The 72,089-nt window shown below is 33.9% G+C and overlaps 1 pseudogene across 1 annotated transcript; it reads left to right on the top strand.

Annotated features, from left to right (window-relative positions):
- The first annotated feature begins 43,786 nt into the window (after nucleotides 1-43,786).
- LOC306662983 (transmembrane emp24 domain-containing protein 2-like) lies at nucleotides 43,787-44,753 on the top strand (annotated as a pseudogene). The gene has a single exon. The product of its transcript is annotated as a transmembrane emp24 domain-containing protein 2-like (transcript).
- Nucleotides 44,754-72,089: the final 27,336 nt, after the last annotated feature.

Raw genomic sequence — 72,089 nt, 5'->3', positions numbered from 1 at the left:
TATGCAGGTAAAATGAGATAATGTTTGTAAAGCATTTGGCAGTGTTACATACATGAACAATCTCTGATATCTAAGAGTGATAAATTTTAATGACCTTTATTATTATTGTTCCTGATAAAAAAATTTTTAATCCAAATTAATTGTATTAGAAGGAAATGTCTCTTCTTGGTTGTCTTGAACAACTTTAGATAACCACCTTTTTAGATGGTATAATTTGAGTATAACATATGCCCTGTTGGGAATTCCAGCCAAAACCTCGTTCCTTTGGGTTAATGGTGGTTGCTTAAAAATATAAACTTTTGAAAAAAGATGAATTTAGCCAGTAGTTTTGTGCAGAAAGGATTATCTGATTAGTTCCTTCACTGGGAACAAGGGAAGGAAATACAGAATTTAGAGGGTGGGGTGAAGAAGAACTTGAAATGGCAAAATGTTTGGGCTGGGTTCCAGGTGCCAGTGTGGAGCTCGCTGCCAATTTCAGTGTGTCCTTCTTTGAGCATTCCATATTCCAAAGGAAGAAAAACATAAGGACCATGGAGCAGGTTTTCTATAAAGCTAAACTGACTTCATGTATTGTGAAGTTTTGTCCTTACTACTTTAAGGGAATTGAAATTTTTCATTTCTTTTTGCAACTAAAAATAAATTTTATTTACTTTTGAAATTTACGGTTTTAATTTAATTGGCATTCATTTACTTGTTAGTGTGTACTGAAATAATTAATGCCAAGATGTTGATACAATAACATGCTTTTCTAGATATTAAAAATATTTATTCACTCAGTTAGCTAAGTATTTATTCATTCACTTGTTTAGTAAATAGTGTTGTAGGTGTTAGGAACAGGACAGAAAAAAAAAAAGTCAGAAAACAAACTACCAGTACTGACAGCAATAAATGCTGAGTGATATAAATAAAGGCAAAGAAGTGAAAGGATAAGTCATATTTTAAAGGTGTCAATCATGCCTCACTAAGTATAATAAGATTAGACCTTGCACTTAGATCTGAATAGTACAAAGGAATCATCCACTGCCTCTTTGATGGTCTAAGTGGAAAGATTTGATGAGATGTTGAGATGGTATGAGGGACAGTGGCAAGCATTTGGGTGATATCAAGAAATTTTACTAAAAGTTAAATATAAAGCTAGTGGGAAAATAACTGCAGAGAATAAGGCTAAATAAGCCATCTAGAATAAGATCATGAAGAACCTTGTATTCTATGCTGAATGAGCTAAATCCTTTGAATTTTATCCTGGAAATAATGGGGAAGGATTTTGAGGGAGAAATGCCGGAATGGGAATTGCACTGTAATAAGATGAGACTGGCATTATGGAGAGCAAGTCTGTGTGTGGTTAGAGGGAGGTCTTAAAGGAGTTTGCTGAGTATGTCCAGTGGGAGCACACAAGATTAGTATTATACCTAACTCTTGCAAGAGAGGAGTGTTTGTTAACATCTTGGGGGGAAAAAAAAAGGCTTGGGTGATAGACTGAGATTCCAGGCAAAATGGGGATGTGAGAGAATATAGACCTGGAAATCATGTCTGGATCTTGTATCACTTTCTGACTCAAGTGGAAGGCCATAGAGGTAAAGGTCAAAGGTCCACCTGGAAATCTCATCTCTAAAAACAATGCCAGAAAAGCCCTAGAATAATTCTAAATAATTTAACAGCAAAAGACTTGCTGTACCACTCATGGGGAAGAAGTGCCGTTATGCAGGTGTGGATGAATTCTGAAAGGAAATGTATTTTATTTTCTCTGTAAGAGAGTGTAATGATTAATATAATCATAATACAATGTAGCATAATTTCAAAGTTTTTTTTTTTAGTTATACATGGACACAATACCTTTATTTTATTTATTTATTTATTTTTATGCAAAGCAGAGGATCGAACCTAATGCTAGGCAAGCACTCTACCACAGAGCTACAACCCCAGCCACAAAGGTTTTTTTTTTTTTTTATTAGTGGCATAGATCTGGAAGACACATAGTAAACTTATACTACAAAAACATAATATTTGATAGAAAAGACATTTACTTATTTTATATTGTCTAGAATTGAGCTCACTGAGGAAACATTCTAACAATTGGCCTGAATAAAATAGCCTGACTGTAGCCAGCACCAACCCTTCCTGAGAACTAGCTTCATTTGGATGTTATCAGTCATCAGGGTGCAACCATGTATAGCCCAGCTGCGCTCCAACTGTTTGCTCAGGCACAGGCTGTGCTGCTTAATACCAATGTGCAAGTTCTGTGAGAAGTCTTAGAAAGTTCAGGATAAACAGAAGATTCAACATTATTTTATCCTCTGAAGTGTGAATTTAAGCTGAGTATGAACAATAAGAAAATCCTCATAAACTACATTATATATTTTATATTACCCAAAGAAAGTTAAACCAAATAAATCTATCCTTATAGAACCAATTTCCCCTTTATAACTTGTTTATGTACTTCTAGCTCTTTTCTCCTTTGATTTCTCTGAGAGGTTTTCAGCCAAAGTATCTTCAATGGAAATTTAATATAGACTTTATTTTGCCTTCAGTTAAATTAAATTTGTTGCTTTATTTCTAAAAGTTGAAGTTCTTCTTACATAAGATGAACATGGAGAAGGAAAAGAAGTATGAGATTTCTCATTGCAAAAGTGCAGTTATTATACTTTAAAAAATAATTTGGTTTTACCATCTAGTAAGAGTTCTTTGAAAATCTTACTGCTAAAGGCACATAATACCAGAAAACCTCTGATTGGAATGTCTCCTACATGTGTGAATCATCCCTCAGTTATCTTATGGTGAATTTGTTCTTTACAAGGTATTTGATTTCAAGGTGTTTTATTTCAATATTATTCATTAGAAAAGCCTTCTGTATTTTCATTAGAAGCTACTTCATAGTGTACACATTAGTTTCTCCATAAACAGTTTACATTGCTATTTGCATATCTACCCAAGGGAAAAATTTCCATCTTCTTTCCATTATCAAACCCACCCCCAGAAGAAAACATTTTTGCCTTAAACACGTTTTCTGAAACATTGAAGTCCCTCAATAAAATTCTTACACTGTTTTATATTGTTATGGTTTGGATGTGGGTATCCCCCAAAAACTCACATGTGAGACAATGCAAGTAGGTTTAGAGGAGAAATGATAGGGTTGTGAGAGTCTTAACCTAATCAGTGATTTAATCCCCTGATAGGGATTAATTGAGTGGTAACTGAAGTGGGAGGGTGTGGCTGGAAGAGTTGGGAATTGGGGGCATAGCTTTGGGGCTTATTATCTTGTGAGTGGAACCTCTCTCTGCTTCCTGATCACCATGTGAGCTGGGTTCCTCTGCCACACTCTTCTGCCATGATGTCCTGCCACACCTGGAACCCCGAGGAATGGAGTCTGCTAAGGCTGAAACCTCTGAAACCGTGAGTGTTCAAATAAACTTTTCCTCTTGTACAATTGTTTTGGTTGGGTCTTTTAGTCACAGCAGTGAAAAAGCTGACTAAAACATATATTTATCTTCTTTTTTAGAGAACACCTGCCTTTCTTCTACCAGGAGTTTATACTGAGCCCATTAATTTAGGTCCATAATTTTTAGTTTCAAACACATATTCTTGTTTCTTCAACCAGTTATATTGTATATCGACTTTTCTCTTTAAAATTATATCCCCTTTCTTCTTTCAGTTTTCCCCAACCCTTCTGACTTATGACTTATGTCATATAAACTTATATTTTTGTTCTGTTGTGGAAATAACATATATATTCTTCTGAAACCATACTGAAACCCCTCCTTTGTGAATAGATTGATTATAAAATTGAAAATTAGTATATATATATGTTTACCCTTATACACATTTGTTTATTTTAGAGCCTGTGACCATTTTATTTTTCTTCTTGTACAGTTGTGCTTTTCTAGGATTTTCTTCTGTCTCTCTCACACATGGTAGAATATATGTGATATGAAATATACCTTCTTAATGAATTTTAAATGACATGATCTGGTATTGGTAATTATAAGCAGACACTCTGCTTATAATAATCTATTTCATGGATTAATAATTTCAATATATTACTGTGTGGTAATTGTAGACACATGGAGTATGGAGGGAAAAAGTAGATCCCTGAGAGCAGGCCCTGAGGGACTCTACTTTGTTCCTGGCTCCCCCCTGTACATGCATATTCCTCCCATCCCTCCTCTCCTTCCTTGCTGCCCTGGTTCAGCACCTTCCCCTGCCAAGTCCTTTCACCAATTTGCTCTGCGTTGCCTCAGGCCCCAAGCAATGAAGTCCACAGGTCCTGGACTTCTGGTATCTCAGAATCCATCCTCCTCAAATAAACTTTTCTTCCCTTAAGTTTTTCTTGTCAGGTGTTTTTGTCACAGTAATGTAGAGTGCACCAAGACTATAGATTTCTAGAAGTTTTTCATTTTGCTTGGCAAACACAGGTGTAAAGTTTCAATCATGCAAGATAATCTTTTTTTTTTTTTTTCTTTTTAGATTTAGATATGTTAACAGCTGTGTAATTGTTATTGACTGAGTTATGGCCTTTAGTAAATACATTTGCTGAAGCCCTAATTCTCAATATGATGATATTTGGAGATGAGGATTTGGGAGAGATGTTTTTATGAGGCAATGAAAGTAGAACCCTTATGAAAGGAATAGTGTCAATATTAGAAGATATGAGGGCTCCCATTCTTTTTCTTTCTCTGCCATGTGAGGAAATAACCATAGGAAGAATGCACTGTTCTATAAGCTATCAAGAGAACTCTTGTCAGAAATTGACAATGCTGGCACCCTGTTCCTGGATTTCTAGTCTCCCAAACAGAGAGAAAATAAATTTCTATTAACTAAGCTGTCAAGTTGGTGGCATTTCATTATAGAAGCTCAAGCAGACTAATGCAATAATCATGTTAGGCTGTGGTTTATATTTGCATTTCTCTGCTTTTTTAAAATCAGGCATCCATGTTCAATGTAAATTATGTTTCTATTTTGATTGGAATTACAGTGAATCTATAGTTAAATGTTAGGTGAATAAAATATAATTTTGTATTTTCTTACTCCCATGAAAATGAGAATTTAAAATTTTTTTGTTTTAGATTTAGATATTCTATTATTTTTCTAGTAATATTTTATAATATTTTACATGTAAATCTTATACTTCTTTTGTTAATCAAGGATAGTCTATAGCTTTGTGTTCTGTTTTAAATGGACTGATAAATGGTGTCAGAATTCATCTATATATTTATTTGGCTATCAACTCAGAATTTTTCCCTCAGGAGTTTTCCAGTCCTCTTTATTTATGAATTATTTTAAAGTGCTGCTCAATGATAACATGATTCTATTTTTATTGGAAAACTTTAAAAAACATTTTACATATCAAAGTCTATTGATATTTAAGCTGCCTCTATCAATCATAGTTTGTACAAGACAGATTTTATCTTTTTCAAAAATTTACAAACTATTCAATCTTTCCATGTGTCTGTTGAGTATTTATAATTCCCAAGGATATTACATTAGTATTATATAGCACATAGCACATACTTTTTTTAGGAGACTAGAGAGTGGAAACATTTTGTTTAGGTGTTCTTCAGTATACTTTGTAACTCAAAGGTCTAAAAAAATGTGAAATAACTATAACTTTTCTTAAATTTTGAATCAGACATTTTAGATTTTGTATGTTCAAACATAAGGTTTCCACTTACGAGGAATCCATGTTATTTCTGCCTGTCCCTACTGTCCTTATATCTCCTATTTTTATCAAATCCATTATATGTGCTGTTAGAACATCCTATAGAAACTTCATTCTATTGCAGTAAGCTTTTAATGACCTCTACAAGAAGGCTGAGAGTGATTGAAGTCCAAGCCAAAAGATGGAAAAAGACGTGTGATTAAAAAGCAGAAGGGGGGAGGTTATTGCTCTCTTGAAATAATAAGTATAGAAAACATTTGTCCATTTCCATTGGATAAAGAACAAGAGGACAGAGGCCTATTGGAGCAAGTTTGGTTCAGTTTGAGTCACTGAAGCAAAAGTATTCCATTTACTTACTTTAATGGAAATTAATTCCAATGATGCCTACTTTGGCCCCTACAACTTCAACAGTGATTTAAACTGGTGTCACTTTCCATTCCACGGTACTAGCTCTCCTTATATAGACATTGTTGATCATCTAGAAAATGCTTTTATATATTCATAAGCCTTAACTGCTTCTATGGTTTTTTTACCAACCAAATAATTATTTCTAATAATCTTGGCAATTAGAATATAGTTATCATTAATAACTTAGCTCATTTTCTAGGATTTTTTTTTTTTCTTTTTTTTCAGTACTGGGGGTCGAACTCAGGGCCTTGTGCTTGCCAGGCAAGCACACTACCAGCTGAGCTATCTCCCCAGCCCTCCTTTGCTAGGATATAATTTGTTAACCTGGTTTCAGGCAAAAACTAAATAAATTATATTAATGAAATCATCTTTCCCATTTTTTCAAATAAACACTATTAGGTGTGTATGTTTTTTTCAAATTCATGAAAGAAACAGTTAAAAACTTTCTTTTGGCTTTTCTCATTTCTAAGAATGAGATTTATTCTTTTAGGTAACTGCCTCTGTTGATTACTAACCATAGTTTTAATAGGTACATAGATGGCACTTAACAACTGACTTATAGAACATCATTTAGTAAGCAAGATGAGAGTTACTATGGCTAAAAATGCTAATTTTATAATCTTCAAAGAGGATCATGAACTGTCAATACAAGTAAAATTTGTCTGTAAAAATTGTTTCTATATATCTGTGACCCAAGTTGTGAGTTTTCATTATAAGATGGAACAAATTACTTGTGGTATTTGTGAATACCCACAGTCATTTCTCACAGACTAAAGGTACCCCAATAAGAGATTCATGGCTTATTTAGAATTTAATTTTATCTATTTTAAACTTTTGTGATTTCACAAATGTTATTTACTATGTAGTAAATATGAAAATTATCTAGATGCCTACGCTGATTTTGCTAATTTTCAATCATCAAATACATTAGCCACCACTTCACTTTTATTAATGTGACCCCTAAATAAATTTTCCCTCCTCTAAAATTGCTCTTGTCAGGTCTTTTGGTCAAAGTGGGAAGATGGTAGAAGATGATAAGAGGCAGGAGAGCCTGTGAGCAGAAGCTTTAGGCCCCAGTTATGATCCATATCCTATCAAAACTCAAAAAAACAAATGTCCGAACACAAACCTAATAATTTCAACAACCACCACAGATCATTCATTAAACCCCAAGCACAGATGTGAGTGCAGAATCCCTTGTAAATGTAGTGACCCCATGCCCATGAAACCAGTCCTATGGTAGCCCATATCCATCTGGTGGAAAAAGTTGTGTAGTTGCCCTAGTTGCTTCTGTTCACTTGCTTATTTCTAGATCATAGATGACAATTATGAACCAGAAATGGACATGGTGTGACTTCCATTAAAAAATGAATTTATAATAAAGCACCATACTAAATCTCTTTTTAAAATCAAATATCTGATGAAAGTAGAAAACAGGTGCAGTTGCACGGCTACTTCTCTTAGCACATGCCTGGAGAACTGTATCCTAGTTTCATGGATAGCAAAAGCACCTGGAACATAGCACAGCAAACGGTAGTCTCTCTCAGGCCTGAATGAGAGTTGGAGGTAAGGTCAAGAATATTATTTTCTCCCCTGCCACTGACTTTTCAAATAGTAAACATGTAATCTAGTAGCCATAGGCCCAAACTTCCAACTGGTTGGGGTAAAATAAATATAAGATGATTAGAATATTCACATGATTTAAACTTTTTTTAAAAATGAATTTGTCAATATTTCAGATTTCTTTTATCATTTGGATTTGTTTCTTTAAAATCAGAATGACTGTCAATATTAGTGTTATGGGTTTAGATGAATATGGTGTCTGTCCAAAGCTCATTTGTGAGACAATGCAAGAAAGTTCATAGGTAAAATGATTGGTTAATGAGAGCCTTAACCTAACCAATGTAATTAATTCCCTGACGGGATTAACTGGGTGAGAAACTGCAGACAAGTAGGGTGTGTCTGGAGAAGGTGGGTCACTGTGGGGGGACATAACTTTGAAGTTTGTATTTTGTTCCTGGTGAGCACAGCTTGCTCTTTCTGCTTTCTAATCATCACATTCTGTGCTGTTTTCTTCCACCACATGGTTCTGCATGATGTTCTGCCTTACTTCAGGCCCAGAGCAGTAGAATCAGTCATCCATGGACTGATACCTCTGAACCTGTGAGCCCCAAATCTTTTCCTACTCTGCATTGTTCTTGTCAGGTCTTTTGGTCACAGCAACAGTGATGCTAAGTTGGCTAAAGTATTTGGGCAAAGATGAATGGTGACAGTGCCGTGCCCTCTTCTAGAGCCCGCATGAACACTGACCACACCATCCTCTAGTCTTTTCAAGAGACTTGGAATAACATTGTCTTTAATCATTTTAATGTTAATGGTTTTTAAAAGAATTAGTTATTTATGTTTATATCTCTATCAAATGCGAGGAAAGTCATATAAAATAGACCAGCTGTGTTTTTTCATAGCCAGCCCAGTATAGTTAGTATTTGTAACTGTCTGGCATCAAAAGACAAAGCAAAACAAAAAAAGAAAATGGAGTTGAAATGTTGATTTAGCATTTTAGTCTCGTCTCACTTTACCCTTGGCTCCTTGGTTCCTCTATTTCTTACCTTCTTTTTTCCCTTCTTGCTCTTTTTCTATCATAGTTATTTTTCTTCAGAGAATCTTTCTTTCCTCCTTTTGTTACTTTACCCCATCTTCCTTTCCTTTTCTTTTTCCTATTTTCCTGTCATTGCCTCTTTCTTAAGGATTATGTACTTCCTTATTTTTATTTTAGTTTTTAGTGTACACTCTGAAAGAGAAAGCATAAGAGAGAAAATCATCTTTTCAATATAGTCTCTTCTAGGATCGAACCTACTGGAATCTGGGGGATTTACTGAGGGTAATAAAATCATCAAGGAGAAGAGACAAAACAGTTCAGTTAGTTCTCAATATATTTGCCACTTGTTTCAGACCAATTTCAAATACTATCCAAAACTCAGTCTCTGGGCTTTTATCTCTCATTTTTATCTCTCATTTTCCCCCCATCATCTTGTATCCAGAGATTGAGTAACTGGGTGCATTTGAGTGGATCCAGATTGTGTTCATTTCTGTGTGTATTAGCAGATTCCCACCATGTAGAGTCTTAGAAATAAAGGTCAAAATACTTACTCAATTTGGTTTTGTATCATCAGGCAATTTAAAGATTAGAGAATTGGCATAATGTGGTAGTTTTGTAAATACTGTGTTAGCAGCTGACTGAAAGAATTTTTTAGTAAATTAGACCTGATAGTTTGAAAGCAGAATGAGTGTAAATTAAAAAAAAAAAAAGATTTAATTTTTTTATTACTAACTTAAATACTAACATTAAATAATATTTTCAAACAATATCTCCTTCTGGTTATAGATATTTGGATCAAATTTACACTGATGACTTCAGACAAGTCTCTTTCTCCACAAAGTCATCTTGCAAAAAGAAATATATGAAACAGGGATAAAATCTAGCATCTCAAAGTTGTGAACATCAAATGAGATAATGACTATAAAACACTTAGCACAGTATCTCAACAGTAGTAGGTTCATGCTAAACATTAGTATAAAAGAAAAGAAAATGCAATTATCCCTTGAGGGCTCTTGTATTTGATTGAGGCCAGAAAAAATGACTTTCACTGTGTTTACTATTCAGTTTTCTTATATTCTGCCATTCTTTTTTTAAATGGTCCATTTATTAGAATCATTACCATCATTGTTAGACTATTATATGACCAAGAAAGCAATCAAGGATTTCTTAAAACAACAAACACATAAATAAATGCCAAAATCTCAATTTGATTTTGTTTCATTGCCCAAGAAAATTTCCTCTTTTTTGCTCTGCCTCAGATATGTTTTAAGTAAAAGAGAATTTGGATTCATTACTGTTCTCATAAGCATTTAGAGAGTCATGTAAATACACAGCTTTCAGAAATCTGTGCTTCCAGAGAAATTAAATGTCAATCCCTGAAACCACCAAAGATAAGTGTTGTGTTTTATTTATATTTTTCTCTCTAATATGTGCCTGACCAAAATAGGTATTTGGAAATTCTGTTTTTTAAATGAATAAAGTAAAATAAAGTTATCACACTTTTTGAAAACATAAGATACTATTCCAGTAGGAAAGGTGTTCAAAGTTCCTGTATATACATTATGCATGTCTCTGTTTGCGTATGCATAAATTTTTTTTCTAATTCTTTTTCCGGTGTCACACATTAAAAAATACATAATAACAAACAAGGAGCTGAAATATTACCTTTAAAATAACTCACAACAAAATAAATGCAAAAAAGTTGCCTAATTTTACATAGAAAACTGTATGCTCCCTCACTTTACATAAAATTATTGCAGGAAAAAAGGTGCACAGCCCTAGCTAGGTATTATCCCCCTGCATCATTTGCCTGGGAGTGTGGCCCTTTGACCAGCTCCTGTTAATGGCTAGATGGTGATGGTTCTTATCACTTTGAATGCAATGCATTTTCCACATTTCTTTAAAATGTACTATGTGATAAGTAGTATATTAAATAAGAGTAATAAGGTTTTAAGTGAAGAAATACATCATGGTGTATACAATGCACCCCAATGCTTCTAATTAATAACTATAAATTTTCTACAATATTTTACTGATTTTTCTTACCCATGATGAAGTAATTATCAGTGTAAAATATTGTATTAGGGAGTATGTAATATAAAAATTTTGTGAATATGGTTGCTTAGTAGAACCTATCAGTAACAACACTTTCTTACATGGTGGTTTTCTGTTCTGAGTTCAATGAATGTGTGCAGGTTAAACAATTATGGATGAGTGGCTCTGGCAACAATTTGGTTGAAGAATTCTGGACACAGAAGTAACAGTTTTCACTGGTACTATTAGGAAAATATACTCTGAAAACTCTTTGTGCACCTATGTATGTGAGAGTTCTAATAAAAAATTTCTAATATTTTTAATGAAAATTGTCAATCATGCTAAAAAGTAGAATTTCATACCCACATTAGCATTTACTTACCATTAATATCTTATGACATTTTTTACACTTGCTTTATCATTTATCCTTCTCTTTTATACAGTTCAATCATGTTTTTATTTTATATATTTCAAAAAATATTTGTAGACATCAGTATTCATATATATTAACATGTATATAATAATTGAAGGTCATTATTGATTTATAATTCATCTAAAATAAAATTATATATAATAAAATGCATAAGTCTTAGTGTACCACTTACACATTTTGACAACTGTAGAGACTATATACCCAGTCAGGTTGCAGAACTTCACTGCCACACAAGAAAAGCTTTCATACATTTTGATTTTCTTCCCTACCCTAGAGATAACACTACCTTAATTTGGCCTCTTAGAAATGTATGTCATTGAAATGGCGTACAGTTAACATGTTTCTGAGACTCATTCATGTTATTATGTGTATCAATAATTTCTCTTATTTTCTTTTTCGGAAGTTTTTCATCAAATAGACTTACCTCGTCTGATTTATCTATTCTGTTGATAAAAACCTAGAAAGTTTTCAGTTTTTATCTATTTTGCTTAAATCTGCTAGAACTTTTGAACAAATCTATGTAGATCTATGTTTTTATTTCTCTCCAATAAATTCCTAGGAGTGGAATTGCAGGATCATATAGGTTATATCTTTAGGTTTATAAGATACTACTAAATCTTGCAGCCGCCCCCTTTCTCTCTCTCTCTCTCTTTTTTTTTTTTTTAAATAGGTTCCAATTTGGAAATTAAACTTTTCTACCTAATCAATACTAATATTTCCTTTCTTGCAATATATAGCTATTTCTTCATTGTCTAGTAAAGGAGAGTTCACATTAATTATACACTGCATTACCTGGCAGGACACAGTGTAGCTCTGGAAGATGAGCAACTTCTTTTTTCTTTTCTTTTGCTTTTTTTGTGCAACAATTTCTTTTAAAGATTCATACACACTGTATATGAAAAGTTTTCTATAAAATCGAGCATATTATTTTTAGAGAGATTTAATCCTAAATCAATATAGAATACTAGGGATTTTATTAAATATAATATAGATAGATTGATCTCTGTAGACAATGAAAATACAACAATTTCTTAGGTTAATCTTCAGCAAATGTGTTGAACCAAAAGTACAATTTTGAACCAAACAATATAAACAGTAAGTGAAACTAAATTTGTTTTGAATATAGACCTCGTGTGCATGTATGTGTGTGTGTGTGTGTTTCCTATGGCTACCATAACAAATTACCACCAACTTGGTGACATAAAACAACAGGGCCTTGTTGCCTCTTACAACTGCAAAGAAGTCTGCAATCAAGGTGATGGCAGAACTGTGCTCATTCTGAAAATTACAAAAGAGAATCTTTCCTTTCCTTTCTCCTTGCTACTGGTGGTTTACATCAGTCCTGGGCATCATGAAACTTGCAGCGTCAGCACTTTGATCTCTGTCCAGATCATCATATGGCACTCTTCCATCCTATGTGGGTCTCTTCCCTTTGTATAAGACCACTCACCCTGGATTAATCCCATCCTAATGACCTCATCTTAGTTTGATTAAGTCTCTAAACAGCTTACAGTCTCTCTTTATCTGCTGTTTTGCTTTTGGAGGGTTTTACCCAAGGTCAACCAAGGTCCATAAATATTTCATGGAAAATTCCAGAAATAAGCAATTCATAAGTTCTAAGTTGTGCATTGTTGTGAGGAGCATGATGAAATCTTGAGCTTCCCCCACTCTATCCCTCTCCCTTTGTCTAGCATATCCATCCTTCATATGCTACCCACCTATTATCACTTTGTAACCTAAGTTATCCAGTTAAATGTCATAGCCTCTCAATGATTAAGTATCCCTCATTTAATAATGACCCCAAAATGTAAAATAAGTGATGCTTGCTATTTGAATATGTCAAAGAGATGCTTATAGACAGCCTCTTATAGGAGCTAATTTAAGGGAATAGGTGAAAGTTCCCAATAAAGAAAAATTATTATATGCTTATATTACTAAGGTCTATAATAAAAAAAAAGTAGGAAAAAACATTGTATATGTAGGGTTGGGTAATATCTGAGGTTACAAGCATCCACTGGGAACAGGTCTCACATGGATATGCAGAAACTGCTGCATTTGTAAGGAAGGTCACATTCATACTACCATGGGTTAGAATTTTGACATATTTATACCAGTCACAATTCAAGCTGTAGCACAGACAGGATGATACTTGATGTATTTTTCAGTATACATATATTTAGATGGTGAAAAGATTAAAATCTTAAATATTTCTTCTTAAATATATTAAAATGCTTGATGTAATAAAGATCTGTTAGAATGAGTATGTATTTTGTATTTTGCTAAAAGTGTGTTTTCATCATTGTAGTCTAATAGCTTTAGAAACAATAATATAGAAAGTAGAGTATGTAAATGCTTCCTTCAAGTTCTTCCATAAAAACACCAACACCAATAACAGCTTCTTTCACAAAATCAGCAAAACATTACTGATTGAATAAAATCAGATTAAAGAGTATATAGAACTCTACATCTGGAAATCCTATTTTCCATCAAAAAGTCATTTATAAAAATTTAAAAATAGCCTCTGTTTTTTAAAACTGGTAGACCACAACTTTCAAGATTTGACTATAAATTATAGTCCTGGAACAGCTACTTTATTTTCTCTCCTTTCAGACTAATGGAAATTTGGTATGAACAGTAGGAAAGCCAGTCAGAGTGGAGGCACGTGCCTGTAATACCAGCTACTCAGAGGGTGAAACAGGAGTATCACAAGTTCAAGGAGAGCCTGAGCAGCTTAACAAGACTCTGTCTCAAAATAAGATATAAAAAGGATTAGGTGGAGCTTAGTAGCAGGATCTGGGTTCAATCCCCAGTACCTCTGCCCCCACCACGACACACAATAGTATGAAAGCTGCTCATGATACTGAAATTCTATTCAAAAAAAGAACCTCCTCAACCCTGTATTTTTCTGAGATGTTTACCTATTATCTACTCAAACTTTACTTGCAATGCCAGCCTTCTACCTAGTGGACAGAAGAGGCATGATTGAGATAATTGAAAGAGAGAGAGAAAGAGACTTGTTTAAAGCAATATAACTTTATATAATATAAAGGTGGTAGTATAACTACTACCTGTTTAGAGACCTAATTCTTTGAAGACCATTCTAGCAAAGATTAAAAAAAAAAACTAATTATCTTATGACTCTTAAGTGATCTTATAATTTTAAAACAGGATTTTTTTTTCCTGTTCTTGTATACAGAAGATAGAATCTGAGAGCCTCTATTACTGTATGCAGAAATTAAACCCAGAGTTATCCAAGGTTATACAGGTAGATGAGGTCGGGAACCAGGAATTGATTTTCTTTAATGCCAGAATTTAGTAATTGTGCTTGTCCGTTTATTATCATATCTTCCTTTACAATTCTCCAGGGTTTCCCTTAACAGCTCAGTTCTAAACCTCAACTGAGTCTAGGTAGGGGACATTCTAATAAAATGTAACTCTCATGTAATTCTGTTTTAAGATTCTGTTTTCATCTAGTCCTGTAAGCACAATGTGGATAATAGTCTCCATTAAAGATTTAAAGGTTTTTTTATCTATGTCTATTGTGTTCTAATTTTTGAAGCTTAATTAGAAAATTCAAAGAAGCCACCATGGTTTGGGGGTTGAAGGAAGAGAACACAGATATAATCAATAAATGGTAACAACTTCCAATATTTACTTGAAAAGAATAGGTGGACCTAAATCAAATTCTAAATTCTACTGCTATTGTTTTTGTACAGCAACTTAACTGAAATCAGTTCCACTAAAGAAGGGGATTAAACTGTTACATAAGTTACAATGAGAATCCTGGAAAAACATGTCAGAAAAATGTGAGTAAAATTACTATCAAAAAATAAGGAAAAAAAAATTAAAACTCAACTCTGTAAAATTCAACAAAATCTTGCTTCTTTATAAAATGTGGGGGAACGATTCAGCCCTGAATTTCTTTCCTTAGGATAAAAATTTTCATTGCTTCTTGGATTCTTGGTCTCTGTCTTTTCCCCTCGTAACACAATTCCTTAAGTGTTTCAGCAGTTGAAAAATCACTATTTGGCTTGCTGTCTCAGATCCCCTAATCTTCTTAAGACAGAAAATAGATCAAGTTAGAAACATAAATAAACAGCAACTACAAACAAATAAAATAAATAGTAGCTCTTTGTCTGTAGTATAGATCCTTATATACAACAATGGCTATCAAATCCTCCTAAGGCTAATTTATAGTTTGACTATTTTGTACATAGTTAGCTATTAAATCACAATGTTAAAACTTAGATATATTTGAATTATTTTGAAAATTCCAAATAAATAATCATTTCTCTTACCAGAATTGAATCCATGTGTATTATACATTGTAGCAAAACACCAATTTGAAAAATAATAATTTTTGATGACTCAATATTAATGCTACATCAGGATTAAGACAAGTGAGATTGTATTTCAAGATAGAATTTTTCTACAGTGTCAAAGTAAATAAAATGAATTGGTATTTTAGTAATTTAGAGCACAAATACCTTTCTTTTTAGGAATTTATAGGAAGAAGGTGACTTTTCATCTATTGGTAAGTATTCTTAGGATGCTATGTTTTGCCAACTCTAAGGTACCATCAATAATAACCAATGCCATAAACCTTGATTGCATATTTTGTATGAAAAATTTTATCAGTGCACACAGCAATTTAGAATATATCTTGATTTGAGAAACATTCAAATGAGAAAAAATATTTTGAGAAGTAAAGAAATATGGCATGGCATATTTGTTTCATTGTTTATTAAAATGGAAATCTTTTACAGCAGGAGAGTACAGTCATCCTGAAGTATAATATATCATCCATCCATATATAGAGAGGCAGATGAAAGTGGAGGATAATACTTTGTCTTTCCAAAAAAGAAAAAAGGAATGGAAGAAACATCCATGCAAATACAGTGTCAGACATTTGGTAAGAGAACACATGAATGAAAAGCAGAACAATTTCTGGGCCAAGAAACATGTCACTAATTGCATTATTTTAGAGTGGTACTAATTTGTAGCTCATAATAATTCCAGTATTTTGCACTGGAATTTACTTTCTATACTACAAAAAGAAAAAAAAAAAGGTTTTCTAAGTAAATTTACAATGTAAACAAGGAAATCATTTATCCTACTTAAGAGTGAAAGGAAACTTCAAGGCTTGGAAACAAGGCTTCTAAAAAATAAATGAGCTTATGATAAATGATTCTTATCTTTAAAAGAACTCACAAGACTCCCTCAGATACAAATGCCTGCTTAACACTATCTATTGTGTTCAGCAATCCTTTGAGATGGTCTGTGTGTCAGACTTCTCAATTAGTTATCCCCTATCTGTGGATGAGTTAAGGAGGGACCTACACCTTGGGCTACGTCAAAGTGTGACATATTGAGAAATAGAATTAAGAATTAATGTCTCTAATGCTACTTCTTTCCCATGCCATACAAGATTTGGGGTCACTTCTCTCTGTCTCTGCAGCACATAACAAACAATTTAGAGCATGAGGCCCACAGTTTTTAATTGACTTGATCATTCTTAAATGTCCCACCTTAGGATGTAAACTCTAATCTAGTAGTCTACAGAGCTTTACTGTTTCTCTCTTAGTAGCTAGAGGCTACCTAGAATATTATGATGCTTCAAAGTGTTGAGGTGATTTAACTGAGTGTTTTTATGGATTATGCATGAAAAAATAGATGCTTTAGTCGAGTGTCTGGTATTTTTTTTTGGCATTGATATGTCAAAAGCACATTCAACTGTACATTATTGAAACTATACATATATTTTAAAGTAGTAATTTTTTTTTCTGGTTAATTAGTGGTTTTGTACACAGAAGAAGAAAACACTCTACTCTGTCCTGGCATGGAAAAGTGAATTTTTTTGTATCCTTTGTATATATATTCATGTGATTGAATTTTCCAACTTTTGCTTAGAGGGACCTCAAATATCCTTTGTTTCAGGATTTTACTGAGATCTCCATACTATGAATGGAGATAATAGAATCTCTCACTTGAGTTGATTTGCTGCTTGATTCAGTGCAGCTTTGTTTTAGATCCGGTCCATGAAATGCAAGTAAAAACTGAGTTTTCATAAAAATTCAGAGGAATAGGGGCAGGGGAGGGCTTTGGTTACATGGTAGATTATATTCTTTAGAATCTGAAATGCAAGCTAATGCTTTTCAGTGACAGAATGTTGACAAGTTGAATGTATGTGGAATTTGAAGTTGTTTAATAATGCTGTTATTTCTTGGATAAAGCAATCACTTCAAATCTGTCATTGTCATAAAAGAACCATTCCTCTCTTTTACTTTCCCACTCTTATTTCTGAATAAATACCCTATATATAGCTAGACATTTTTTGACCAGTTTGGGGTTAGCTGATTTAAATAAGCAATATTCAGTTTTATTATTTTACTTTAAGACATAATGGAGTTTTCTGATGTTTCCTTTTCTTTTCCTTTTTATTTATATATTTATTTTTAAATTTTAATTTCATGACCATGTCTTAATGGTCGAGGGCAGACAACCAGTTTCTGCTATAATTTACTTTTTAATAGAAGCAAAGCATGTTATTCTTCCATGACAGGTATTCTGGATGACTTGCATCTCAGTGTGAAGTTCCTTTCAATTTCTAACTAATAACAAAAGAAAAAGAATAGAAAAAAACTGAATGTACAGAGAGTAAAATGCCATTTCACACTGGGTGCTTTGTAAATGTGAGCCAACTCACACAAATCCTTTAGGCATCAGTAGAGATGGAGCTGAGCCAGAAGAGAAGAAAACATGTCCAAATAGAGAAAGTTTGCTCAGCAAATTGAAATTCAAGCCTTAAATTGAAAAGTTTGAGTTAAATCTACTGCAAAGGGCACATTTTATCCTTTACTCATTTTTTAAATGCAAAGTTTATTAAATATTGATTTTGTTACAAATTATTTGCATATTTACAGTCTCTCCTTTAACTTAATTTTCTGACAAACTAATTATGACTCAGGTAAATGGGAATAAAAACATAGTGCTAAATATTTGAACAATTTTACCTGAGTGTGCACAAAGAAGTAAAATGTATTACTCAATGTAATCACTGCTCAGCAGGGAAAATATAATTTGGCATTCACTGTTCCAAAGCAAATACCTTTTATATCATTGAATAATATATTTAACTTAAAAGAACAGTTTAGTTGTAAATTAGAGCACTTTTACATTAATATTACATAATTTCATTATTTGAGTTATGAATATTGTTTATGAATGTGAAGATAATTTGTAATCTAAAAATTAAATTTAATATGGAAAGAGGGTTAAGTATTACTGACAAAACCAAAAATGAAAGTGGATTAATAATATATTAAAACTTATTTGCCCCAAGTTACCCAACCTAAGACGTAACTATAGCCCTCCCCATTTCTAAATTCTGATTGACAATAGCATTTATCAGCATTTGGGATACACTTAAAGTAGAGCTTTGGTGAAAATCAGAGTTATTTATAAATTATATAATTCTTCAACCACAACACCAGTAGAGAGAGGAAAGCAAAGAATATGTTTATTCATCAATCTTAAAGGAAACTGTGATAGATACAGTATTTAAAGTAATATTATAAAAAATATGCTTATTGGTGAGAATGTCTGTATTGTAGAAAAATATAAGAAAAGCAAATAAATAAATATAAATGTAAATGTGTTCTCTTAATTATATACTGAGTGGCTAGTACATACCAAGTGTTGGACTAAGTGCTGAACATTTAGAGGTAAATTATCATAGCCTCATTTTTTTCTTACTGTCTAGTGGTTTATTATCACAGTATATACACAGTTACTATTAATATCTTATTTTTTCCTTTTCACATAACAGGATTTCTCATTATGCCTTTCCCCATTTAATATGAGGATTTAAAAAAATTCTTTAAAATTCCCCCCAATTTTTCACAACTACACCTGATAGATTGTCATTAATTCTTTAAACTTTGCTCTATTGTTTAAACTTTAGGTTTAGTTCCAGTGCTCACTCTATGAAAAAATTCATTAAAACTATATTTATTTATATTTATATACTTTGATTATTCCTTTGTCATAGAATTCTAGAAATGGGATTCCTAGGCACAGATTATGGAGCTTTTAAAACACCTGACGAAGAATATCAAATTGATTTTTAGAAAGGTTACAGCAACTAAATGTAATGTTTAAAACAATATGCAGGTTGCTATCTCATCAGACTTTGTAAACTTGGAATATTATTTTATATTTGATGCATTAAAATGGTATCTCTTTATTGGATTTTTCTTCTTCAAGACTAATTAGAATACCTTATGTGTTTATTAATCATTTGGATCTCTGCTTCTGTGAATTGTCCCTTACTGAAAGTCAGTTATAACAGGGTTTTAAAAGATTTCGTACATTGAAACCAAATCTCATCAGGGTACTGTACCCTATTAGCAAGGCATGAAGATTTCCATTTCTTAATATTATAATATTTCATTCAATTGAACTTCCTAATTTTTCTGATTATAGTGATTTGGCCTTTTATCTGTGAATTTGTTATTTATAGTCTATGTTCATTTGTGTTAGGTTCCTTTTCTTTTTCTGCTTCATTTACTAGAAATAGTCTAATATTCTAGATGTTAGTCTCTTGCCGGATTCTGTTGCAAATATGTCTTTGCACAATTTCTTTCCTCATTGATTAGAAATCATTACATCCATAAGTGAAAGCTATCTACTTATTTCTTCAACTTTTACTCTTCTAAAAATCTATTGTTTTTTTAAAACCACAACCACAAATATATTGCCCTATATTTTCTGATATTAGTTGTATGAATGTAATTTCGCATGTACATATCTTTGTACATATAATTTACACATATCACTTTTATCTACTTGTACTTTTATATTTTTATCCGTATAATGTACTATTTTTTCAACACCATTTACTTTGAAATTCTTTAGTTATACCCTGATTTATACCCACCCTCATCACATATCAGTCTTTCATGGGAACTGACATCTGTATTCACTTTCATTTATTTGTGTTAGTATCATAACATTTACAATGATATGGCCTTAGAATATGTCTCAATAAATAGGACTAGAAATCCCATCTCTTTGTTATTCATTTGTTAAAACTGAATTAGATTTTATAAACTTCCTGAGCTGTGTGTGAGCTGGAGAACATATTCAAAGACACCATGAATATTTAAATCTTATCAGGATCCATTCTGTTTTCTAACAATAGTCCCTCCTCACAGTATCAGAGAACTTCCCGGTGAAAACTCCTTCAGTCTCTCATGCATATAGTATTACCAGTGAACCGAGGATTTGGAGAGTCTATGTCCAGAGTCCAGATCTTAAACTTTTGCAATGAACTTGCTTCCAGGATTTTGTTCTTTAGAGATATGCAAAGACTGAAATGTAATTCAAATAAAACATCAGCATGTAGATGGAGCAAAATTATAAAGTTTATTTTTAAAATTTTCTCATAATAACCCTTTAGATTCATATATAAATATATACTCCTATACATGTATCCTGTCAAATACAGAATCATAATATTACTGCACATATAACATACAGATACTTGACTCTTGCCTCCCACACCTTTTTTTTTTTTTTTTTTTTTGCAATAATAAATTCTCTAGGACCAAATCTACACAATTCTTAAATATTCACAAGCTAGTGTCAATTATCAATTTTCACATATTGATAACTTGGAGTCGTTATGTATAGAATTTAAAAGCTTAAGTCACTTTGTCAATAGTGAAAATAGAGTATTACTTTGAAGCCCTGTGAATGTCTTTTTCATTCACGTCCTTGGAGTTATATCTTCTGCCAGGCTTGTTCACTGTAGGTTTAACCTTTTCTTCTTCACTTAGGAAATATTTTCTTTTCTAGGGAAAATTAAATATCTACAATTTCATTTTGTCTTTATCTGGCTTCTTTATTTTAATCCTTGCCTGTCACTCTTATGAAATAGTGCAAAATCCAAGTTATCAAAATTATCTTATAATTTTTGAAATTCAGTTTTAAGCAAATAATAATATTGCAACAAAAGGTTCATGTTTAGCAAAATACATATGTATATATTACATACATAACACAGATGAACATTGAGTGACTTGGGGTTTGACAGCATGAAGTTTAGGAACATCAACTCGCTGCACAATCGAAAATTCACGTTTCTTTCGATCATCCAGCCTATTGTTGACCAGAAACCTTACCAATAACACATGCCATTCACTAGTTTATATTTTGTATACTGTACATATTAAATATGGTGAAAATATGTGAGAACTCTGAGAGATCACTTTTTACTCAGATAAGCAATATATAGAAAGAGTAACTGATTACCAGGAAATAATCAGCATCACTGAGCTTTAGGTGGATACTCACAACACTTGTTCTACAGCAGAAACAGGAGGTGGCTACACAATTATTACAGTGGCACAGCATGTACTACAGTTAATGGTAAGCAGTTATGACTTAATATTGCACTGTTACATTTGTTTACATTTCTTTTCAGCATGAATGACACCATGCATGAACTGACTTTGTGTAAGTTTTGATAAATTTTAACTTTTTATGATACATTTGTGTATATTTTGTGATAGTAAATTATAAAATAGACTATTATCTATGTGTCTTATGCATTAAAGGAATTCCTAATTTGTTTTTAATATTTCCTAATATTTCTGGGTTATTCAATTCATCTGTAAGTTTCAGAATATTGCAAATCTCCAAAGAAAATTTACATTTAAGGGAAACTATTGAGTTCAAACCCATATTGCTTAAAGATCAACTCTATATTATTTGAATAAATTGTTTGCAGTTTCTTCCAGGAACTAAACTATATTGAGGATAAAGGCCTGAATAAGATATCAAGTTGTTAAGGGCTTCTATGCAAGGGTTCTATGCAATAGGATCACATCGTGTCTTTAAAGTATCATTCTCACAATGTGATTGAGATGGGATTAGGATGAAAAGAGAGACACACTGAATCTTAAAGGAAATGCCCACAAGCCATTGAGATGCAGAAAGCACAATTGTAAATCTTGAGCTTAAGAAACATGCCCTTGTAAAATGAGGGAAAATGTGCAAGCAAAGGAAAACCTGGAAAGAAATTGTGAAGCTCCACCCTGCACATGCCTCTTGTCCAGCCCCTAGCAATGGTCTTCTATACATATTACCATCCACACCAAGGGGTTGCTGTCTCTCCCCTGGAGGAGACCTGCATTCTCCCTTGAGTTCATATTCCTTGCTTTACTCCAGAGATTTCTCTCTTTTGAGCTTTTCCCTAACACACACACACACACACACACACACACACACACACACACACACCCCTTCTATCTTGAATGTGTATCTATTTTCCTAAATAAACCTCCATCTATGCCTTTGACTGGCTTGTGCTGAAATTCTTATCTAAAATTTTTCATGTGCCATGAACCCTACTATCCCTGAGTCATGCCCCACTTCTGTCTGAGAACTCCTAAGACCCTTCTCCAGAGAAATTTCTTCTCCTGGAACATGTGTTTGGAAGTTAACTAGACTAAGAAATTTTATAATGATTGAAAAAGGAGATTTTTTGTGGTAAGTGTTGTTGTAATGGGAATAAGGTAGGAGATCAATAGACAAAGATATCACTGGTAATATTTATGGTTGATTTCATGTGGGGTGGGTGAATAAGTTGGGGTAAGTGAGAAATGCTGATAGGTTTGTAGTTTAGCCAGCACATATTGCTTTTTTTCTTCCCATCTTAGAACAATGTGCTCAGAGGTTAAGATTCCAGACTGGTTAAGTTCATCAGAATATTACTCAAATGCAATATTAACCAAATATTTAGAAACATCAGTTAGGAAATAAGTGTGGCAATACCTAGAAGTATTTTGAAAATAAAATGCCTATTGTTCTTACCCAGAGTTCTTTTCCATGATCTGGTAGCTGTCTACATTTTTGCCATCTCTTCACATTACTCTGGACTTCCATTTCTGTGGACTACACATGAGAATTCTTCCCACCATAAAATATACCAAGTTTTTATGGATCTTAGTGTTTTTCTCTAGCTGTTTCTTATGCATAGATCTTCTTTAAAGAGGATTATTTCTGCCTCCCTTCTGCACATTCGTTTTCTATATTTACGATAGTTTATTTACTTTATATCACTAGTAGTGAGAGTCATACCTGAATGAATGGATTTAGGAGTGGATAAGATTAACCAGGGAATGCTGAGTGAGTAAAAGAGAGGGTTTGTAATCAAACCATGAATAACATTGTCTTTTGGTAAGGTAGGACAGCCTATGCAAGGGTAAAAAGAGAAACCCCAAATGTGGCAGAAAACCTCGGAATGGGGAAATAAAAATCCAAGTTTAAATCATTGAGCGACCAGGAGGAAGTGAGAAAAAAGAAAAGTGATCACATATTTTTATAAAAATTTTTTTGTGAGCGGAAATTAGAAAATGAGAATGTGGTGCCTGAGGTGAGTATTTATGTAGTAATTTCACCTATTTTGTCTTGCTTTGTCTCAAATACAGTATAGGATTGATTTTTATTAAACTATAATTGGGAGAGCAGGAGATGATAAAGTCTCTGAGTTCAAGTGGAAAGTTTACCTTAGGCAAGAGGAAATAGAGTTAAATCTTCCATTGAAACAGATGAGGAGGCGACAAGGGTGAGCGCAAATGTAGGTAGATTTGCAAACTTGAGGTCAATATATTGGGGGTGTTCTCATGAGTAAGTATTGTTGACTTGCAAATAGGAACTGGAGTGATATACTCAGTTGGCCCAAGAGGTGAAAGAATTCGAAGACTGAGACAAGTGGTAACTAAAAAGTACTTTTTTTTTTTTCTTTTAACATGTAGTTGGCTATAAACTAGAGATAATACAACTTCAGCAGACATTTTGCACTGCCTTCTGAAGAATTCTGTACTGAGATAATCATAGTGATCTGAAACTACTTTTGTGCTCAATCACATTTAGATCTTTATTTTGTTTTTACTGTCATTGTTCATGTTGTTGGGTTTTTCTTTGTTGTTGTGATATAAATGTAAGGTTTTGCTTTCACCTTCATACTGGGCCTATTCCTCAGCTCCCCCTAAACCCAGAAGAAATACTTTTTAAGACAAAAGTTGAGAATTATTATCTTGCCTGATATGGTGGAGACAGGGATGGAAGAGTTAGATCAATGATTACAGAAAGTATTAGCACGATGGTATAAATCATGTGAGGCGAAAAATAGGGTTATATTCTGGCTATGCACCATCTGTGGAAAGAGAATTTGATTACACATTGGGACCACAACCCAGGAGCTCTGAGGAAAATACAAGAACCATGAAATACAGTTTGGAGTATGCTTAAAACCTAAATAATCTGTGAATTTGGGAATAAGAACATAAAATCAGTGTATTTGTAACAAACTGAAACACAGCGTTTTATAAGATGAGAATGAAATGCAGGAAGGATGAGTTAGTAGAAGAGGATATAGGAAAAAATGTGATGATCAATATAGGGCACAATGACAGAATGCAGGGAGGAAGCGGGTTTCATTAAGAAGGTGAAGGTGCAAACTGGTGAGTGTAGTAAGGGCCTTGAGAAATGAGAACCCAGAAAAGACCATGAGATTCTGTAATTAGGGAATAGAAGCAGCTCAGAGAGGGCAAATTCATTACGGTGATGCACTTGAAAGTCAGATTTATACAGTTAAGGAAAAAATGGCTAGGACTAATACCGTGGCCATGAATGTTAATTGTCACTGTTACAGTTTTGTACGGTCGCAAAAAGGAGAAAACCACACTGGGAGAAAAAGGCAGTAGAGTAACGTGAAACACGTTTTGGTGCTTGGGTTTCATTTTTCAGAATAGTCAGGCCCTGGGTGTTCTCGCATGCAGAGAAAAGTGAGTGCAGTTGCAAAGGCATGTGGTGCTAGACAGGAAGTTAATAAATTCAGAAGCAAAGTCTCAGAATAGGAAAACCAATAAAAAACAAAGGTTGAGAAGAAAAAGCACCTTTAGTGAGTGTGACTGATACTTTTCTCCCTTTGACTGAAGAAAGGCAGAAAAAAGAAAGGTACAGATAAAGATAGGAGTCCCAAGGATAACAGCCATACCGGGGGTGTTTTGACTAGCTGATGGTGAGCTAAGTAAAATTGCTTCCATAAAAGTCAAAGATACAGTTGAACTGCATAGCATTATCGTTTTAAATCTCAGAAGTGCTATGAACCAGGCACCACTCTCTATCCTGCAGTATTTGTCACGGTCTCTGTCTACCTGGCTGGAGTTAATACTACATAATTGGAGATTATTGTTTGTTTATTTTCTAGCCAGGACTTAGAGCAAAATAACTAAAGGAGAAAATTTGGAAAATATTGGAATATGGATTGTTTACTCTCTTATGCACTGAACAGAAAGAGGATTGCAAGTTGATTGCAAGAGGATTGTGAGTTGAAAGCCATCCTCGGCATTTTGGGAGAACTTACACAACTTAGCAGAGACTTATTTGTCTCTAAATAAAATATAAAATGGGCTTGGAGTGTGGCTCAGGAGTTAAGCACCCCTGAGTTCAGTCACCAGTGTTCCCAGCCCTGCCCCCCAAAAAGAAAATGGCCCAATTGTTAAAAATTGTGTTTACAGAGTGAAAATGTTTTCCATTTTAAAACACACACACACACACACACACACACACACACACAAACACACTGAGTATGAACTTCCTCAAAATTCAGAATTCAAATTCTTCAATGGAAACTAAGCATTGTTTATTGCCAAAGAAAGTGAAAACCCTGAGATCCTCTTGTGAAAATGAATTTTGCCTTCCAATTATTTTAAAAAGCAGATTTAAACAGGAAATATGAAAAAAAAAAGATGATAAAGGCGAAGAGTTTTCTTGAAACAGTCAATGCATTACCTCATAATAATTAAGCAACATTTTATAGGGAAAGGGCTCAAGACATTCACTATTAATTCACTGTTTTATCACAGAAATAAAAGAAAACTTACAATAGCTATCTGTTTTCTTTTGGACATCCAACCTTTTTCCTCTCTCTCATGCACTCATGGTGAACAAGCAGTTCAAATCAGCGAGAAATGAGATAAACCCATATATAACTATGCTTCACTTTCAACCAAAATCAACAACATATATATCATAATAGTCTTTTTACCAGAGGTTGCTTTAATGTTTAGAACATTTTCAAATGTTCTCTTCTTTGATAATTTGTGCATACTTCTAAACTGTAATCCAAATAATTTTCTCATTTTTCCTTTATGGGAAATAACGTATCAACTAGCTTTCCTTCATTCTTTAGAGGTTAACACAAACACTTTAAACCCATTAGTAAATTTCCAGTTATGATTGAAAAGTCCCAAAGTTTCAGGTTAGGAAAACTCAGTCATATTTCTTGCCTTTCTGTGTCTCCACTAATAACAGATAACTCACAGCAGCTATTTTGTTTTCTTCTGTCAGGAAAGCTGTACCTACATGATTAAAATGGCACTCCCAGCTCTACCTGTTATCAATTATACCAATTAAGGTCAAATAGAATGGAATAGCAGTCTTTGTGGAAAACAATATGAGCAATCTAAACAATTATTAATTTAAAGGCATCATATTACCTATGACAGCTTCCCCAGAAGTTATCATTAATTATTTCTAGACAGTCACCTATAATCACTTCTCTAAAATCCTCACATAGACTGTTCTGTGTTACTTGCATTGTGGAGGAAAATAGGTCCTGTGAAAATCAGTGTTTGCCAAATGAAATAGCTTTCAAAATCTCTTCTTTGAAAAAAGAATGGAGGAATTGTTTTCTTACTCTTTAAATAATAGGCCTTGAAAAATTTGAAGGCTGACAACTTTGAAAAAATTTCAAAATGGTCAAATTGTTTATAAGTCTAAATAATTTTTATACTTTGATAGCTAAAGTGTGATATCTATTTTTTCTGAAAATTAATATTAGATTTTTTCATGAAAAGTAATAATTTTTAATTACAACCATTTATAATAAAAAGTACCTATCTTAGATAAAGTTGTTAATTTTAAAAACTGTAACAACAAAAATCTCAGTGGTTTCGTATATATAAGATTTATCTATAACTCATTCCTTCCTGAGGGGTTTAACCATGGGTAATGACCACAAGTTTCTAACAAATGCCACCATCTGTATGATAAAGCAGGGAGTGAATGTTGAGGATTTTACAAACATACATTAGTCATATAATCCCTAGCTAGCTGAAATGTAGACAGAAAAACAGCTTTAGCTGTGAGTCCAGAAAGAAATGGAAATGGTTTTCTAAATGTGCAGCAGTGTCTTACTTACAGTCTACCTGTTGGTCACCCAATATTCCTTTCATGCTCTCTCATGTTCTCTATTCTCGCAATGAGACAAAGCGTGCCCATTCACTTTGCCAGTTTCTGTTCTGGACTTCTGGAGGATGACATTTGGCCTCCAAAAGGCCCACCTGTAGAACTCTATTCATAGTTCTGAAATCTGTAAATGAAAAACCCATGTATTCTCCCTGATCCTTAATATACACATACTAACCGACAGAGACAAAATAACCGAATTACAACTTTCCTTTGGAAAACAGGAAAATAGGAGGCACAAAGAGGCCATTAATCTTTGGCATTGACAGAATCCAGCTAGTCGACATTGTGAAGTCCCACTTCCTAGAGAGAAAATAAAGGTTTTCCTTTAGACCTGATTATATTTCCTGGGAGGAGCTCCCTTGTCAAGAAAATCAATTTAATTGAGTGCTGTTCCTGCTTATCTTCCAGGGCTGTATCTAAAGTACGCATTTGTAAATAATATTTCTTTGCTGTCTAACTTACAGAAACCATTTTGTGGCTGAGAATTCTTTTACAGATGATAGGGTCAAAACCTTTTAATCTGGATTTGTGACTATTTGGCAAAATAATTCTTTAACAAGTTGGCAATCTGTTTGATTCCAGTTAGATAGCCAGAATCACTAGATGTTGATCTCAAGTATATTTAATTTATTTGCTGTCTTCTACCATGCATCTCCCCAACTCAATCTAAAGTTAGGTAAACCTGAGGCTATCAAGGTTGAGTGGACACGACATGCCTCCCATATGATGTTTGACATAAGCCTAAATCACTTTGTTCTACTGAGACATCTTTCTGGGTTTTGGTTGTTCAAAGTCTTTTAAATCCCATCTCTTACCTATTTACTTTTCTGGATTTCTCTATTCCTTTTCATTCCTAATTTAAATTTGTCAATTATTTTCTGACCTCATATCTTTCTTATAATACTTTGCTAAAACCATCAATAAAATAGCATACTATTGGTATCTATTTTCTAAGTACTATAATTTTAGTAAGCTTTGGTTTGACTTCCAAGTTACTGCAGGTGACAGTTTTTAATTTTTTGTCACTGCAATTACAAAGTGACCTATCTACTCTGTGCATTTTCTTCTCATTTGCTGCCTCACTACTAAGCTGTTACGTTTCTTAAGTTTTATTATATCAGCAACTAACTTCAACATATTTTTTTCTGTATTACTAGGTATAATTAATGATAGTTGCTGCTATAAATAATTTCAAAATCTCTGTGCTATTTCTCATGCAAAGTCCAGCACAGATATTTCTGATTGCTTAGTTTTCCTAGGCAGCTCTTACCCAAAAAAGTGAGTTACAGAGTCAGTACCCTTCCATTTACTAACCCCGTTCTCTTTAACATATGACCCACACTGACTCTTTTTAAGGAGAAAACAAAACATGGATGATCCCCTTCGTACTATTTATAGGTGGGCCTTGGAGCCCACATTTAATTTCCTATTTCTATGTTCCCAGAGTAATGCAGAGGACACTGTGTTACATAGCATAACTGCAAACTCAGGAAAACAACTGCCTCAATAGTAAATATCTCAAATGAAAACCATAATGTGGCAAAATAAAACTTTAATAATAAATGGCCCAGGGAGGTATTTTTATATATTTGATTTTATGTTTCCATAATTATGACTTTTGAAAAATTCACTCTGGGCTTATAAAGTATATTCAAACTGCCATTAATAGTCAATTGTAAAAGCTTTATGCTTAATAAATATTCACTTCATTGCCAAATTTTAAAATGTAAATGCTTGTTAGTGTAAAGAATGTTGGCCCATTATTTGTATTATTTTTTTATATTCCAGTTGCTGTTTCTCAAGCAAATAGAAATATGTGCCAATTTTGGAACACATTTTCATTGAAAGCTTAATGTGGAAATAGTGCATAGCTACTGACTGGTGAAGGGATTTTAATTAGGACATCTCTAATGTTCTTTTTATTGCTAACATTTTGTCATATATGACACCCTCAAACTTAAGCAATAATGTTAGCTAGTAGTTTAATGTTATGAAACTTCACACAATCTCTTTACCTCACTAAATGTAATAATTGAGATTAGTTTTCTGATGATATTTTGAAGAACAAAAAATTGAAACAGTGTTTAAAATTGGAAAAGCTTTTAGGACCATTCTTGCCCTGAATTGTAGGCAGCATGATCCTTATAAATAAGAGGAGAAATAGGAAAAATAAAATAGAAAACAAACATCAAAGGCCTCATCACCCAAAAATAGATAAATCCTTTCTATCTTATGTTTATTTTGTATGGTATGGTTATGTTTTATAATACATATAATTTTATAAATCACAGTTCAATTTTATATTTTAGGTATTTTCACTTCATTTAATAGTATTTGAATACATGATTTAATATTTGCATAATGTTCTGGTGAATAGACTATAAATTTGTTTATTTAATCTTTTCTAGACATTTAGGCAGTTTGCAATGATTTACTCACATGAAAATAACTGTGGAAAATATCTGGACACAAATCTACACTTCTCTTAGAATTTGGGGTATATTAATTTTATTAAGACTTTGAGCACATATTCTAGAATCAATGTATAAATGTACACTTTGAACAATGTACAAATATATTTATTCTAGCATTCATAAGGGCTAGGGCTATACCTTAGTTGGTAGAGTGTCTGCTTCATATACACAAAACCCTGGGTTCAATCCCCAGCACCACAAAAAAAATGTACTGTCATTCCTGTTTCAAATATTATTATATTATCCTTTTCTAACTTTTTTCTAATTTTTAAAAATTTTTTTTTATTTTTTACAGACTGCATTTGGATTCATTGTACACAAATAGGGTACATCATTTCATTTTTACGGTTGTGCACGATGTAGATTCATACCATTCGTGTAATCATACATGTACATAGAGTAATGATGTCTGTCTCATTTCACCATTTTTCATACCCCATCTCCCTCTCATTTCTTTCTTCATAATCTGAAGTTCCTCCATTCTTCCCTCACTCCCCATTCCTCCACCCCCATGATATATCATCATCCACTTATCAGGGAAAACATTTGGCCTTTGGTTTGCACAAGAAATTACAGCAAGAATCAATAAATGGGATGAACTCAAACTAAAAAACTTTTTCTCAGCAAAGGATACAATAAATTATTGAAAAGAGAGCCTACAAAATGGTAGAAAATCTTTTCCACTTGCACTTCAGATAGAGCACTTACTGCCAAAATGTATCAAGAACTTATAAAACTTACGCCAAAAATACAAAGAACCCAATCAATAAATGGGCCAAGGAACTGGACACCTTTCAGAATAAGACATACAGGTGATTAATAAATATATGAAAAAGTGTTCAACATCTCTAGTAATTAGAGAAATGCAAATTAAAATAATTCTGATTTCATCTTACTCCAATCAGAATGGCTATTATCAAGAACACAAACAATAATAGATGTTGGCATGGATGTGGGGAAAAAGGCACACTTTTGCATTGCTAGTGGAGTTGCCAATTGGTGCAGCCACTCTGGAAAGCAGTGTGGAGAATCCTCAGAAAACTTGGAATGGACCCACCTTTTGACCCAGTTATCCCACTCCTTGGTTTATACCCAAAGGACTTAAAATAAGTATACTACAGTATTGCAGTCACATTAATGTTTATAGCAGCTCAATTCACAATAGCTAGATTGTGGAACCAACCTAGATGCCCTTCAACAGAGGAATGGATAAATAAACTGTGGTATATATACACAATGGAATATTATTCAGCCATAAAGAAGAATGAAACTTATGGCATTTGCAGATAAATGGATGGAGTTGGAGAATATCATGCTCAGTGAAATAAGCCATTCCCCAAAAACCAAAGGCTGAATGTTTTCCCTATAATTCTGATCAATTATATTATTATCCTTTCCTATGTTTTTCCCTCTGATGATTGAATAGCTCTTAAAATGTTTAATTTCCTGTATAGGTGAATATTTTTGTATTTTATTTGAATTGTGTATGTGTGTGTGTGTGTGTGTGTGTGTGTGTGCGCGCGCACATGTGTTGTGTGACTTGATCTTAGCTTTTTTTCATTATGTATATGTTGATTGTTTACTATTTGCAAAATAAAATGCTGAACTCTGGAGCCACAGAGGTAAACATAACAGTCAGGATTCTACCCTTAGAAAACCTAAAGTTAACAAAATAAATGCACATTAAATATGCACTAGCAGCTCTCTTAACAGGTCTTTATGAAATTGACTTACTAACTTAATCATCATCCTTTATTGAAATAACAAAACATCTGAGGCCAAAAAGCTTGATACTAAGGCTAATCTCTGACAGTCTATACTTCCATCATGTAAAGCTTGTTTGTCCAAGATATTCTGGATATAACAATTTCAAATTTTAATGAATATCATATAGACAAAGAAAATATGACCATAAAAGGAATGTAATTTGTTTCTATGGAATTTTAGTCTAATATTTAGAAAAAAGTTCAGTTGCTAAAATTAATATTTCACTAAGTGGCTATATAATAAATATCTAGATGAGCTATGCACTTGGGATTTTCTGATTTAGTTTTTTCATTCACTTAAAATTAAAATAAACTGGAAGTTTTAGCGTATTCATGGTAGAAGATGAGAGAACTTGTGTGGAACTCCAATCAGCACAGTATTCCCTAAAGAGAAAGGCTTAGTTATAAACTGGAAATGAAAAGAAACTGTAATAAACACTTATGTGATTTATGTCAAAACAATTTTTAATACATGCATATATGATTTTCATGGTTTCTTTATTCCATTGATACTTTTTAATTAATCAGAGGTTTATAGTAAGAAGATTTCTAATACAATTAAATGGTGATAAGGATGAGGGGTAAAGAGAATTATAAAACATTTTCCCCTGAAAGATGTGATTTGTTTTCTGGGTAAAATTTTATGACGTTTTCTCATTCTCTTATAGATAGAAATATTCGGTATTAGATCTTATAAATAAGAAAATATCACCATTACCAGGAGAGGTGCCTCTAGAGGTGTGACTTGCAAGGACTACAGTAATTACTTTTTATCTTCTCAAAGTAAAGGGAAAAGGAGTATATTGTGACCCCTGAGCAATATGGATTTGGATTTCAGGAATTAACTCATATGAGGATTTATGCTTTGGAGATCTGCAATAATTTGAAAAATTTTGCAAACCATAGAGCCTAGAAGTATTAACAATTAAGAAAAATACAGGTACGTCATGAATGCATAAAGTATGTATAGGTAATAGTCTATTATATTATTTGCCACCATAAAACATATACAAATCTATTATTACAAGTCAAAATTTATCAAAAATGTAGACTCACAGACAGAGAACATACAGGATACCATTTTCAGATGAGAGAAATGTAAGCATAAAGATGCAGTATTAGATCATACTGTATAAAATTAACTGTAGTACAACCTGTTAATTCTTAACCACCTTCTATTCCTACCATGGTGAGGACAAGCATTATGATTATTTCCTTTAAATGCTATGTGGCACGTGAACAAACTTGTCTGTCCAGTGAATTGTGTATAACAGTAAAATGTGATCTCTTCAGTTTCTCCCATATTTTTCACCACGTATAATACACACAGGTATATGTCATTAAAATGTGTTTTTAATAAGTGTCAGTATTGCCATCAAGGCTTCCAATAAACAACAGGCCATTAGTTAAGTTTGAGGGGATGAAAAGTGCAAAGTTTTGGCTCTGGAAAGTCCTCCCAAAGCCCATGTGATGAAGGCTTGGTCCTTACCTTTTTGCTATTGGATGACGGTGGAGCCATTTAGATGCAGGGCCAAGTGGAATAAGCTTAGGTCATTGAATATGCCATGGAAAGTGTTATTTGGACCCTGGCCCTTTCTTGTGTGTCTTTCATTCTGGTCTTGAGATGAAGGGGCTTTCTCTGTGATGAGCTCCTGCTGTGATATACTACCTTGGTTAGCACTGGGGCCAACTTTACTATAGACTAAAGCCTATAAAACTATGAGCCAATATCAACTTTTCCTGTTTTAAGTTGATATTCCCAGGTATTTTGTAACAGTAATGGAAAACTGAGACTAACACAAAAAATTGTGTACAGATCTTTTTCTACATGGGATGTCAGTGTCCCTAATGCTCACATTCTTGAAGGGTCAACAATACATGTATACACACACACACATACACAGTTTTCACTTTTAGTTATATGTCCATATATATTTTTTCACTTTATTTTTCTTGCTTTAACTCAAGAAACTAATGAACATTTTTAATTTTAACACACTATTAGCTTTCTCTATATATTTTATATTTTAAAGTTATATTAAAAGGAGATAACCTGTTATAAATCATTGTTTAATATTTTCCAGCTCAGGATTGAGTATTTGTGTTTTGTATATTCACAATTATATTTTTTTGACTTATAGCCATTCACTGAATTCAGCATAGATGATATAAAAATATTTACGTTTAAGCCCACTTAATTCTTCAGAAAATTTTGTCTATATATCTTTCAGCTATATAAAGTTCAGTGGAACTTGTAATATTGGTTATAGTAGATTCAATACATGCAGCAGATGATCAGATTGTAAACATTTTGAAGTAACAGTGCCTTAGCAGGAAGTGCTGAACATGCTTTGAATTCCACATAGTGATATACTGTATCTTTACAGAACTGTCAGGGTGAAGAAAAGAAGTGTTGCAACAGTTATAAACATATCACATACAGACATTTATTCAGACAAATAGAGATGTAGCTGGGTGTCATTTTAAAGCTCAAGTATTTATGCTCTTGGCAGATAGTTGAAAACAGAATGCATTTGTAACTTGTAGTACTGAAAATATAAAAATAACCAGCAAACAATGCAATACTAATGATAAGTGTAACAGGATTAGCATAAGAATTTTAAATCCTGAGTTATTTTTATTTCAATCTATTAATTTAATCCTACTAATAGAAAATAATAGTTACCAAGAAACTAAGCCCCTGTTTAAAATAATTTTTCCTTCTCCTATTCCTTTCTTATAAGAAGATGTTAGATTTTTTAAACCTAATTTTAAATTGACAAAATTATGCTATGTTCACACATTAATATACCATAGTGATTTCACCTTGATGTGTATCTATAAAGCAAATGAAAAAAAAAACCTATAAATTGATAGAAGGAAGACCAGTTGAGAAGAGGAAGCCAGATAGGGGGATGAGGAGGGGAGGAAAAGAGGAAGTACTAGGGACTTAAATGGTGCAAATTATATTCCATGATATATGATTATGTCAAAATGAACACTACTATTATGTATAACTATAATGTACTATTAAAAATATTTCCTAGTTCATATAGTATTTCAGAGAAGGAAGTATAATTTCTAAATGTTATACTAGAAATGGTTTTCTATATAAAGATACATATTGATTCATATTCTATGTATTATATACAGTATCTATTATAATATACATGTCTTTATTATAGCATAGCATAATATAAACATGCCATTTCTAGTTCTGCCCATGATAGACTGTTATTTAATAGCTCTTCCACTATAAACTATTCTAAGACCAGATTAAACAGGTGGAGCAATAGTGTTTGGAATTGGAAAAACAGATAACACAGGACTATAAGGAATATAGGAGGTGAACCTTACAATGACATCAGACTCCTGTCTGGAGGAACATTCTTGATCATGGAAAAGGAGGGAGAGTTGTAGACCAAGTAAGGGATGCTGGCCTCACTGTGCTGAGGAGACAGACAAGAGTTGAACATAGTGAGTTGGTTGAAATTTATGATGCAGGGTTTATAGAGAAAAAAATCTCCAGGACTTTGCATAGGTTTGCTTTTATGTCTTTGCCACATACTGAGCTGCACATGCCCAAGGTAACATTCTGCAATTCGTTGCTTAGAGCTTTGATCTAGTTTCACATTGCTGAAACTCACATCAGGTAGAGCAAACCAGAGTGTTTTCCTGAATACCCTAACTACTTCATCAAGATTCCTGTAAAATACTATATAACAATGTCTTTGTAGCAGGGTTGTTATAATCTTAGAATAAAGGTTACTCTAGAACCACACTGAAAAATAAAACAAAACAAATAAAAAATGCAGCTGAAAAACAAGACTTAAGACAATAAGATACCGAGTTGACATATCAATACATTTATTATTGACAGAAGAAAACTCAGTACCATAAATGAACACACACAAAATCAAATTCTCAGTAATAAAATCCATAATCTACAATGTACAGTAAATATTTACTAGATAACAGAAGAAACAAAATGTGACTCATAACCAAGAAAAAAGTATTATTAGAAACAAATGATGAGTATGTCAGAATTACTATGCTTAAATATATGTTTGCTGTTATAAATGAGATTGAGAAAAAATCTGAATAAGAATTAACAGAAAAGAAATCTTACTGAAATAATTATAATTAAAAACAAAACCTAAATGAGAATTTCAAAGCTGAAAACTATAATAATTCAGGATGATAAAGGAAAAGGCCCTAGGTGAGATTAACAGAAGAAAGCTTATTTTAGAATATATTATTTCTCATACTGAACATTTTTAAATAGAAATCATTGAAACTGATACACAGAGAAATATTTTGAAAAATTAAAGTGCCTCAGGGCCAATGAAAAATATGAAGCAGTCTGATATCTGTGTCATTGAGATATCAGAGGGGAAAGAGCAAATGTGTGAGAAAAATAAATAAGTGCAGATGCTCTTTGACAAACAGTGGTATGATATTCTGATAAACCCATCATAAATTGAAAAAAAAAAAGCTAAAAAAAAAATTTAATGCACTTAACCTACAGAACATCACAGCTTAGCAACAAAGCACTGTAGAGGTACACAGTTGTTTACCCTTATGATTAAGTGACTGGCACATCGCCACTACCCCACATTGGGAGAGAGTATCTTACTCCATACTGCTAGTCTGGGAAAAGATCCAAATTTAAAATATCAAAATACGGTTGTTACAGTATACATATTGCTTTTGTATTGTCACTTTTGCATCACCATCCACTAAAAAAAAAAAAAAAATTAAGAGGAATCACTATAAGTCAGGCATGTAGCAGTGGTGGTTACACGTTAACCTGCAGAGTAAAGAACCACAACAAACCCCAAGTAACATAAAGCCAGAAAGCCATGAGTAGCTACAGCACATGGAAGTACTGAAAGCCAAATATAAAAGCTATTTTAAATATAGGCAGAAGATAATATCCTAATTCCAAAGGGAAGAATGATAACTTGGAATTATTTTTTCATTAGAAAAATAAATAAAGCAATTAAAAACTAATGGGAAAAATAGTTGTTGAAATATCAGAAATGTTTCTATCAAATGTCATTCACAAAAAAAGCAAAATAAATGTGTCTATTAGTGAACAAATGATCAGAGAATCTGTATAGGGAGTCTACCATTATATGAATGTTGAAGCAGTTTCATTAGTCTAAACCAAAAAATGATATCATATGGAAATCAGAATCTATACAAAAAGGAGAAAAAAGGAGGGTGCCTAACATAATAAATATGTAGCAAATATCAAGTACTTGTAAAAATAATTTCTCAACATTTCTCAAAAGTTAATTGCACGAATTTTAAATATATTATGATTATACCTCTGTATACAGATTGATATATCCACCTATCTATGCCTGTGAAGAAGCCAATTGATTGTGTGTGTGTGTGTGTGTGTGTGTGTGTGTGTGTGTGTGTGTAGAGAGAGGTGGGGGAGGGAGAGATCCAAGTTGTGACAAAAACTCCACAAAGGTCTAGAAGGAAAACTGGAAATATATCCCTACAAATCCTTAAATTATGTATAAAATAACCTTCAGGGTAGACTATTTTGACATAAAAAGGATATATGCTGAAATTCGTATTTCACAATAGAGAGGATAGTTTTGCTATTCATTGTACGCATTTTTATATTTTTAAAGGTTTACATTTGATGATAGAAATGTATTTAAACATGTTCGTGATAGATTCCCTTCTGTTAAAACATAGGTCCCTTATATTACACAACAGTATTTTTTTCCAATATTTTTAGCTAGGATTTATTTACAAGTTATTATGGTAGTGTATTAATTTGCTTTTGCTGTTGTAACAAATTACCACAAAGTTGCTAGCTTGAAACTATACAAATTTATTATCCCACAGTCCTAAAAATCAGAAATTGATATAGTTTGGCTGATCAATGTCTTTCGAAGGTTCATATGACAAAGACTTAGTCCCTCAGGTAGCATTATTGGGCGATGGTGGAACCTTTAGGAAGTAGGACCCAGTAGAAGGTCCTTGGGTCATTGGAGGCGCGACCTTGATGGGGACTGACTGGGGACTCTGGTCTGTTCCTCTTCCTCTCTTGCTTCCTGGTGAAGAGGTGACCACTTTGTTCCATCACATGCTCTCTCCATAGTGTACTGCTTTGTTAGAGCACCAAAACCATGCATACTTCGCTTCTAGAACTGGAACCTCTAGAACCAGGAGTCAAAACAAGCCTTCTCCCTTTTTAAGTTAATGTTCACGGGCATTTCATTACAGTAACATGAAGCCAACTAACACAAATCTAAAAGGAGTCAGTACAGCTATACTACCTCTGGAGACTATAGGACAGAATCCTTGCCTTTTCCAGTCTGCAGTGGCTGCCTGAAATTACTTGGCCAAAGGGCAAGTTCCAGTTCAACCTCAGTTTTCATCCTCACATTCCTTCTCCAGCTAACTTTCATTCTTCCTTCTTATGGGAACATTTCTCATTATATTGTGCCAACCCATATTATTTGAATAATATCTTCATCTCAAGAGCATTCATTTAATCGGTTTACAAAGTTCCTTTTGGCAAGTAATATTTCATAATCACAGGTTCCAGGGATTAGGACAGGGATGTCCTTGAGGGCCTTCCTGACTACCACATCTATGCATTGTGCTAATTGCTTCATATTCATTCTTTCATTTATCTGCTTAATGTCCTTATGAGATGACTCCATTCCATACAAGAAACAAGTTTAGAGGATAAAGGAGCCAGCATGGGGGTTCACACAATGATTGAGATGGGAAATGTGGAAATTGAACCTTTATCAGAATGACTCCAGAAGCCTTATTCCAAACCATTTTGCTGTACACTATCATTAAGATCATCAGATTGATTTTTGGCATAGAGGATTGTGAAATTATATTGATATTAGAATTGTCAGTGGCAGGTAATATTTGTAAGGAATGTTACACGTTGTGTCATAGTAATTTAAATCAAAATAGATGAACTGTTGGCTGTAGGTTTGCTTTGTTTTCCTTGAGCAATTTTCTTAATTTTAAACAACTTAAGTTCCCCAAGTCGCCATACCAACATTCTGTAGTCCCTCACCATACCTAAAAGTACACGTCAGTCAATCCTTGTGGTCTGATGACATGAAAGTTTTCTGCAAGAGGAGCTTTTGTTATTCTGTAAATGTTCACTTTTCTCACATTCCTCTTTTCACAGAATGGTGTTAACTCTTAGGCAGAAATTGATTTTCAAGCCACCTTACGTATTCTGCCCTGGCAAGTTTGAAGGCAAACAGCTGACCCCAGTGTTGTTTTTCTCTTTTACTCTAATAAGATGACTACAGCAAGTCTGGGTACATAATACACACAGAGGATGGCCAAGGATCTCATGTAAATACAGATTTTCCTCTATTTAGGCCCTGCAAAACTGCTTTTGCAACAGTTCAACTATAAATGTGCCAAGGAATTCTTGCTTACCTTAGCTAGTCCTATTTTTACATGATTATCTGGTGCAAAATCCCAGCAAAATCTACACTGAGTGATTTATTCTACAACAATGATGTCATTTGAGAACTGACCCCCCTTGCTTTATATTTTGTTAATTTGTATTTATATTTAATGTGATATCTTGCACAATGAGAGAGTATGTGAAGTGTCTGTGTATTGTTATCTGAATGGTAGCCACCTTTTGAAGACTAGAATATCCTTAGGTGAAAATAATTACTGATATTTTTGAATTTTAGAGGTGAATCTAGTTTTTGTTAGATTAAAATTATTTGTTTTTAAATGGTATTTTGGAAGTCTGGGGACTCACTACTAGGCTCTCATGTGAGAATATAATTTTTCATTATCAGTTTTTATATGTAATCTATATTACATATAAATCTAGATTACATATAAAGACTCCAAGACTTGACTCCAGGTCTGATCTATCTCTTAGATTCATGCTTCTATATCCCAATTTTTCTCCAAGTTTCAGCTTATGTGTCTCACATGCAAATTTAACATGCTCCTTATATAAATTTAACTTTTATTGCCTTCTATCATGATAAATGATACCATTCAATCTTTTTGCCATAAACCTGGGTAGTAATATTGATGTCTTCTCTTCCAAATATATTTAATTAACAAATTTTGTTTAGTTCTCCCTATGTTCTGTTGTTCTAAAAAATTATTATTTACTTCATTTAATTTTTACAAATACCAGTGAAGTAGATAGTAGTAGTATGATCATGTTATAAATGAGGAAATGGAGACACAGGAAGTTTAGGAAACTTGCCCAGGTCACAGAGTTGGTAAATAATGAAGTCAGGATTTAATTTAGAAAACTACCTGAGCATTCTGGTTTGTTTGTTTATTTATTTATTTATTTATGCCATCTATTGCTACTTCCAGGAAAATAATTTTGCCAACTCTAGTTTCAAATATTTCTTCATCCTAATTGCTGACAAGGTATCTATACCACTATTTCCTGTTTGGATGACTATGAAAAACCTCCTACCTCACCCTTTCTTTGCTTTGTCCGGGAAAAAGGAAATGATTAACTGACACCAGTTTGCATTTAAGAAGAGCTCTGTTGCTCTTCATGCAGCAGAGAATTATTACCAGCCTAACCTGAGATCAGGTCTTCTGTCTGCCACCTGTGCAATGAATGTAAAGATTTATTTTACATATCCCCATTGCGTTAGTTCCTTTGTTGAACTATTGTTTAGTTTCAAAGATAAATAAACTCTTAGGTATCTAGCTGAAGAAGCTTTTATTTTTTTCTAAATAATATGTCTCAATAGTTTGATGATTCCTAAAACAGTAGAATATAGAAGTATCATTTAATCCAGCAATTCCATTTCTGAAAAAATATCCAAAGAATTGAAAGCACAGATGCAACCAGCCATCAGTATTCCAATGTTCATAGCAGCATCATTTGCTGTAGCCAAAGATGTAAAGAACTCACATGTCCATGTGAGAATTAATGGATAGACAAAATATGTCTCCCATATCAGTAATGAAATAGTATCAGTTTTAAAAAGAAATGAAATCTGACACATGCTATTACACAGACGGAATTTGAACAGATTGAGTGAAATAAACCAGATACAAAAGGACAAAATATTGTGTGATTCCACTTACATGAGATACCACAGTCATCAAATTCATAGAGACAGGAAACGACACAGTAGTTTCCAAGGACTTTAGGGAAAAGGGCATTGGGGAGTGATTGTTTAATGGTACAAAGGGTCAAATAGGTAAATGAAAGGTTTTATGAAGGGATGGTTGTACAATAATATAATTGTACTATACACTATTGAACTATACACCTGAAAATCATTAAAACAATGAATTCTATGTTTTGTATATTTTGCCACAATAAAAACTGCATAATTCATATGAAAGGACAAGAAGTGTTGAGTGACACTACCTGGAAGTTTGGAATCAGAGAAGCTCCTAAAGTATTGACTTTATTGACGCTTGAGCAGTTCTGCCATTCTGATGGACTAAATTTCCTATCTCTTGTTTCCAAGGTTCCACTGTCCATCCATAAGCCAATGAGACTCTGTGAGGGTCAGGTCATTTAGCATGGAGAGGTACTGCCTTTTTCATGTCAGTTCCTCTAAGAAAGAAAAAGAAGGGGAAACCAAAGAAACAAGGATTTCTAATACAACTGGAAACTAGGAGAAAACCTTAGTTGGAGAGTTTGTAATTGAGGTAATCTGTCAAATTGCTTTTGTCCTACAATGGAGCATCATAATGAATGTACTAGGGTTCTGCTTCATGATTGTAGTTAATTTTAGATATTCTTGAATAGTGTCATACTCTATGTATGATCTGTCAAAGTGTATAAATGCATTGTACTATCATGTACGACAAATTAGAACAAATAAAATTCTTAAAAAATTTTAAAAATTCAAATAAAAAGTTTTCACTGGGGGGAGGGGGAGTCAGTAGAGCTTAAAAACCAGAGCTAAACTTACCTACAGGGAAAAAAAATCAGAAAAAAAATATTTACTAATGTATTTCTTGGTAATAAATAGAAACAAAAATATATTAAAATGTAGCCTAATGTTAGAGAAAAATATGCAGGTCAGATAAGACCTGTTCAAATATATTCTGAGTCACCTGACAATATAAAAGATAAATAAACAAGTCTTTTCAAAGAGACACCATGTAAGACTGTTGTGCTGTAAATTTCTTTTTTACGCATTATCTGAAGACCTCCTTAATATTCACTAAAGGCCTAAAACATGACATGGGGTTTAAAAAACTGGTTCAAAAAATGACAAGGAGTCATTAAAAACTTAATATCACATAAGAACAAAAACTATATATATATATGAAACAACACACAACAAAGGAAATGGGGGTGTTTGTGTATAAGGGTGGTGGTGGATGGGAGAGGGAACTATGCTTTTTTTTCTACTTGTTTTATAAGAAAAATAACCTTGCTTTTAAAAATTTATATACATATTATTTTTAAGAAGTGATTTGTCATTGTATTTTTCCTCAAATACAATATTTTAGGATAATAAAACTTATTGATAAGAAATGAAACAATAAAATGAAGTTACTGATAATAGAATGAAAACATGTAGTTACTATTCTTTCATTTATTTGAGCAACAACACCAATTAAGCCTATAAAACAAACTATTTTAGTAAGGGTGTTTCTTCTCTGTGGTGATTTTTTTTTTAATCAACATTTCAAAAATCTCTCCATCCTTAACTAAAAGTATGATAGACAAGAGGCTTAAAAGAGGAAAAAAAAATACCCAAAGATTGCAATATACATTCACTGAAGTGAAGAAGAAGGGAAAAAAAAAAAAAAACACTGTGTATGTTAAGGTCTTTATAAAGACTATTTTTTCCTATTTACGTGAGCAATATTTTGACATGCTAAGCAATTCTCAAATGGGCCAGCTGAACCTAAGGTAAGAAGTATATAAGAACACCACCACCACCACCACCAACACCAACAACAACAATAACACAGGGTTTTAGCCAGGCACAGTGGCACATGCCTGTGATCCCAGTGGCTCAGGAGGTTGAGGCAGGAGGATTAAGTTCAAAGCCAGCCTCAGTCAAAGGGAGGTGCTAAGTAAATCAATTGAGACCCTGTCTCTAAATAAAATACAAAATAGGGCTGGGGATGTGGCTCAGTGGTCAAGTGCCCTTGAACTCAATCTCCAGTAACCCCCGTCCCCACCCCCCAAAAAAAGGGTTTTGAGAGCCAGAGACAGTTAGATCTAACTTCCAAATAAGGATGTCCTTAGCTATAGAACCTTAAACTAGTTGATTAAAAATCCTGAATTTATTTTTCACTTCTGTCAAATATGTCCTCTAAAGGAGATAATTAAATCAATTATTTCTCAGGCCCCCAACAACCATTTCAATAGACTGCAAGACTAATGTCAACATTTTCCTTATGGCTAAAAAGAACTTGTGGTTCAGGGTTGACTGACAGGCTCCTCATTCCAAGCATCTTCTCTGAGAGAAATCCCTGATATATCAAAGTCAGTCACACTAGGATATGGGGATGTCACCATGAGTTCCAACATATTCTAAAGCCACCAGAAACAGTGTCTATCCAACTGTGACTAAGTGACTCACATTTTCATGAGAAAAATTATGTCACAGTTATTCAGGAATTATATGTTGGTCTGTAATAGATATATCTGTGAAATACTGTGAATTTCATCTTAGAAAAAAACCCTCAACAGTTCTTTGGCCTGAATAATCTCTCTTGTAAGATCAACAGAAGTCCAAATTTTCTCCAAATATGGTCATTTCTACTCTGTACTGATAAGAGTTTTCCAATCTAGGTCAACCAATTGACTTCTACTTTCTTTAGAAGCCTTTATTGCTTTCAATTATATTTTTGTTTATTTATCCCCCTTCACTGAGGTAATACTATTTAATGCATATACAACATATTTTAAGAAGTTAGCTTTGAATTAAGACAGGTTTGAATTATGTAGTTTTGAGAAATGTAAAAATTGTTTAAAAAATTGCAGTAAGCCGGGAATGATGGCACACACCTATAATCCCAGCAGCTCAGGAGTCTGAGGCAGGAGGACTGTGAGTTCAAAAGTCAGTCTCAGAGGCGGCGGCGGCTGTGGAGGCAGCAGTGGCGGCGGCAGCGGCTCTGGGGTCGCAGTCCGGGTCCTGGCTTCGGCCCCAGAGCCACCATGGTGACGGTCGCTGAGCTCCTGGTGCTCCTGGCCGCTCTCCTGGCCACGGCCTCGGGCTACTTCGTCAGCATCGACGCGCATGCCGAGGAGTGCTTCTTCGAGGGGTCACCTTGGGCACCAAGATGGGCCTCATCTTCGAGGTGGCGGAGGGCAGCTTCCTGGACATCGACGTGGAGATTACAGGACCGGCAATAAAGGAATTTATAAAGGAGACCGAGAATCCATTGGGAAGTACACATTTGCTGCTCACATGGATGGAACATATAAGTTTTGTTTTAGTAATAGGATGTCTACCATGACTCCCAAGATAGTGATGTTCACCATTGATATTGGGGAGGCTCCAAAAGGACAAGACATGGAAACAGAAGCTCACCAGAACAAGCTAGAAGAGATGATTAATGAATTGGCAGTGGCAATGACGGCTGTAAAGCCCGAGCAAGAGTACATGGAAGTCCGGGAGAGGATACACAGAGCCATCAATGACAACACAAACAGCAGAGTGGTCCTTTGGTCCTTCTTTGAAGCTCTTGTTCTAGTTGCCATGACATTGGGACAGATCTACTACCTGAAGAGATTTTTTGAAGTCCGGAGGGTTGTTTAAAAGGCCTTTTCCTGATGATCCCAAACTCATAATTCACTTGTTTACCAAACATCTTGGTCATAATAATGTCATTAGTTTCTACATTTTTATTTTCTGAACTGTACATTCATAGCTTATGTTTCTTTGTGATTAATAGATTTTTGGGGAAAAACCTTAGGAAAGTTGTAGTGAAAATTTGACATTTGATTGGCAGAAAATTTCTTATTTGAATGTTGCCTCTATTATACAGGTCCTTCCAGAACTCAAACACTGTAAATGAAATATAGGAGGATAGTCTTTATTATGTCTTATTTCCCTTTTGTAATAAATGTGGTTTGAAAAAAAAAAAAAGTCAGTCTCAGCAACAGTGAGGCCTAAGCAACTCAGTGAGACCCTGTCTTTAAATAAAATACAAAATAGGGCCAGGGATGTGGCTCCATGGTTGAGTGCCCCTGAGTTCAATCCCGTACAAAAAAAAAAAAAAAAAAAATTCAGTGACATTTATTTGGCATCCCTAAAACATGTAGATCTAGACCCAATCACTGATCTGTAATTTTTTAAAATTTATTTATTTTATTTAAAAATCATAAATTTACATAGGGCAATGTTGTTTGACTCATTCTGTTATTTTTTCCCTTCCCCCCCACTCCTCCCACCCCTCTTTTCCCTCTATACAGTCCTTCCTTCCTCCATTCTTACCACCCTCCTTATCCCTAACCCTAAACCTAACCCTAACCCTAACACTAACCCCTCCTCCTACCCCCCCCCTTATGTGTCCTATCTGCTTTTCAGCGAGATCATTCGTCCTTTAGTTTTTTGAGATTGGCTTATCTGTAATTTTATTGGCCAACTTATGCGATTCTTTCAAAACCTCAAGTTATTTTTAAAAACAAACCAAAACAAAAATCTGCCCATGTATAGTAAGGAAAAAGTTAATATTTTTACAGAAAATAAATTTTAAAAAACCATTAAACCAATAACACTGGTATCACAAACAGCATAACTATATGTGAGAATAAAGTTGAAAAACCCCTTATGGGAATGCAGTGGATAAAAATTTACTGAAGCTTAAGTAAATAAAACATTTTGGTAGAGTCTAGTAAATATATTAAAATGTCTTTTTTTCTAATTCTGACATCAGATAGAAATTATTTTCTGAAAGGCTTATAAAATACAGAAGATATGAAAAATTAGAAAATTAAAGGTAAAGGGTTATGTTATCCCTAAGACTTTAAGCTCATCCCTAAGACTTTAAGCTCATATGCATAGTTTGTGTGGTCTACCATACAATCTAGACATTAGTCTACAAAAATGTATTGAGTGTCTACCCTAGAAAATAAAAGTTGACAAAAATGTTGCTTTCCAAGGACTTTATGTTCTAGAGGAGGATACAATCATTTAGAAAATCACAGAAATAAATCTATTGCTATGATAAATAAAAGAAAGTCATTAGGCTATGAGAGAATATAATGGGGGTGTTTTAATTAACAAGGCCCAAATAACTTCCTTGAAAAAGTGAAGGCTGATGTGGAATGACTATAGAAATCTAGATGAAGAGGAAGATGGCGTGAATACAGTGATATTTAGACAGCATAGAAAACATATGCAAAGGGCCTGTGCTAAACGATGCAACATGATCATGAGTGTATGATAAGAGATTCAGTTGGCTTCAAGTATGAGAACAAGGAGCTATGTGAAAAGGAGAATGCATTACGAACATTCCAGACAGAAGGAACTGTCAGGATATGTTAGCAGACTCTGAGCAAAATAAATTATGGCAAGAAATGGCACTAATTCTGTCATTTGTGATGGAGAAGAGGGAGATCCAAAAGAATGAGTAAGAAGGCTAAGGAGAAGTAGGAGGAGGAAGAGTGGTCAGAACACAGAGGACATTCTAAATCATTTTAATATAATACCCTTTCCCCAATTAGAACCGCTGAAGGATTTTAAAGATGGTAGGAGGTGGTGGGATACGATGTTAAAGGTTTGCTTCATATATATTACAGGTCCCATTCTCGGCAATTCCCACTCCTTTCCAGCACAGAGTGAAACCCTTAAGTGCAGCACACCTCTGGTATAATCTCAATTAATCATGAACGGTATTACATCTAATCAATCCAAGATGATTCAGAAGGTACTTGAGTGCTTTGATATGCCTCTTGGTCCTGGTTGTGCATATTGAAAATCAATAGAGTACTATGGATACACAGGTTGCAAAATATTGGTCTGTATCACTCATGACATTATTGTACATCTTAAAAGTTGCTTTTCTCAGGAAATTGCACCTAATAGCTTGCTGGACTTTTTTTTATTAATTCAAGAAGGAAATGGAAATATTTGACATTTTAGCTTTGTAGGTAAACTTAAAAACGTTTATCTTACCTGATCAATAAGAAAATTGGTCTGCTATGTTTTATTTGATATTTCAAACTCTCCCTCGACTGAGAGTTCCTTGAAATTGAAGTATGAGTCATATTCATGTTTGTATCACACCAATTAATGCCATCTCTGACATCTATGACATCATCAATAGTTGTTGATTCAATGAATGGGAATGAAATCAATGCAATTTTTATATGTTCTGCAGCAGATTTTCACTAATTCTTCAAATGTCAAATCAATTGGGTACATATTTAATGAGTTGGTACGCTTCATGAGAAAGTGCTAGACACTTATTTATAACTGCCTACAACTGTTTTCAGTTGCTATTGCTATCAGACAATTTTGTTTTACCATATGCTGTACTGTCCCTCCTGGTTCTGTTGAATACTTATGAGTAGTTATAAATGCTGTTTAGAGAACTAGCCTTCTACTTCAGTGAGAAAAATCTAGTTATTTTTTGCCTATTTCCAGTATAATTTATTTTATAAAGGTACTATGTCATTTGGGGGGGGGGGAATCCATCTCTTTCCTAAGCAATTAACAATTAACAAGAGCTAAATAATGATGTAAATAAATACATTTCATAATTGACTTCTCTTTTTGATAACTTTAAAAACTCACTGAGATTGCTTGCAGTTATGATTCCATCTCAGAGAAAGTTAGGCAATTGTCTTTATAGCAGGTAAATAATTTGCTCCATCTCATGATGACATATAGTGCCAATTATTGAACCCCAGAGCTTTGATCTACACTGTATGCTCTAATTTAATTCTATTTTCAGAGGAGTATCAAGAAAAGTAATCGTGGATAATAACTCAGTTTACTTTATGATCTCCTATAGAAACATACTCTGCTCTAAAAATCTTTTAGATGCATGGGTTCTGTTAGGAATGGCATTTAGTAGATTATTCAAGTTTACTTTGAAAAAGTTCAAAAAAGAAGCAAAAAGGGTCTTAGGTGTCTGACTAGGGTATGGTTGTATCTGTATCAAGTATCAATTAAATAACGTTCTAAAACAGTAATGCCTAATAGGGGAGGGTAAGTTGAGAGACAGTTTAGAATTAAGATGGTATTTTAAGAAACAGGGACATTATTACTTTTAGTGGGAATTTAGGATCCATTGCCTAATGGGAGCAAGGGAGTGAAGTAATAAAATCTGTGATGGAAGTCAGTTATGGGGAATTGGAATCTTCCTTCTGTGTGTCTTTAACTATCCTAGCACCACCTCTGTCTTTGCAAGACTATTGGTTAAAAATTTATTTATTTGTTATTATTGGTTAAAAATTTCAATTCAATATTCCACTTATCTGCTCATATTTTAGCAGATTTAACTTGAGTCTTGCCCTGATAACTTAAGTATTTATCCTTTGGTTATACCTGGGTCTAGTGAGGTAATGCTAATGAATAAGTGAAAGTCTATACTTTAATTGGTTAGTTTTCTCTCAATACTCTCTACAAAATTTGTTCATTCATTAAGGTGTTATAATTTTAAGTGTTGTGCAAAAATAGGTAAATCATCTCTACAGTCGATAATTCAAGCTTTATACAGAAGCATCATCAAAATAAGATCTTTCTTCTATAGTGTCAAATTTGTTTTGATATGGGACCATATTTTATCAATCAGGGTCCAGGGATGTAAAGCCATGGAAAAAAAATTTTATTCTACTCATGCAACTCGACCTAAAATTTACTCCTTTATGGTTAAGTTGGTCAGTAATAAACTTGATTTTTAAAATATCCTTAACACTAGAGGAAAACATGCTTCTTTAAGGCATTAAATGAATCACCCTGAGTTGTATAGATGACTTATGTGGAAATAACATATAAGTCATAATTCACAGCTAACATCTGTTGGCCATTTATTAAGTGCTAGGTCCTTTATATGATGCATATCACAGAATTTCCCTAGTTTGGTAAATAGAAAAGCAGAAGTATCCATTCATTCAGATGTTAAGTAATTTCTTAATGAACGAGAGAGTGAGGTTTAACTTCAAGCATCCTGTATTGTATTTGTTGAATATATGAAAAGCATATGCAACCAACCATATACTTGATTCCTTAGTAATTTTTTAAAAATATGAATGAAGTATTTTTGTCTTTTATCTCTCCTATCCTTCCATTGTAGTTATATTACAAATTAAAATTTAAAGAAATATTCATGTTTATAGTAGTATTAGTAATGGTAGTACTAAATCCCCTCACTTTAAAAAATCTTTTAGTTTTTAAATTTTATTTTATTTTATTGTCATAGATAGTGCCAAATTTTTGGTTTGTTTGATTGGTTGCTTGGGTTTTGTTGTTTTGGTTTTGGTTTTATTTTGCTTGCTTAGTGTTCTATGTACCTCTGTGTAATGTAGACTCAAAAACTTCCTCAGAAAAACAAAGCACCCTTAAATGTGTTCAAACACATAAAATAATCTGTCCATTTTATTTCTTTGTATTTCACTTTTTATTCAAATATCTTTCCAAGAGACCACTTACCTATGTTCTACTTTATACTGATTGCCCTAATGGATTCTTGCTGTTATTATATCCGAAGAGTCCTTTCCATCACTGTCTACTAGAAAGTTCCCATTGTCCCTTCAGGTGTTAGAGTCTTTATTTTCTTAACCTGCCTTTTCCTCTTTCTTTGCTTTACCCATGGCTCTGATGGATATATCCTGCAATCTTGCAGTATATTTTCACAAAAGGGTATGGAATGGAATATATATTTTCATGGGTTTATATATACATATATATATATATAGTTTCATTGGTTTATCCTTCACACCTATTTCATAATGTGAATGAGTATAAATTTCTGTGTTGAAAATAACTTTGTAAGTAGTCACTGTTCATTTACTTCCTTTCTCAGTTTTGCTGTTGAGAAGTCTGGTAATGGTGTGATTCCAGGATTTCCTTATATGACTAGATTCCTTCTCATGTCAGACTCCCAGAGTCTTCTTTTTATTGCCAGTGTTTTTACACTGCATGAAGAGAAGCCTGGGGATATATCTCAGTAGTACAGCACTCTCCTAACATGCATGATGCCCTGTGTTCAATCCCCAGCATCACAGAAACCAGAATTTTTTTTTTAAAATCACATGAGGATATTCCTTAATGTGAGTCTTTTTTCATTCATATTCAATATAGAAATATGTGTTCTTTCAGGACTGTATTAATTACACACAAGCAGAAAAACAACTTTCTATTGCAGGACGAATCACTGTGGAAGTTGCCTCTTAAGGATAATTTTGATCAAGGCCATGCTTTTGGATTTTAAGGTTTATGGGCATACCTCACATAGAGTGAAATGTAAGGCAGTGTTTTTGATTGTTTTCTAATTGTATGAGCAAGACCAAACAGGATGAGGTAGGGTTTTAAATAGAGTAATTTAGAAATAAAAGACTTAGCTCTGTGTCAGGGACAGTATTGACAGAGTTATTTATTTGAGAATGAGAAAAATTTAGTAGACTTGGTGTAGCCTGGCACAAAGTGGGTGTATTACAAACCCACTTCTACTCCCACAGCAGAGAGGTTCAAGAATCCCACCCTGATCCATGGGAGAAAGCCATTGATTGAATGGCTCTGTCTAAGATCTAGAATTCGTGGCACTGAGTTAGTCAGTTTTTCATCACTGTGACAAAATACCTAAGCTAGCTCAACTTCTAAGGAGGGAAGATTTATTTGGAATCATAGTTTCAGAGATTTCAGTTCATGGTTGGTCAGCCCTGTTGCTCTGGGCCTATGATGAGACAACACATCATGGCAGGAGAAGATGGCAGAGGAAGATACTCAATAACCTCAGGATAGCTGGGACATGAAGGAAAGAGAGAGAGAGAGAGAGAAAGGAAGACTGGAATGCCAATATCCCCTTCAAGGGCACACCCCCAGTTACTTAATTTCCTCCCACTATGCCCAGTCTCTTAATGGTTCCACAACCTTCTAATAGAGCCACATGCAGACTAGCAACTAAGCCTTGATGTATGCACCTTTCGGGACACTCATCCAAGCTATAGTCTGCACTAATAAGATCCTATGATCCTAAAGACTACACAGTTCCTGAAGGTGAGACTGTATTCTCCAACAAAACCTATAATAAAAAAATGTGTAATACATTTATAGTAATGTGTCCATTTCTAGCATCTTCTTAACCAATTCTGAATTCAAGCTGGTGGAGAGGTGGAAATATCTCCCTTTTAACCTACAAGTCGTTTTGTTCCTTTGGTAGTCACAGTGTAAAACAAATATACCAGTAACAGGTATCATCTAGCAGAAAACAAACAATTCCTGTTACTGCGAACATCTTCACATTGTCCACCTATTGATTTTTCTTTTCTGACTTGACCTGGAGAAAGCTAGTTCATTTTCCACATCTACAGTTTCAAACATGGACTTATAGAGATGATAGATAAATATGCCAGTTGTATCACAGAGGATTCTGTTGCACCCACTTGTGATTTGTCTTGACAAAGTATAAAGATCTGATAGCCTTTAGTGTGACCACTTACCTTTGATGAGTTCATGGATTACGTTGAATAATGAGCTGCTGGACTATAGTAAACCAAGATCTTGTCTAAGATCATCAATTCCTGTTGCCTCTCTATCGTGTCCTGAAGTGATGACTATAATTTAACCACTTAATAAATGGCTAAAGGACCACCTAGCCATTTTTTAAAATTTTATTTTGGGAACAGGACCCATGGTTGTACACTGTCACTGAATACTTCCAGGTAAATTGTGAGATAAGATAAATTAAATAACATCAGCTAATAACAGAAATTGAATGAGGTGCAAAATTTAAAGGAGATTTACTCAATAAAGCTTGGAAAATTTTTAAAAAGTTATGCTAGTCCTTCCTTCTGAAGACAAGAAATCCCTAAAAAATAGCTGAAATAACGTGAGAGTTAAATGAAGAACTGAAGAATAATGCTGTTGGTAGATCATCATAACACAATCATAACACAAAGATATATATACACACACATACACACACATAGGTGATATATACCTATCATTAAATGCAAGAAGAAATAATCTGAGTATTTTACAGGTATAGAACTAAATTTGACATATAGAACAATTCTAAGAATTCATTAGAATGTTATTAAGAAGCTTAATAATTAATAATTGTTATATATTTGTTTAAAACCTTTCATTACATTTACTCATTTATCTATTTATACATATGTAGATAAAGAGATACATACAAGTCATTATGAAGACTCAACAAAGAAGTGTAATCTCAGTCTTATTCAGGAATGAATTATAATCCACTTTATTCTCAGATGATGCTTAATGACTAATCCTGAAATTATCTGGACTTGTATATATTTGAACAAGTATAATTAATATGTGAAATGGAAAGTTAAAGCAGATCTCAGACATAAAGTTTATGAATAGAGTTATATGAGATTATAGATTTGCCTAGAAAAAAATATAGGTTATCATTGCTACCATAGAATTTGTTTTCACAGGAACCATTCCTACCCAAATACAGATCCTGGTTCCTTTCCATTCCATCTTCCAATCCTCTGAGTCAATGGGTTTACATGCATCTTAGATCTTTGAGAAAGGGAACTAGCCATGTAGGGCATTTAGGATGAGATTCAGTAATGTTTCGTAGCAAGAAAAGGCATAACTTTTACCAGATTATGTGCAGGAGAAATCTTCACTCACATGGGGACTAATAAAATGTATCATCACCTGGGTGAGAAAGGAAATTCAATTTTTCTCTATTCTTTCTCCAAACTATTGCTTAACATAAAAAAGTACACTTTTATTTATTTATTTATTTTTTTACAGCTTTCCTTTTAGGCTTTTTGGACGCTTTTATTTATTTTCGTGAAATCTGAAGTTGCATAACAAAACCTTTGGTTCACATCTAGGGAGAACCATACATCAGTGTCAGACATCTTCCATTCTCAAAGATTCTTACAAAAGTAGTTTGATTAAAACTCAGAAGATATAGCCATTCAGAGACATGATAAAAAAGCAAATTCCTGCCTCCACAGATCTTTAGGTCTCTTAAAGATTAACCATGGCATTTGAAGGAAACCTAATCAAATAAATTAGACTATATTAAATTGGGATATCTTCAAGGAAATGTTAATGTTTTCAGTTTTCATTTTAAAACAGGGTACTGAATCACTAAAATAGCATTAGCTTCCTACTTTCTTGTCTAAGAATTTTTATTTCTTTAACAGAGAAGAAGGGAAACCTTTCTTCACACTTATTTAATTATTTCCTTTTTCTCCAAGTAAAATTTGCTGATGTATAAACATAGTTAAATATATTGGGACCACTCATTCCTGAGAAGAAAATGCCCTAATAAGTCTCAGCATTTTCAAACTTTTATCTGCACACAGAACAGAAATAAAGATAATAAACTGAAACTGCCACACAACAGATTTAGAGTAGACAGACATAAAGAAAAGAGTGACAGAGAAAATGACTAAATATAAAAAGGGAATTCAAGTGAGGTCAATAAAAAGATATTCTTATGGGGTTAAGTCAGAATTTACTAGCTGGAAAAAATAATTCTTAGATATGTCTTACTGTTCCAGTGAGCTATCATTGGCACACAACAGTTATTTTGAACAACAACTTTGTATTTTCATAAGGATTATAAGTCTTTTTGAAAGAAAATTAAGACCAGTTCTTATAAATAGACTAAACTCAAATAAATTTGGGAATGAAGCATTTGGGCATCTTGTTAGCAAAAAATATAATGTTTCGAAGATGTGCATTTTAAGATTTTTAAAAAATAACTACTACTTTTCAGTAAGGTTTCTTAGATATCTATCCTTCACCATTTACTCCTCTTAAACTGAAAAATTACCTCATTCTGAGGATTCACACACATCAGTTACTTATATACTTGAGATATTAAGTTTTGTTGGGAAAGGATAAAGTAGTATATGGAGTGTTAGTGGTCAAATAAACAGAGCTGCCATCTTGTGGATAACTAGGTAATGGGCTAGCTGCAAGGCAAATGAAAGTCTGTATTCTGACACATCTAAGAATTCAGAGTAAGTCATCATGTTTACAGCAGCTTAAAACACCTTTACATTCCTCAGTTCTCTCTAGAATATTATCACCTAAAGGACATGTTCATTTCTTCTGAAGTTAGTGTTAGCTTAAACCTTATTAATATGTAGGTTGGAAAATATTGGAGGATGGTTTCTCCAGTTTAATTAGCCTCTAGTGCTGATTTGTTTTGATAATATAAATAATTAGTTTAACCACAAAATTGATATAACAGAAATAAATTGTCAGGCAATTAAATACTGCAATGATTTTAGCTCCTGGGAACAATATAGTATGGAAGTATAGTTATAAATTTGAGATGTACTTGGTTTGAGCTATAAAATGTCTTCTACTTGGTTTGTCAAAATCATTTTTATAGATTCCATATTCTTTATCTCAGAAATTATTCACTGATTGAAATTTACTAAAGAACAAAAGGAAAAACAAAATCCACTCTACATTAACTCCTGAAGGGGTTCCCCCTGTATTGTACAACTTTAGATGTTATAACATTAAAATATTTTATACTCTTTGGAACTCACAAATGCTTGCTGGTTATATAGTTGGAGAAATATAATAAATAGTGAGACAGTGCTGGTAAGATATATTCTAAAATTTAATGTATATTTTCCTTTCACGAAATTGGAGATTTTTCACAATTCTACATATCTATAATTCTGGGTGCATACATTAAAAAGAATATTCAAGAAATGACACCATCCTTGTATTTTTCTTGCAAGCCTTTAATGTTTTGACATTTCTACCTTTTGGATTTTTTTTTTAACAAATGCAATCTGGTTGGATTTCTTAATAATATTTTTTATGAGAGTAGTAAGCATTTTTATGGCTTATCAATTTTCACATCACATGCACACAATCTTAATTTTGGCTTTAACTCAGATACATGTGCAGACTGATATTCAAGTATTATAAGACTTTTCAAAAGGACATTCTGCAATAAATTACTGAGCAGCCTTGACCTTCGGTGTCTCTGCTCTTCCTAAAGAAACACTACCAAAAGATGACTTAAAACTTCAAAATTTCCACTCTTCATTCATTTTTAATGACTAGTACCCACCGTAAGAAAATGTACTTTTCTGCCTTTATGTATAAAATACAACTCTAATTAACAGATTTTCATGTCTGATCCATTCTCTCTAATATTTATCTGAAACCTCCCTGAGTTTATACATGTAATTATTTAAGTGAAATATAAATTCAGTCCTAAGGAATTACAATAAAATTTAAATTGATTTTCTAATGTATGGGCTGAGGACTCACTCATATTATAGACTAATATTAATAGGGAATATTTCTAGTACATTTTCCTTCTCCATGATTCGGTCTACTAGGAATCAAAATATGTTCCAATTATTTTATTATTTTAACATGATTTAGATTTTAAATGTGAAATTCTTTTCATATTTAGTAGTTGAACTTGGTTAGAATTTTACTGATTGTTTGATCAATTTTCATCTTGTTTAACATTTAAGCATTGAAATCTGAATTCTTTAAATATCTTATTTATATATTTTAATAAAACAGAACTAGGGCTCTGTATTGTGATAATTACTTACTAATGAATTTTGTGTACAATGTGGAAAATTGATAACAAAATGCCAAAGGAGCACAAGGAGTATTGTATTTCCCTATCTTCATAGTTCCCTATTTTTAAAAACTTACTATATACAGCGCCGTAGCACCTGAACAAATAAAAAACAAAGTAAGAAAGATTTTAATTTGTGTATATTAAAATCACCAGGATATACATTTATCTTAGAAAATTAACTGAATTACACATATATCAGCATGTTTTCTACATGCAACAGGATATAATCTTATTTTGCTAGTTATCTATCTCTGGTATTAAATATTTATGTCATTAAAATTTTATATGAAGGATGGAATAGAGAAGCATATTTTATAAATTATTGTCTCCAATGACATATCCTTTTAGCAATTATAATATCTTAGCTTTATCATTTATCTACAGTTGAAATTCCCATTGTCCAAATTCATCTTTCTGATCTGTAATTTAATTTTGTGTCACTTTGCATGGCAATGAATCTTTTTCTATGCACATTTCCATCTAAACTCCCATGTTTTTAGGCAGAAATAAATGAACAGTGTCTGTCATGTAAGCCCAAAGTACATTTTGACAAATAGTTTTCTGGAGTCTAGGATCTTACACTTGACTAATATGATTAAAGTCTGAATAATTCTGGGAGGGGCAACAACTTAAGAAAAAAAGACCACTAAGCACATCAGTGTTATAAATCAAGCTAATTTGCAACATTATTTCTTAGTCAAAATTTTAAGAGTTTAAGATAATAAACTTTAAGACAATACTTAGAGGACCCTGAACTAACTCCATATTTTAAATCCACAGGCTGTCTTTGAAATGAACATGTTTGATCTTCTGCATAACAACTGTAATATTAATTGTATTTTATATTTGGTAGTACTTTTTGTCTTCTGTGACAGGTTTCCATACACTGCTTCATCTTATCCCTATTATCAACTTTTACGGTAGGTAACACCATCATTCTCATTTTGTATATAAAAGATGTTAAATTCTCAAACTTCTAACAGACAGTACATGATGGAGGTTGGGTATATTGAACCTCAATCTAGAATTCATACCCCTGTGTCACACATTGCAGTTGAGCAGTCAAATAAATTGAGAGTCATATGAGCCAGAACTTGGGGGAAATTTTTGAATGAATGATTTATGAAAGTTTCTTTTCATTATTATCAACTTTTAGAACTCTTATTGAAGCCATCCAGTAAAAATAATTTACTGTCATTAAAAATGTGAAGGAATTATAACAAGCATTTTCCCTGAATCCATTATGCAGGAGGAAATGAACCAACATAAAGACCTGCAAGTGCATTGTTGATTGACTTTCCTTTCCCTTAAGGTGGAGATGGATGAAGAGAATTTTCTCACTCTTTCCCAGGTGCAAGTACTGTTTGCATGCTGAGCTGCACAGCTTTCAAAGGGCTTGCCCTGGGATATGGCTGCACTGGATTTAGAAGGAGCTTGGTCATTGAATAGCTCTGGTAATTCTTGTATCTCACAGTGATGCAGCTGACAGCTCCTTTTGGTGGGGAAAGCTGGGGTATATTTCAAGGTGATTGTAGTTTTGTCCCTCTGGCAGCAAGAGCTGCAACCAGCTTAGCCCATTATCCTCCTCTCCCACTGGATGTAAGCCTGGGGAGAAAGCTGGGACTTTTGTCAAGATAGAAGGTAAGAGACGGATAATTATTTCCCATTTGTGTTCAAGGAGAACGGCACTATATCATAAAGTAGCTTTCAATTACTGAAATGGGATTGTCTATAGATCCAGTGACTTATAAATTACTCTTTGCAAAAACCTATATTTAACATTATTATTTTAATAATGTCATGCTTTTAATATCTCACACTTTAAGCTTTATTACACAAAACTTTGGAGATACTCTAACAATCAAGGAATAAAATACATTCACATTTTTGTATTTTTGTCAGAAGACTTAAAAATACAGATGGCTGCTCTGATCAAATTAATCAAAACCTCTGTTGAACAATTGTCTATGTTGTAATTTTTCTCAACAACTTTCTTAAATCTCATGGGGTGGTACTGTAAAAATCAATGAAAAGTAATTAGGAAATTTAAAATTCCAGATGTTGTGATTGTATTGATCTTTTCTGTTAATATTCAGTCTGTGAAATACCTTTTAAAAGTACTATTATTTAATAAGATGCATTTGAGGAATACAGCTCTTTACAAATCTAATTAATTAATTAATTAGGCAAATAGGTCCTAGTATATTTAAGGGACAGAATTTTCAGTTTGTGATGCTCCAGCAACTCAGCATGACTTTTCACTCTCCTTTTCAGCAGAAATTACACTCAGAGATGAGCATTTCAATTTGCAGCTGACAGTTTAGGGTTAAGATATGATTCCAGGTAACAGAAGCCAATGAGAGTACACCCAGTTGATGTTTGTGACATCATCTTCCAGTCGGGAGTACATAGAACAGCTGAGGTAGCGTTCAGTTTCAGCCCCAGTGCCATTATGATGGATGTTTACATCTCTTCATTGAGAGCCAATTATCTCGCTTTTGTGTGAGGCCCAAGGATCACTCACGCTGCCAGGCTGCACACAGCACTGTTGGATCTAGCTGAACGAATTGTTTTCTCTGTCTCTGGTAAGAGCCTGTTCGGTTTTACCTTCTCTTTCGAAATAAAGGTAGATGTGTCTAACAGAGGAAATAGTGTAAGGGTTGAGCAGGATTACTATCTGGTAAGCTTTTAGTCAGAGCAATGTTTAGCATTATGAAAAGGAAGTGTGGATTTAGCAAAAGGAACTGAAAAAGCTTGTTTATGTGTACCTGACAAACTAATTTGCAGTGCAAAATGAATAGCAGGTAATTCATCTTTTTCTTAGAAAAAGAAAAGTAACTGCGATAGGATCACTATTTTGAGTGAGTTGTTTTAAAAACACATGTATGTGTATACCTCTCTGCTTCATTTCTTATATTTTGCCATTAATAATGAAGAGTAGAAGTAGTAATAGTCCACCAAGTAGTGTTGTTATAAATTTGAAATGATTCAAAGTTTCTAATTCTTAAATGATAGTTCTTTGGGAGAGTTTTCCAAAGTTGTGGCTATAGAGGAAAAACAAAATTTACCAAGTGAGCAAAAAGCTTGAGCTTCTGAAATGAACTTAGTGTACTTTGTGTTCATTCTTACCATTTTAACCCTTAGGATGATCATAGCAAATAATTTTAAAGAACAGTGTAGGGGATTCTTTTTTCTTTTATGAAGAGATACAAAAACAATTTGCTGCATTAACTGCTTTTGAACACGTAATAATACTGTTTTGTGCATGATAGAATATTTAAATACGGAAAATAAAGCTCTACACGATTTAAACATTTGTCAATAGTGACATTTGCATCTGAGGATCCTTGTTATATTGTAGCAAAACAAATACATTTATAGCTGTTGAGCTGCTATGGATATTGGTGATTGAATCTGACAGGGATCTTGAAGAATCAGATACACTAAAAGCTTTGAATTGACTGAGAACGTTCACTTGCTACTGAAAGAACAATTCAAAAATACTTTTAACTCCTCAGGTGTCGTCTAGTTTTTATGGTTTAAAGTAGCAGACTATTTTATTTTAAAGTTCAATGCAGTTATGTATGAAACAAAGATACAGAAAAACATAAATTGGTGCTGTTTAATTTAACATGCTTTTTATTTTAATAACATCTCCTGTTCTCCTAGAGCAGTAAAACTTTTGAATAATGACATGCATCAGATTTTGATAGGCTTATACTTTTCAGGTTTATTTTCAGTCTTTCTTTGACACTGAATATTTCTGCCTTTGCAAACCAATAATTTTGATAATTAGAAATCAGGATTTGAGGTGCTCACGTTGTGCTTAAGGGCTTCCAGGATTTCTCAGCTATATCACACGTGTGTTATCTTCTACTAGCCCAGTCCTGTTTGGCAGCTCTTGACATTATTGTTGTTCTATTTGTCTCTTTCACTCAATTCAGGTCTGAACAAACCTGAGCTTAGAGGAAATGTCAAATGTGTATTAATGGAATCTTCAAGAATTGAGCTTGTTGTCTCAGTCAAAGCATATATAATCAACCAAACCTCAAAAGATTACAAATTTACACTTACAGCTTTTTTTTTTTCTTCTTCTTCTTAGAGAAATTTGTGTGGGTAAAGTCTATGACTGTTAAAAACCTCAAGGTAGGAATCAAGAACTTTTGATAATGTAAACTCAAAGGATCGTGATCTACTTCTCTGAACTGAAGTTTGTTTTCTGTTTTTTTTTTTTTCCCCCCTTAAGTACTTTAAAGTAGAATTGAAAAACTCAGGGATAATTACTGTCATATTCACAGGTGATCAATCTTGACCAAGGGAAAAGCATTTGTTTCCAAACATAGTTCTCTAAAAACCTATTTATATCATTCTGTTGACACCAAAGAAAATCATAACTCAGCCAATGAACACTCCAGACATTTAAATTTTATTTTCTTGCATGTATGAGTGCTTCTGTCAGTGTTAGCCACTCTGATCACAAATGGACTGCTTTGGCAGTGATTACAATGTTAAACGGCTTAGCTTTTTTTATTTTTTAAACAATTTGTGCAATATGGATATGCCTGGTAGCTACCTGACTAATTCATTTCATTGACAAAAAGTTTATGCTTTTTATTTTACTTACTTGAAAGAGGATAGGAGTAGGATCATAGCAATTCCCTTTGCCACAAACTCCCTAGGAAGGACTCTCCGTGCAGCATGGCAGAGGTAAAATGTGTGTGATGCTACATGTACTGCCAAGCTCCCTGCCTTCTTTATAAAACAAACATGTCCTTTGTCTGAGAGAGATAAACACTATTATTATTATTATGTTTATTTTTAAAGTTTTTCTTCTCTATAAAATCTCATCTGGTTCTTTGTATGTTGTATACCAAGTTGTATGTTACAGTGACAGGTTTTGCTGGTCTTTAGAAAAGAGAAAAGATGCATAGTAATAAATAGATTCCTACTATCTCTTCTAAAGTCCTCAGTATATCCTAGATTGTGAGGGAAATGCATTCTTGTCTTTTGAATGTTGTATTCAAATTATGTTCTTACCTGTTTCCGAATAATAATCATTTTTTGATGTGCCTTGATGCTTTCCTAGACTTAGTTAAGTCCCTTAATTAGCTTCTTGTAATAATTTAATGCATATACCATTTAGTTCTGTAGCTTCTCAGTTCAAGCACTTGAATGTATCATGAATTGTATGCTTGTCCTGCCAGTGTAAAATTCTGGCCTTCTCACTCAACTTTTTACCTAACACAAAAAATAGAGTAACTGTCATGTTGTGTTAGATGGTTTATATTAATCTGGGAATGTATGGATATTTAGGGGCATATTTTATTTGCCTAAATGTAATATTTATATGTATTTCCAAGTTTAAAAGATATCTTTATGGACATCATTATTCACTGGTCTGTGTTAAAGTGATATTAGGTACCTAAAGATAGAGAAAAAGATCATTCATAACTTGTTCCCCAAGATCATCTGGTCAGTAAACTAGGAATGGAGGGGGTGAGATTCAAAAACTGGATTGATTGATGATTTGATCAATCACTCAATCACTCTCTGTCCATATATTTGTCTATCTAACAGGGTATTAATTTTTTTGATTGTCCACTCTGTGTCAAACACTATTAGGTACTTGATATTTAAAGTTGAACAATGTAAAAGATCCTGCATTTGTGTACACTGTTTTCTTCTTTCTGATAAGCTCTCATCTTTAAGTTACAACAAATGCAGAATTTAAGGTATGCCTGAATAAAATCAAGAACTTTCTAGGAAATGAGAAATATGCCTTGATGAGACTTTTGCATTTTTTTTTCTACATGTCTTAAAGATCTTAGATACGTTTTAGTTTAAAATAGATTTGTTCATATTTTATGCTTTTTTGTTAAAATGTCTACAAATTATTTTATAACTCATATTCAATTTTGAATGTGATCACTACAATATTATAAGAACAAAATACTTATCAGTGGATTCCAAAACCAACATCCAGTGTTTTGAGAAAAAGTTATCTTGTATTTATAGTGCATATGCAAGCAATCTAGTTTTGTATTTGTCTTCTATTTTATGAAGTCCTTGATGGTAATAGGGCATTGAGTTTGTTTGGCTCTGGTTAGGATCTAGTAGTATAAATAGGGAATGAGAAATAGGGGAATTTTTAACTTTTGTTTCAATTTAAAAGTTAGTACTTTCCAAGTGTGTTTGAATAAGCAAACAAGAGGCAATATACAAAGTTTAAGATCCATTTTTTTTCAATAGTGAAGATTATATTGATACTAGTTCTTAGGGCAATTGATCCAAAAGTATTATTAATACCTATCAAATTTGTTTACAGATGCTTAGTTATTTAAGAGGAAATAAAGCCTGAAATACAACTTTCTCAAAGAAAATCAATCTGTAAGTAGAACCTATAAGTTGAAGATAAACCATTTTAGATGGTATCATTTAATTAGCCACCATGGAGTCTATCTAAAGACATACATAGAAATTGAGTTACCTGAACACATTTGATTTAGCACAAAATATTTGACTCTTGTAATACTGCATATTAATAAAACAATAGCTCTAAAATTAGTTCTTTCACTAATACCCATATGAAATGTGAAGAATATAGGAATAAAATTGAAATTCAATATTAAGAGTATGAATATGATTTTTTATCTTCCTTCTATCTCAGCACCAGAAGCCTTAACCTCATAAGGTGCTCTTTTCAAGGGTTAATAAATTATGAAGACTTTTTCACATTTTTTAGTGTCAGAGACCGAGAAGCTTGCCCACATTAGAATCACATAAGATGAGAATATAATCCAGAGGTATTAGCTTGGGGTGCTTTGCCATGAAGTGTTACAAGCACTGGGTTTGGACTTAGTTATTTTTACCTGATGAAATCCTCAAATTAATTTTGATAATATTTATGATAAAGCAAAATATAAATTGAGATCAGAGTGTTTTTAGTGTTAAATTCTGCTGAAAGCAGAGAACTGGTTGTTTTTGCTGTGGTGCTGATTTCAGCTGGGAGGAGCTTAGTGTAGTAAGAAGATTGTCTTGGCCATAATGACCACACAAAAGTAACTCTACCCATGTGCCATTGCATACCATAAAACTCTCAGTCATACACCACAGCATTTGTGTCAATGTGGAAAACATGTTTTAACTAAAATCAAATATATATGTAAGTAGGGCAAAGGCAATCAGATGGAAGCTGAGTTAGAAATATATTGTGGTGGCAGCAGGATAAAGTCTGCTGTGATTGACATTGAATCATGGTATGAAGTTAAGTTCCAGAAACTTTCCTCAATTTGAACTACTAAAGAAGTAGAGTCTGGTTAGCACACAGTTCTGCTCAGTCGACCAAGAAAGCAGCAGATGTTTTCAAAGACACGTTTTTGTTGTTTGTTTGTTTGTTTGCATGCCCTGTGGTGAGAATATGTTTTTTTGGCACCAGCCTACGTGAGTATAATTTCTTGTCCTACCCCATTTGGCCTTTGAGTCTTCATGTAAAAAATGAGAGAAATAAATGCATTTCCCTCAGGTCTGCTGTGAAAATTTTGTGAACTAATCTTATGAATACTGAGAACAGAATCTGGCATATAGTAAATGCTCAATTAGTATCACCTCTTTTTGGTATTTTCATTGCCATTGACTTGCTTGGTTGTGCTTGTCCTTTAATTCAGAGGTCTCATTACTGACTGATATTTATCAACATGAAAACTCTGATATACTAAAAACTTTGTGATTTCAGAAGACACTAGCAGTAGGCACAGGCTTATCAATAACTGTGTCAGATTTCTGATAGGATTTTTAGGTTTATAAGTGAAACATCTATTTCTTTAAGTGAAATACTTTTACTTTAGTAAAAAAATGGATTGGATTTAGAGGTTTTTTTCCAACGTTTAAGAAATGGTGTACAACCATAGAAATGAAAAGTTACCCCATTTGTGGACAACAAATCAAAATGCAGTCAGTAAAAATAAAAAATAAAAAAATTATACAACAAAGTGTTTCCTCTACACATACAAATAAAAATGTATGACACAAATGGAAAAATTTACATTTACCTTTCGCCTTAATTTATCCTATTATTTTTATATTTTATTCCATTATTTTTATGTCAACAAGTTTGAATCCTGTAGCTGTAAAAGATTTTGTCTGATATATGTAGAAATTAACATTCTCCCTTGCTTTCCAACAACTCCATCTCATATGAGTGATGAAGTAGTAGTATGGTGTAGATATTAGGTGTCCTGCAGAAACCCTTGTGTGAGACCATGCAAGAAAGTGTAGAGGTGAAATGATTGGGTTCTGAGAGCCTTCACCCAATCAGTACATTAATCAACTGATAGATTAACTGGGCTGTAACTCTACACAGATAGGGTGTGGCTGGAGGAGGTGGGTCACCGGAAAGTGCCTTTGGTGTTTACATTTTGTCCCTGGTAAGTGGAGCTCTCTCTGCTTCCCGATTGCCATGTCCTGAGCTGCTTTCTTTCTCCACACCCTTCCAGCATGATGCTCTGCATCACCTCGAGCCCAGAGCAATGGAGTCAACGATCCACGGACTGAACTTTGAAACTCTGAGCCCCAAATAAACTTTCTCTCCTCTAAAAATCATTCTTGTCAGGTCTTTTTGGTTACTGCAGTGAAAAACTGATTAAAACAAGTAGTGATGGAACTAAGTTAAAAGTCTTTTTTCACTCATGCTATTCTGTATTAACATATTCTTAAAAGCAAAATAAGAGTTTATTTTTAAAATCAGTTTGTGTGCATATGTGTGTGTGGTTTGCTTGTTGCTGGGTTTTGTTTTGTTTTAATGGAGCATTTACCATGTGCCCAAATTATGTTAAGAGAGATACAAATAAAATAGGAAAAAATAACTCTTTTTCCCACAGTTTATATAAGTTTTAGAATCAAGGTGTTAATGAAAGTGTAAAGCATAAAATAACAAACAAATCTTTCTATCAAGTTATTTTTTCTTTAAAGAGCTCTTACTCATTCCGCAGATTATGTGAGACACGGATGCACAATTATTGAGCACCTATGGCATGCTAACCAGTGAACAAAGACCATTCCTGGTCTCAGGTCTCATGGTCTGGAGAGCAACACAAAGTTTGAGAAGGAGCCCTTTCTCTATATTCTTACCAAAGTGCTTGCAACCAGAGTTTGGGAAAGAATTCTTGAAGTCAGTTTTATTCACCATTAGCAACATTGAGCAGACATTCATTCATCAGGGATAGAAACTATATAATCCTAAATGACAAAATGTTTCAATATTGGGCTGGGATCAGCAGGAAGATTCAAGGAAATTAATTTCCTGTCTTAGTGAAATACTCAATTCATTTACTTACTTTTAAAATTAATTGGATAATATTATATAAATTCTACTTACTACATAATTTTAGCAAAATTATAAAAAACATTTTGTCATTGCCTTTTTGTTATAAGATTTTCTTAGGTGGCAAGTGACTTACAGTAAACACAAATTCCAATAGAGGAAAATGTACTGAACCTATTAGAGCAGAGACTAATACTAATTTCACAGCTGTCTCACAAAATTCTCACCCCACATTTTTTTCTGTTTGCTTATACCATAATTGTGAACTTCCAAAATAGAGAAAGAGATGGCATCCAATGAGGACAAAACAATTAGACTTTGTTTATAGCCTCTCACACTTACAATGTTATAAGCACTCTGGTAGATGGTGAGGATATAGAGAAATGGGGTTTTGTGGTGTTTATCAAGAAAATGGGTGCTGGACTGGGAATGTAGCTCGGTGGTAGAACACTTGCCTAGCGTGTACAAGGCCCTCTGTTCATTCCCAGTACCACAACGGATGCTTTCATAAGTCACTAGAAAGAGTAGAATAGGTCTCTTTAGGAAAAGCAAGATTGCTGCCTATGTACTTCCAGGAGAACTGCTTGTCTAGACCTTTGCTATGAACGCTCAGGGTCATTTTACAGGAGGTGCTGCAAGTGATAACTTTAGAATGGTTCTGAAGACAGGAAAGGGGAGAAACTGTGAAGCACGAGGGCGGTAGAAATCCAGGAAGCCAAACATCTGAGAGCAAGTGAAAGAAGTATGCCAAAACTATCCACTCTAGGCAGGTTTGGTACTGTTTTAGTCAACTTTTGCATCTTGTTACCAAAACACCTGACAAGAACAAATTGCAGGAGGAAAGGTTTATTTGGAGTTCACTGATTAGAGATCTCAGTCCATAAATGACTGACTCCATGCTCTGGCCTCATCATAGAGAAGAGGGTCCAGAAGAGGAAAGCTACTTAGCATGGCAAGGTCAGGAAACAGAGAGTGGGAGGGGGCACAGGGAAGATGTGACCTTTCAGAGCAGGCCCTGAGTGACTCACCTCCTCCAGCCATGCCCCACCTGCCTGCAGTTACCACCCATCAGTCCATTCAGACAAGGATGGACTGATTAAGCTACAGCTCTCATGATCCAAGCATTTTACTTCTGAATGTTGTTGCCTTAACAGGAGCATTTGGGGGATACCTCATGTGCAAATCATAACAAGTACCTAATCATAATGAATATTTTATCCTGTGACTATCAAAGATTCTCCCTAATTCTTTGTTGAAGACACATAGTCTAGAAACTGGGCTTATCAGATATTTGTTAAATGAATGTCTGCCTAAGGAAGGAAGGAGAGCAGAGGAAGGAACATGCTATGTTTGAGATGCCTTCTAGAGAAACAATGTGATATATCTAGAAAGTATTGGATATAAACCATTGATGTGGCTCTGTGACTAAAGTCTATCATCTAGGGATAAAGCTTTAAGAAAGCCTATTATTTAGAAGTTGTGAAGAAAAGGCAAAGAACAAAGACCCAAAAGGAGAGAGATCTAAATCTAAACTATCAGACATTTAAGTTACAAATGAAATAAATGATTATGCTGAGGGTGGGGAATCCATTCAATCCTCTATGCAGAAGACATCTGAACATTTGAATTTGACACTCCTTTACTATCTCCTCCATAGGCTTTCCTGGCGACCCTGGTGTGATTTACAAGACCCAATGTGGTGGTCTCTATGTTCAAGCAGCATCATGGTTCATATCTCCGCCTCTTTTCTATTCTACCACAGCCTTAGCTATATCATTCCCTCCGGTTGGCAGATTCTCCTGATCTTTCTTCACATACCTACCTCCAAGTCAGCCTTCAGATCTGAGTTAAACATGTGCCAAGGAATGCGCAGGTACCTTAGGAAGTAAAAAATACATTAGGGAGTAAAGACAAAAACACCTTAAGGAAATCACCTTCAGCTTTTCTTCCATTGTCAAATCCCCCCATTATAAGTTCTCAAAACAATAGTTAACACTTCCAGAAGTTTCAGTTGGAGGCCTTCTTGTTTGATTAACTCATTTATGGCAGCTTTCTTCACTATGCTGAAATCTTCATGAAAGTAATGACAGGGTCCATTTTAAATGTTGAACACCAGGTGTCTTAAATGACTTTGAGGGTGAGGAGACGGATAAGGAGATCAGCTAAACAAATGTGGCCCTGTAAATTAATAGTAGGGCAACCAGACACCTGCCAAAAGTGTATTTGCACCCAAGGAAAACAAAGCACTGAGATGCTAGTGAATTTTAATCATTCAAAGGGACATGGAATGAACTTTCTTAGAGTATTAACAAATTAGTTCCCTGTCTCAGCAGCTTTCTTCCCACCAGTATGTGAATGATGACATAACCAATTATATTTCATAAGGATTTACGTAAGATTAATGGTTGCACAGTTGATTTATGTGCAGAATAACAAAAATACTATCAATATCTACTGTAAACTTTGTTATAAATATAATAGTGAGAAATTGGGACCCACAGATGGTTGAAGGGTATGAAGAGTTAAAGACTGAGTTAGAAACTGAGAGTGTGTATATTAGAAAACTTGTGCCAGGAGATCATCACTTCTACCAGAGTAGAAGGGATGTTACTGAAACTGGAGAGTATAATTGACAATGTGGTGACCAATCGTCTGAAAGGCAGAGGAAGGCTCAAAATATAAGAACAAAGAAAACTGCACTTTAAATTGAAGGAAGGTCACTGGTGGCCTTAAAGAAAGTAGCTTGAGATGCTAGCAAGGAGTCCAGCGAGAAATTGATAGTTAGGAATTGAAGTCATGCTCAAGCAATTTAGATCTGAAAAGGAATAAAGACCTGCTAGACAGAACTGTCAAATAATGACTCCTTCAGTGATGGGAAAACTTTATTTGGTGGGTAATGTGTAGAAAAGTGACATTTACTTTTGTTGATTGGTCTTCATAACTTACACAAAACAAATAGGTAACAAAAGTCTATTATTAAATGTACAGTTACATTTAAGAACTTCATCACAGTTAGGAAAAGAAAATTGTGAGGGATATTTACTTAGTGGTTACTTTATTCTAAAGAAAGTATTTCTGTTTCAGTACCATTCCAAACCATTTATAAGAGAGAGAAAAATAATTCTTGTCTTCATAAGCTGATAAAGCAAATGAACTGCCTCACATTAAGATGGGCAGTCCAGAAAATCACAGAGCATTCTAAAATGCAGTGATGCACCAAGAATATTTGTGACCTTATAAATAGAATACTTCCCATACTTTAAGAGATTGGAGAAATTAACTGATACTAAAAGAAAAATATGTGAGATATGCTCAAAGATATGTGTCCACATAAAAATTATCTGTTTATCTTTACATATGCAAAGACCTAGCATAGTGACCCATGATCTTGTTTTAAAAGTTGGCTATACATGGAAATGTTTTTTCTTAGAGCTCTATGATGATTGTAGAATATTTTTAAAAATATTTCTGATTGCTTAAGAAATGAACACTTCAGTTAATTTGTTTGTTCTTGTTTCAGGGAAAGGCACATCTTTGAACCATCTGGACAGGAGAGAAATATCTCCCTTATTTCCAAAGTAGTCTGAAAAACAAAATAACAGATTCGGTATTAACCATAGCAGCTGACATAGAAGAAGGAATGGAACGTACCATGGATTCAGAGAAAGTGAGGTCACAAAGAGGTTTTGAAATTAGAAGAGGAAGCCACAGTGCTACTTGGGAAAAATCAATAGTCAGCTCTATTTGACAAAGATGTCTTTCTCAGCAGTATTTTATAGTCAGGCTAGATGAGGATAACTAGGCCCAGATACCAGACAGAGGTACAGAGATACCCATAGGGGTTGGGGGTGTGGCTCACTCATAAATCATTTGACTGGCAGGTCTAAGAACTTGGGTTCAATCCCAAGAACTGAAGGCAAAAAAAGAAGTAGAGAGTGAGTGAAAATACCCATAGGGCTAAAACATAAAAAAGTTCGAAAGCAGAGGCCAAGACTAGCACCTGAGTTCTGATAAGAGAGAATTAGGAAAGGAACCTAAACTCAGTAGCAAGACTCATTTCCAGTCAGTCTGAAGAGCGAGCACCTGAATGTACAAGCCTGGCATGCCTACAGGAACCTGGTAACAGGGATCCAACTACTAGCAAGAACTCAAGGACTAGACAGAGATTTTAAAGTGAGAGAAATTATGGAACCTAGGATGGATTTGGAGCTATAGGTTGAATGAGTAGCAATATTGGTAAATGATATCTGAAACCCCAAGATTTGGTGAATTTGATTCATAGACTGATGCATTATAGTGGGAGCTCAGAGTATGGGTTTTAGAGCCAGCTGGTTAGTTGTTAATTCCTGGTTTTACCATTTAAGCAGTGTTGTGACCATAAGGAAAAAAGTTAACTTCTCTAACCCTCAGTTGTCTCATCAGAGGGAAGCTGGAAGGATCAAATGAGATGTTATATACCAATCCCTAAGCACTGCTCCAAACCATAGTGTGTACTTTATCACTAGTCCACCAAATCCATAGTCTTGCTATTCCTGGAGTTCACTCTGGATGTTGGTACATGTTTCTTCTTTCTGGAATGATCTGCTGTGCCAGTATCTTTTCATTCCTACTTCCTTGAACTAGGTCCTACCTCCAAGTAGTTCACATATCATTTCTAGTGGAGTTTGGAGGTTACTTCCCAGAATGAAGTATCCTTCTATGATCAGAGAGCTCTCACACCTCCCTTTCATGTCTTTTAACTGTCTCTTTCCTTTCCTGTGTCTCCCACTTGTACTCTAAGATCCATGAATTTTGGAATGTTATTAATTGTACCCACTTCTTATATCAGCAATGCTAACACAGACTAGAAGCTCAGAAAATGTAAATGAATGTATAATGAGAGGCCCCAGACTTAGGTCCTTGAAGGGAACCATAATCTGGAAGTATTTCTCTATTCTAGCTTAATTTGGGGGCTGGTAATTACATAACCAGAAATAGAAAGTTTAGGGTGAAAAATTAAATCCTTTTCAGAAAGTGGCAGTGAAACCTATCCTTCTACTAATCCCTATCTGCCTCCTACCCCATTGGTGTTGCCAGGACAAGCTTTCACCTTGAGAGTACCTTGTACATTCCCATGCTGCTCCGAAGTCACCATCTTCCCTCACCTAGTTGGTTAAATTGCCTGGAGACTAGTCAACAGCTTATAAAACAAAAGAAAGTATTCCAGAAAGTAAAGTATATGTGCTCTTGCTTGCTCACATGTAGGCAAGTGTGTTATTCAGCTTTTTGTTGCTGTGACCAAAATACATGACAAGAACAATTTAGAAGAGGAAAGATTTATTTCGGCTCACACTTTCAGAGGATTCAGTCCTTGGTCTACTGGCTCCCAGGCAGAAACATTAGGGCAGAAGGGCATGTCAGAGGAAAGCAGATCAACTCAGGGTACCTGGGAAACAGAGAAGAGGAAGGAGCAGGGATAAGATAAATCCTTCTGGAGCATTCCCTCAGTAACCTACTTCCTCCAGTTAAGTCTCACCTCCCAGTAGTCCATTCAGCTATTAAAGGATTAATCCATCAAATGGACTGACTAATTCATTTGATGGACTAATCCACTGATAAGGTTAGAGCCCTCATGATCCAGTCATTGCCTAAAAGCTACACCTCTGAATCTTGCTGCATTAGAGACCATACTTTGAACACCTGAGCTTTTGGGGGATGTTCCAGATTCAAACTTAACAACATGTTTTATCCAAGATAATTCTATTCTGAATTTCCATAAGCTCTTATCTTACATTTATTTTATCCTAATTCACTTTGTTTTGTGAAAAAAAATGGTAAATTCACCATTACCTGCTGGAATGAGGTTGGGGGCTTAAAGGCTGCAAATATGAAGAGATGGACTTAAGTCCTAAGAACAGGTTGGATTATGGCCATTTTTTGTAATCCCAGGTTTTTCTCACTGCATGAGAATGCATTAGATTCCTATTTCTGTGTTACAAATTACTACAAACACAAATGCTTAAAACAACAGACATTCATAATCTCAGTTTCAATGAGTCAGTGATACAGGTATAACTTAGGTAGGCCTTTGATTCACGGTTGCAAGAGGTTGTAATAAAGTTGTCTCACTCTATGTTCCTCTCTAGAGTCTGAAATTCTCTTTCAGACTTTGGTGATTTTGACAAAGTTGTGGTCATAGAACTGAGTTCCCTGTTTTCTTGCTGGCTGTCAGCTGAGGAATTTTCTCAGTATATGTATGCTGCCTTAGTGCCTTCCCAGGAGGCTCCCTCATGGTTCCTCTGATAACATGGCAACTTACTTTTTAAAAGCAAGAAGGGCACTGTCTTGCTCAAGTCTGCCTAGATGGAGTCTTAGATAACATAATAGAATCATAGGAGTAATATCCCACAATCTTTTCCATATCTATAGGCTATAAGTAAGTCACAGGTTCTGCCCACACTCAATGAGAGGGTACTAGACAAGGGTATGCTTCTGTGGGGTTCCCCTTAGGGTGTGTCTACCACATAGAACAATTGCAGGATATTCTCAGAAACATCTACATGACCATCAGCTGCAGCTGCCAAACCATTTCTTAGACACTAGAAATCTCTTTGTACTTGCAAGTGACAGAGGACACCCAGGAAGAGCTCATTTTGATTGAGAAAAATGTGTGAGTAACCAAGGGAAAGTGATGTTAGAGGCCAGATAAGAAGATCCAATGTGGTCAACAAAGAAAAAAACTATAGCTCCTGGGCTGATTGTAGGTTTGCAGGATGGGTTATAGTGTTGGACACTGAGTAGATAATTTGGAAAGAGTACATTTTGGTTTAAAGACACCTGTTTACCACTCATCATCAAGATAGTGACTCTGCTGAAATTATCACAGGAAGCCACTACCACTCTTGGTCTATTAAATAAGGCAAAACTTCAGAGAATTCACCTGTTTCTGGGCTCTGTTAGTGATTAGAGTTTGTTCTCATTTCCTGTATTGCTTAAAACTCTGAAGAGTCAGATGAGCCATTAAGGTAGAAGGCCTGTGTTGTACGGGGTTTGAGTGAATATATGTGGGGATGGGGGTAACAGACTTTTACATATACCATTAAATAAAGCTAAGGGTGCATGAATGGTATAGCTAATTTCTCAGCAGCGCCTCTCCCCATATTTCCTCTACCCTTATGCTTTCTATATACCTCAAAACCCTATTATTTTGTTCTGATATACTATCCTAGACAATCAAATCCAAAAAACTCTTGAAAAACTTTTAGTCCAAAGTCAATGTTTCTGGATAAACAGAAACTAGAGGATAAAAATACATGTAATAATATATGGAAATTCAAAAGAAGAAGTAACAAAAAAAGATAGTAGTGTAAG

The sequence above is a fragment of the Sciurus vulgaris genome, assembly GCF_902686455.1.
Source record: "Sciurus vulgaris genome assembly, chromosome: 5".
Classification (NCBI taxonomy): Eukaryota; Metazoa; Chordata; class Mammalia; order Rodentia; family Sciuridae; genus Sciurus; species Sciurus vulgaris.
The sequence above is the reverse complement of the archived record's forward strand: the minus strand, read 5'-3'. Positions and strand labels throughout refer to the sequence as shown.